This window comes from Acipenser ruthenus, chromosome 6, assembly GCF_902713425.1.
Source record: "Acipenser ruthenus chromosome 6, fAciRut3.2 maternal haplotype, whole genome shotgun sequence".
Classification (NCBI taxonomy): Eukaryota; Metazoa; Chordata; class Actinopteri; order Acipenseriformes; family Acipenseridae; genus Acipenser; species Acipenser ruthenus.
This window is the reverse complement of record NC_081194.1, coordinates 59,402,491-59,464,263: the sequence shown is the minus strand read 5'-3', so window position 1 is coordinate 59,464,263 and position 61,773 is coordinate 59,402,491. Positions and strand designations below refer to the sequence as shown.

General features: G+C 37.3%; 2 protein-coding genes across 9 annotated transcripts; one reads left to right on the top strand and one right to left on the bottom strand.

Moving 5' to 3' along the window:
• Positions 1-8,331: 8,331 nt before the first annotated feature.
• LOC117410694 (zinc finger protein 513-like) lies at positions 8,332-28,340 on the bottom strand. Its single transcript, XM_034017436.3, has 4 exons — positions 27,724-28,340; positions 13,649-13,780; positions 11,279-11,950; positions 8,332-10,941 (listed from the first exon to the last, which is right to left on the bottom strand). Exons 1-4 carry the CDS (start codon positions 27,761-27,763, stop codon positions 10,181-10,183), a joined length of 1,605 nt encoding a protein of 534 aa, XP_033873327.1. The 5' UTR covers positions 27,764-28,340; the 3' UTR covers positions 8,332-10,180.
• Positions 28,341-29,598: 1,258 nt separating this feature from the next.
• On the top strand, positions 29,599-57,192 carry LOC117410569 (E3 ubiquitin-protein ligase RNF19A-like). 8 transcript variants are annotated; one of them, XM_034017201.3, is made up of 10 exons: positions 29,601-29,721; positions 37,809-37,872; positions 39,670-40,227; positions 43,148-43,353; positions 44,919-45,066; positions 48,184-48,247; positions 51,734-51,848; positions 53,430-53,561; positions 54,392-54,602; positions 55,604-57,192. In XM_034017201.3, the coding sequence occupies exons 2-10, from the start codon at positions 37,838-37,840 to the stop codon at positions 55,788-55,790; spliced, it is 1,656 nt and encodes a 551-aa protein (XP_033873092.1). In that variant the 5' UTR covers positions 29,601-29,721; positions 37,809-37,837; the 3' UTR covers positions 55,791-57,192. The 8 variants fall into 8 exon arrangements, with proteins under 8 accessions (XP_033873088.1, XP_033873092.1, XP_033873086.1 ...); XM_034017195.3 differs by having other exon boundaries at positions 29,602-29,721; positions 48,184-48,346; positions 55,604-57,190; XM_034017196.3 differs by having other exon boundaries at positions 29,603-29,721; positions 48,184-48,346; positions 54,413-54,602; positions 55,604-57,190.
• The last annotated feature ends 4,581 nt before the right edge of the window (positions 57,193-61,773 follow it).

Below are 61,773 nucleotides of genomic sequence, written 5' to 3'. Positions count from 1 at the left end.
GAATTGGGTTTTATGAAATGTACCAGAAACACTGTTTGTTTGTGTGCGGTTTTTTTTTGTTTTTTTTTTGGGGGGGGGGACTGCAGGGGGAACAAATGGCAGTTTAAAAAAACCCTTGAATGTTTAGGTGCCAAATAAATTAAATTTAAAATGTGCTGATGTGTGTTTTACTGAATGTACCACAATATGTGACATGTGTTTTTGAAGAGCAACATTCATTGCTTTAAGTTAATCAGCATAATCAAATATTTTAATTAAGTGAATATTGAGTGACGTATACAGGGAACAAGTTTCAGTGATTATATATATATATATATATATATATATATATATATATATATATAACATAAATCCAGGGGGCTGGCAATGGAACGTGAAACAAGCAATGTGATTGGTTGAGCAAGGTTCAAGCTATCGATCTATTGGATGGATATGGACAGTTGGAGCGTTGGCACATATTCTAAGTCTCTGCGCTGCCTCACAAATTTAAAGTATCGGATGGTAGCCATCTTGCTTTTACAGTTACAGATGTACAGCGGTAACTATGAAACTGAGTGACCAATTACCTGCAAAAAATTAGTAAGTAGACATGCCGAGTTGGATGAACAACAATTAAATGAACTGGAAGATGGCAAAAAAATATATACCCCCCCCCCCCCCCCCTCCCCAAAAAAATAAGAAATCTCTGTCTTATACTCAGTCACCCCAACTTTGTCACTTAAAATAATGATTTTTTAGCGGTTTGTAAACACTACAGAAAAACACAAAAATACACTTCTGCACATTATCCACCCCTCTCATACCTTGAAAAATGACTGAAATTTGAGACACCATTGTATTTATTTTTATTCCAACAATAATTTATTGCCCTAAACATGATTTATGCTTTCTTCTTTTTTTTTTTTTTTTTCAAATCCACAGTTTAATCTGGATTATAAATGCAGTAAAGCCCTTCACTCCTCGAGGCATTTGTATATTTGATGTATACGGTCAGCCTGTTGGGCCTTATTACGTACATATATATATGTGTGTTTTAAATTGTGTAAAAAAAAAAAAAAAAAAGTCACCTGGAAAAACCTCACTGAGATGGACTTAAGGAACACAAACTTGTAAAGTAAAAAAAATATTTAAATGCAGTCAGTGATGAACTTCAGATGAACTAACATAGATTTATGTAATGTGTGTACTCTGGCAATAATTGTCTTGGGGAAGTTTGGGGGAGTTGAATACTATTAATAAAGTTTTCACTATTTAACATGTGGATACAATATTGAGTGACATGTTGGGACATTTGTTTTGGGGTTATGTAATTCCCAGAAGCCTTCATGAAAGGTTTTTTGAGAGCTTTATGGGCAGGCAGGGCTAATTATTTTTCCAAAAAAGTTTATTTACTTAAAAAATAAATGAATCATGGAAACTGATGAAACTGCTAATCCCTATAGCAGCATGTAGGGTAGATTGTTCTGGGGCATATTTTCATAGTCGTACATGTTCATGTTAACTATGCTTACCGTATTCCTTCGAATTTAAGACACACTTTTTTAACTATTATTTGCTTCTCAGAAATAGCCTGCATCTTAAATTCGACTACAGTATAGTGATACGTGTATTAAAAACGCCAACAAAAGACCTGACTACCCGAGTACGCAAACAGCAATGTGACTGACTGGTGAGAAAAGACGAGCAAAGACATCGCTGCCCGAATACACAAGCAGCAACATGATTTTTACTGCTGATAAAAGACAAACCAAAACATTACTGCCCAATCTCGAATCATCCATGACATAAAGGCAGCCATTTTCAAAGAAGAGTCATTAGCTTCCTGAGGAATCCAAAGCAGCCTTTACAATTTCAGTGTTTTTAAAAAACAATACCAGCTTAGACAGATTGGAAATACTGATCAGACCCCTGTCGACATGCCAAGCAATACCGCAATTCACATTTTGGGAGAAAAACAGGTGTGAGTAATCTCCATATGCGTATGTTGTTCTGTTGGTATGTGCATACCGTTCTGACCGTTGTGTTTGCAATGCGATCAATGCTATTGTGGTTGCTGGGTTACATATTGCCTGGTGTAGTGGAGTGTTGTGTTGTGCTTGCTTTTGCCAGGATGCCGTGAGCCAGGTGTGCGTACGACGGAGACGCCATCTTAAGTACTGTAGTACGCAGCACAATAAACGAGCTCTGTGGTTAATCTACAACAACACTGTTTCAGGTAATTTTTGTATGATACAACAGCATAAATGAGGTTGTATCTTTGTAAATGCACATGTATTTAATTTTTTGCTCAAATTGAGGGTGGTAAATTTGGTCTGCGTCTTAAATTCGAGGGCATCTTAAATTCGAAGGAATACGGTATCCTGTTTAAAGGGGGACGGAAATTTAAGAATTATTAACCTGAGTTAAGTTTAGCCAGAATTTTGACCTGTGTGGAATTTGACCGGGATACCCTGTGCAAAGGCCAGAACCCAGAGGTTTTCTCTTCTATGCATCTGGGATCTGCAGGCCTTGGTATGTTCTTGGCTTGAGACCTTTGCCTTCCCTTTAAAGTGTGAAACAGTCACATCTGTTATTCACAAAGTTTTTAACTCATGAGTCATTTAAATAATTCTGTTTTCATGAATAAAATCACGATTGATGTCCCTGAAACTGTTTTGGACTATTAATAGTGTCATTTTTATAATTATCAAACTTATTCTCGAAAACATGTTTTTGTGGTTAAAATGAAAAACAAATAACCCAGCAATCATTTTTTAAAGGGATAACCATTATCTAATCAGAGAAATCTAGATGGTTAGTAAACAAGAGTTCTGAGTGTTTTAACAGGCAAGAAATGCCCCTCCCCCGGGCTGATTTACTGAAATAATTAGCTGTGTTCAAAGATCGATTTTCTATTCAGGATAGCACAAGCAATACAAACCAGCAGATGTGGTTTAACACTTTTTTTTTTCAGGACAATAGCTTAAAAAAGATAAACATACTGTAGAGATGGATTTGTGTTACAGAAAGTGAGAATTTTAATTCTCTGAAACAGAATTGTTTTTTTTTAAATTTATTTTTATATATATATATATATATATATATATATATATATATATATATATATATATATATATATTTCAGATTTAGATATGTTTTGTCTAACAACATGATCATAGGCAGCATTTCGTAACATGACCATGGGCGGAATTTCGTAACATGACCATAGGCAGCATTTTATAGGCGGAATTTCGTAACATGACCATAGGCAACATTTCGTAACATTTTGCATACAGACAATGGGCCCAATTTTGATGATGTAGGGAAAACCTAAAATAATATAAAGCCCATATTTCATATCCAAGTAATTTATTCCTTTTCTTTGTGTTGGGTTTGAAACTTATATGTGGATATTCTGAAGACCAACAAGAAAAATAAGTACATGCACAAATTAAAAAAAAACAAAAAAAACTTTGGTGTAGGCCCTATGTATTTAAAACAAAAAAAAAGCATAATCTCACACAAATCACACAAAGCCAACTTCCAAACCACAGTTAATAAATAAGCTCTATATTGCAATAGGCTGGGAGCATGTATTAGAAAAATAAATTATGGTTCTGAATACAACGAAACACTGCAATCACATATGCACAAAATGTTCAATGAAAAATATTTTATAAATACTTTGTGGTTTGTCACACTTGAGCATTATTGTATTTCTTGTTCTTATTGTATGACTTATATTGTAACACTTGAATGTATTTGTATTTGCTTGCGATTGTAAGTCGCCCTGGATAAGGGCGTCTGCTAAGAAATAAATAATAATAATAATAATAAATACAGAATGAACTTTTCCTTCATCAAGGTCATTGCAAAGGCCAGGGCCATTGTTTTCTTCAAGGAAATGTCAGTCGCTCATTATTTTCTCGCAGCTTTTGACTCCCATTTTTCCTTCATTGGTCACAAAGCTCAATCTCCCTTCAAAATCAACATGAAGTGTGTGGTGCAATCCCACACAAATATAAAACACTTTTCCCTTGTGTTCCCGTTTTAGTACAGTATGGCAAAAGCTTTGTATAGTTATTTCACTAGGCTGAGTATTGTAACACTATGTCCACAAGAAAATGTTTACTTGCAGTACAACCTTTTCTTTTTTTTTCTCTAGGCCCCTTAATTGAAATTCCCCTCCAGGTTGGTCTTCCTCAGTAAACAGCTTTGTGATGTTTACCCAGCAGTCTATGAACAGTGAACACTGATAGCGCTGGGCTGCTCTGGAGGTACATATAATGAATATTTCAAGACAGTAAATCCAATATTGTTTCTCTGGTGTCAGATCAAAGCTTGCATTTGTGTTTTTATACATTTTAATTGACCATTTCTTGAAATATATTCCCTTTTTTATTTGTTGATAATGACAGGCATTTCGATTGATTTAATTTCAACAAGCTGTTTCCACATGTATTGTTTAACTGTCTCAATACAAACTTACAAATGGTCTTTTGGAATAGAACAAAAATATTTTGCCAAGATACAGAAACGGAGTGGCTATTATGTACCTTAAATAGTGTATTTAAAGTATGTCTGGAAAAAAAAAAATATATAGAAAACTAAAACAAAACTTAGTGGTAGTTTGATTCCCCAGTCCAGTAAACATCTAAGGCCCTATTCAAATGCTCTTTTGAATTAACAAAAAAATATCCAAGTGCAAGCTGTTCTACAGAACTGGCCAGCAGCACTCTACCAAACACTGCAAGATTCACCCTGAAGGCTGGCTACAACTTGAAATCACTTGATATAGTGCAATAGTGGACATTCACTTTGTACCTTACTGTCAGTTTCAGAGGTTAAAGTGTATTTTTATGTTTCGAAGAAGCCTTTTTTATCAGGTCCACTGCCATAGCGTGCGCTTTCCGTGACAAATGTTATTTTAACTTAAGGTGAATACTACTTTCTGTGGTGTTTTAGTCATACCAGTGGTTTTATTTTGAACTTGTATGTTGTATTCTCCAGTTCCTTGACCATATTTCTACACTTCCTCATTGCATTTAAAAACTGTTTGCTTGGCATAGGAAGAAACTTCTGTATGAGTGTGTTGTAACAGTCCCTCTACCATTTGACCAGTATAATGTTACATTCAAGCACTCGTAAATACATATTAAAATGATCCTGTCTGCTCGGTTGAAGTTTGTTTTTTCCAACCTAAACAATAAAAATATAAGGCTTAAAATAACAAACCTGGTCAACAGAATACATTGGACAATATACAGTATTGTTTACCATTCAGTCAGTGGCGTAACTTTGGTTTCAAAAGTTGGGTCAGTTTCTGTTGCTGGGACATGCATAAAGATTATTCTATTAGAAATAATAACTGTTACAAAAAAGTATAACAAAACATTGCATCCCTTGTATGTCTAATTTAAAGATCCAAAGACATTCCTGCGGCAGTCATTCAAAACAATAAATTGTTGGCATAATGTTGTCATGAGTGATGAGTGTGGCAAATAGCTGTATTATTCAGTTGCCTCTCAGTCATGGAATTATGAAGCCATGGCTTTAGTCTTCGATGAGTACTGAAGCTCCACTCAGATCAGACCCCGGATCAGATCCCTTAGTACAACCGGCCCCTGAGGCAATGTTGAGCGCTAGAGCGAGTGTGGCACAGTGCAGCTTTAATGAGAGGGATGGGAATTGCCCTTGAAATATATTTCTAGAAATGTTGAGGTGTCCCTACAACTGAAATAATTAAGATAAATACAGTTTCGCTATTAAAATGTTGCTAGTACTGTATTCGCTTGAACCTCAAACCGCAGTGTATCAACGATAATGTAAATAACACCAAGCTCCACACAATGAGTTTCAAACTTTAAACGTGTTCCAGTTTACAGCCTAAGAACTCAACTTTACTATGATGAATACGATAATGTTTGTTATGCTAATTGTTTATTTATTAAAAATGTTTAGTAAAATATGACCAAGAGTGAGTTTTTGGAACATTAATAAAGAGAGATGCGAGAGTCTGTGTGATGTATTTAAACACGCAAATTCATTTTGAATCGGTAATACTGATGAATCAGTTTTATATCCCCTCGCTTAATATCATGCCTCATTTATTATCATGATTTTTCAAAAACCACTCACCCTGCACCATAGGTTCTGCTTGGTTGGGTTTTACTAAGTAACCACAGGATAGAATTTATTTCCAACACAACAAACAACCAATAATCATCTTGGTTGATAAACTGACATTTTGTGCAGCCTGTCAAATTCTGCATGGGTGGTCTTAACGGGATACAGTTCAGTTACAAAACACAACGTCAGGAAACATTTCTTTCACAGTCGTTCACAAAAAAAAAAAACACCACGTGCAACGCCTAATTGATAGCTCTCATCAGTCGACAATTCATGCCTTTTTTAGACAATGACAGACTGTTTCATTCCAGTTCATGATACAAAACGTATATACGTTTGTTTAAATGTAAAGAACTACTAAATGTACAGTATTACATTCACTGTTAGGTTTATTTTTGTAGTGTAATTTGTAATGTGTAAACTTGTAATGTGCTGTCATAGGCAAATGTGAAACCCGGTTTATATCACAACTTATGCCTGCACAGCAATCATTATATAAAGCAGGTTCATGTAATAATAGTAATGGATGAATTCTCTCTGCACAGAATCATTTCCAACAAGTTCTCAATATAATATAGTGTAACATTAATCTATATCCCCGAAAGCCCTTTGGTTCTCAAATCTGGCAATGCCACTATGTGATAAATATATTAGAATTTACAAGTCATTTTTAAATTGTAGACTGTGGAGCAAATAGGTAAATCTTCTGTCTAGATTTAAGTCACTGACAGCATTAAGTAGGGGGTTCCTGATATAAGGAGTCTGAAATGCTCTGCCACTGACTGTCTCAATATTAGGGAGAAATCCTGCATTAGCATTCCTTTAACCTTAAGCTGAACATGCATCTCAGTGGCTTATCTAGAACTCTTAACTCTAGCTTTCTTATGCAGAGTTAGTCATTGCTGGTCTGAGAACATGATCATGTACTGCTGGAGGCTGCCTTAATCTCTGCAGACAGATGATAATGGACAAGTGAAATCTAAGCAATTCTATACAGTAAATGCAGCAACCCTGGCTTACAGTTTATGTAGACAAGATCAATAATCCTGCATCTTACAGACATACACTTTATAAAGATATTAAATATGCTACACTTCATGAATCACAAATGATTGATAGCCATGTTGTCATCGTCATAACATGTTGGACAGGCTTTGGAACTTAGAAATGTCAGTTCATTTTAATAACATTTCTCCAAATCACACCACCTAATGTTACTTTGCCCAACCCCCCCCCCCCCCCCCCAGTTTTATAACCATGATCACGATGTGCAGAGAGAGATGTCAGCATGTGACCTGATGTGAACTTCAAAGTTTTATTAATGGCACTGAACACACATTTTAAATACAAATACTTCAGAATAAAAGGAAAATACATCAAAAGCTTAGATTGCCATGAAAAATCTAGCAGTAGCTACCAATCCTGAAATGGCACAAGGAAAGAGAATTTGAAGGAAGAGACTGTTCACTCCCTGAAGTGACAGAAGGCACAAAAAACTTGAGTATATGGGTCATTCTTCTGCAAAGACTCACTAAATTAAGCATCCTGAAAAGCTGAATTATCACGCCCCCCCTACAAACCACTTTTTATGCATTAAAGCAATTCGAATATATATTTTTAAATCACTTGTCTTGGAAATGTGCTGTTGGATAGTTGCAGGACATGCATGCAAAGCCATACCTCTTTATATGGATATTTACTATATTTATGTTGGCATGTACAGATTGTTGAGTAATGATTTCCTTTGGGTTCATTAGCAGGTTATAGAAAAGTGCCCAAAATGGTGGCGTCTATCTTCGAAATAAAACCAGGAATCTAACTGGAACGATGGTTGCCTGTGCTCATAGAGCTATTAAAAGCCCACTGGTAGGTTTTCAATATTTTGGCAGACTGCTTTGTTATAACAATCTACAAGTGAACATGTTTTGTTCCCTCGCCTTTATAAAGGAGTGTGCACGTTTTCAAAGAAATCCTACTAGCTGTTCACAAGTTAAGAGTCTCAGGCTGTCATAGAAACATGAAAAAAACAAAAACAAAACAAAACAAAACAAAAAACACAAATATTTGTACTGTAAGCCTGACCACATATTAAAAACAGCTGAGCTTAAAACTACTGCAATTTGATGCCACTTTTACAGCAGAATGACCCACACAGCAGTAGTTGCTATATATATATATATATATATATATATATATATATATATATATATATATATATATATATATATATAAATCAAAACATGTTCTACCCAGTGCAGCATGCAACACACAATAATGTATATTACAAGCCTTTTAAATGTTCTTCACAAGCATGTTTTTTTTGTTGTTTTTTTTAACAAAATAAAATGTATTTCACTTTTTAATTAAACAAAGACTATTTGGCATAAACTTTTGTACTGTGGGTAGTCAGTGTGATAAAGCATAAATGTTTAGGACTCCACAATACTGAAACTTCAGCTGCTTTCCTAGCCTTTGCACTGGTGTCAAAAGCACCAAGAACAGTCCTAAAGTACTATCATGAACATTTTGGATTCAGAGCTGAACATTTTTGGTGGTTCACAAGTGAAGGTGTGTTCAGCTACATCTATAAAATACTGTTTAAAAAATGCAATTTACCAATGCTAGCTAAAATGGGCACAGGAAAGAGTGCACAAAAACATTGTGTAATATGGGAAAGCTCAGTACTGTGGTAGTCCAGCTCATGCCTGATCTCTGTTACTTTGACCAAAAATAACATACAGAAAATAACAGTAGTACAATCATTTGTTAGCAACAATCAATAAAAAATACTGCATCATTTCATTAGTGTTGGAAGGTTTTAGCAAACAAGATGTTTTATTATCAATAATGTTATTATTGTTATTATTATTCTTAGAAAACATCCTAACCAACAGCTTGCTATTTTAAAAACATTTTTGGCCAAACCTGGAACCTATGCATGCACCCAAACTGTAACTTGCAAGATTTCTGACATATTTTTTTTTTTTACATTTTATGAACATGTTAGTTCCTACTCCATAAAATCATCTTAAGAAGTTTTCCACATGTCCTAGTTATGAGTAAATACTGATACTTTTCCAAGTAAATGTTAGCTTTACAATACGATTGTTAGCTAAAAATGTTCAGTTTGGTAAAGTTTCATTTTACATTTTGTTTTCTGTTGAATGCATTATTTCAGGTTTAATCCCACAATATTCCTATAAAAATAAAATTTGGATGATTTGTTTAAATTATATTGTTTCATAAAATCTAACAATAAAAATAATTTAAGAAATATGACCCTCACCATATATTCTGAGGATAAACTCTATGACATTGAAAGAAACTGCCTCCCCTCCAGATTATAAAAGTGAACTCCATGGGGTGTCCACAAGTATTGTATTATATTTGTATCCCATAATACATTGTCCTAGCCTTTGGTCTGGACTTCAGTAGGAATCAGCCCACCGTATCTTTTTGCTCACCAACGTGAATTGGCAGCACTCTATCTTCCCGTGAAAATGTCAAATTTGGTCAACTCTTACTATAGAGTTGACCAAAAGCAGCTTTCAAAACAATTTAATGTTGTGAAATTAGCAACCTTAATCTGAAAAAAAACACTAACAGGCCCAGCCTTGTTATACAAAGTTTTGATGACACAAGTAGTAATAATAAAAATAAAAAAAATAAACTACTGAAATAAAATGACAAAAGCACTTTCAAAATCAATGTGGATGACTAGAAGTTTCAAGTTTATTACATGGCCTTTCTGCCAACGACAATAAAATACACACATTCCAATTTACCAATTGTTTTGAGAATGTATTTAAAGAACAACTCATGAGCTACACTGTGCAACTCCCTGACATTCAAATTAATTTTTTTAGAAACCTCTGTGACTCGAAATGCACCTATTCTATAGGCAGCAAAACTTATAAAAGTAAGAACATGCACCAAGCAATGCCTAATTGATCGGTATAAGACAGAACGGATGCTGGCTCTCTGCAACATTTCAAAGGAAAAACAGGAAGAAAATTGTGTTGAACCTTGTGAATAAATTACCCATTTACTGCCCCCCCCTTAAGGAAACTAACTACGATTCGTCCCCTGTTTCTGCCTGCTGCAGTTTAGTCCAGCCCTCGGTGGAGTGGCCGTGTTTCTTTTGGTGGCGCTTGTAATTGTCCCAGTGGCCTGTGGTGTAGGAGCACTCCTGGCACTTGAAGGGTTTCTCCCCAGTGTGCCGCAGCATGTGGCGCTTCAGGTTCATGCTCTGGTTGCAGCTGTAGTTGCAGATGCTGCACTTGAAGGGCTTGGCGCCAGAGTGGACGCGCTCGTGTCTCTTCAGGTTAGCCAAGTTGCCGCAGGCGTAGTCACACATATCACACTTGTAGGGTTTCTCACCCGTGTGAACCCGCTGGTGCCGCTTCAGGTTATCAAAGTGGGCAGAGGCGTAGTCACACTGCGGGCACTTGTAAGGCTTCTCACCGCTGTGCGTCTTCATATGCCGGGCTAGGTGGTTGGGGTAATGTGTGATGAAGGAGCACAATGCGCAGGAGAAGACCTTGTCTGTTTTCTCTGGACTGCTGGGGATCTCCTGGGAAAGCACCTCAAGACTGCACTTGCTGCAGATCTGACTGGATGAGTTGTCTTCATGCATAAAGCTATCATCCAACACCAGGCCACACAGGCGGCAGGTGAAGGGAAACAGGAGCTCAGGGAGGGTCTCTGATTCCTCTGTTACGTCCCTAGAGTCTAGCAGGCTGTGGGGATCCATCTCTGGTTTTAGACTTGCATAGCTCTGGAGGAAGTCAGTGGTGCTGTTTACATGGAGGGTCAGGTCTGAGACAACTGCATCTGAAAATAGAACAGAACACATCACTGCACAATTAAACATTACCATTATTACTTCATCGAATGGAACCTAATTTCCAGTACATTCCATTTACACAGAAACATAAAGACAGAAGGACAGACGCCTTGTTTGATACTTATGTACTAAAGAATTGGATAAGCAGTTCCTCCACTATAGCCGTGTAACCGAGGACAAGCAATTAAATAGTTTTATTCCTTTCCTAAAATTTGCCTTTGCAACCGTGTCAGAATTAGGTCCTGTATCTTGCTACCTAGAATCTATTTCCTAAAAAAACAAACACTAAATAAGAAACTCTACCCAGTGGTGCAAGTAATTTACCTTCAGTCTCCAAGGGAGGCTCCTCCACTTCATGTCTCAGCATGTGTTGCTTGAGGATGCAGCTGTTGCTGGCTTGGTAATTGCAAAGGTTGCACTTGTTCGGCTTGTCCTGTGTGTGCATGCGCTCATGCCTCTTGAGGTTGCCCAGGGAGTTGCAGGCGAAGGCACAGTACTCGCATTTGAAGGGTTTTTCCCCTGTGTGGGTGCGCATGTGCCGCTGCAGGTTGACCAGTTGCGCTGATGCATAGCCACAATGTGGGCATTTGAAAGGCTTCTCTCCGTTGTGCGTTTTCATGTGTCGTTTCAGGTGGTTGGAATAGCGTGAAGAGAAGTTGCACACCTTGCAGGAGTAGACCTTCCGGTTGATTTGGTTGGAGCCGCTGTTTTTCTTGGCAGGGTGAGCCTCCTCCGATTCCCTTCCGTCAGCACTGTCCGCCCCACATTTCAGACAGTAAGGAGTGGAGAGGCCCAGGTCTCCAATGGAGTTGTCCAACAGCTGCCCACACTGCTTGCAGGAGAGGTAGTGCTGTAGTGTGTGGTGACAATTCTCTTCTTGGTCACTCTCTGTGTCTCTGGGGTCCTCAGCATCGCTCTCCATGCTAAGCCGGTTGTAGCTCGAACAGTCATCATCGCTCAGTGAATAGACCGGGATGACAATCTCAGCAACTGAATCTGTAAATAAATGTAATTTTTTAAATTTTTTTATATAAATTTAAATGAGTCTCTCCTCATGCTGGTGATCTTTATTGCATAGCAGAATAATTTCTGTTGGGACATTTTTATATTCTGTATAACAGTATAGTTTTCCTGTTCCTACCTTAGAGAGACTACAGCAAGCTTGAAATGACAATATACTTGCTCTCTCAACTGTACATTAATGATAATGGCTTCAGAACATTTCCTTGATCATGGAAATTATATTAAAATAATATTTAGGAAACTTGTAGCATACTACAATAATTAAGTTAACTGCAACTGCCCTGCACTTTACTGTATAAGGACCTTTCACTAATTCACCATTTCCAATACTTAAAGAATACTTAAAGTCGGAAGAGATAGTCCAACTGTATATTTTGTGAGACAAAGTTTTATGTAAAAATATATTGTAGAAAATCATTGAAATTATAAATGCAAAATATAAAAAATATAAGAATTTAAGTGCAGTACAAATAATACTAGAGTAAACATAACTCCTGTAAAAAATATTTGAATATATACAATAAAAATACTTATGGGCAACAAAACATTCGTTATCCATTCCTGCATGTGGGAAACAATAACAAAATAAATACAAAAAATAAATAATATAAATCAAAAAGAACATTTCAAACCAAGAACCATCCAAAATACACCTGACCAAAACATTTACATCTTAAGAACATTCGAAAGTTTACAAACGAGCGGAGGCCATTCAGCCCATCTTTCTTGTTTGGTTGTTAGTAGCTTATTGTTCCCAGAATCTCATCAAGCAGCTTCTTGAAGGATCCCAGGGTGTCAGCTTCAACAACATTACTGGGGAGTTGGTTCCAGACCCTAACAATTCTCTGTGTAAAAAAGTGCCTCCTATTTTCTATTCTGAATGCCCCTTTATCTAATCTCCATTTGTGACCCCTGGTCCTTGTTTCTTTTTTCAGGTCAACAAAGTCCCCTGGGTCGACATTGTCTATACCTTTTAGGATTTGGAATGCTTGAATCAGATCACCGCATAGTCTTCTTTGTTCTAGACTGAATAGATTCAATTCTTTTAGCCTGTCTGCAAACTACATGCCTTTTAAACCCGGGATAATTCTGGTTGCTCTTCTTTGCACTCTTTCTAGAGCAGCAGTATCCTTTTTGTAACGAAGTGACCAGAACTGAACACAATATTCTAGGTGAGAATTTTAACAAAACTACTGCATTACCAGTTTGCCCTCTAGTGTTAAAACCAATGTCACTTTTTTTTTTTTTACATTTGTATCTGTACTATATTTAAAGATTTAATAAAAAAAAGGATCTGTGTTTAACTAGCACTTCAAACCAGACTCAAAAGGGCGGAGTTATGTGTACATCATTTTTAAGTATGTCCAAACATTTTAACTGACTGCCAATCACAGCCACCAATATGTATCCTGTTGCAGTGTTGTCCAGTAATGCAGATTTGTGATCTGTGCTGCTGTAGCATGTTGGTCAATGCAGCCTCTGGTTTAAGGGATGAGCGTTTTCCATGGACACATGCGGTCATTCCCTTGTGAAGTCACTGAGATTGTTGCACACAAATACAGCTTTTATAGGGGTAGTGAATCACACAACCACATACCGGTATATGCATATACGCATACATTGCACACACAGTAAATCTTCCACAGAATTTCAACTGGATCACTCACAAACCTTCAGAATCTTTCTCGAATCCTATGATCTTGTCATCGCTGTCCACAAACTCCAGGTCCTGGCCCAAGAGGAAGTCACTCTCCAAGACGAGGCTCCCTGGATTATCCACTCCTAATACATCTTCTGAATCCACTGCAATCAAAAACATCATCAGACACATGCCCAAAACAGCAAAACATATATGCTTATCATGCCTTTTGAACTCACTGACAAGCAATGCAGTCATATGGCACTGCATAGCTAACATCAGCATTATACAAAAGACAGAGAAAATGTAGGACATTCTCTTTTTCCAGCACAGATCTACAAATTTATTTAATTTAAATAGTAAGTAGTTTCCAATTGATATTTCTCAAATAGTCTCTTTATAGACATATCAGCCAAACCCCACATTTTTATAGATGTAAGAGCCAGTGCTATCTAGTAAACAGATACAACTGATCCATTTGTTTTTTGTTTTGATGGCACGTAAGGATAGGAAATGTTCTGTCTGTTAATTTTTCCCCTAGATCTGTTTCAATGGCACAGTCTCATGATAACAGTGCTGAGGCAAATATATGAATATTTAAACAAACATTTAAAATGGCAAAAATGACCATGTTAGGGTTAATTCCTATAACACAATCCATACAGATTAATCAAATAAGATCACACTGCATAAATGATGTCTGAAATAAAGAAACTCATTCACATTCAATTGTATGTTTCTCTGTTTTATTTTTAAGAACATTTGATAGGGTACCGGGTAATGTACTAGTATTCATTTTCACAAAATAAAAAACAAATTTCTTGTGAACTTTAAGAATATTCCAGAAAAAATAAAAAAGTTTGTTGTCCCCTATGTAAGGCACTATATAAAAATAGACATTATTATTATTATTATTTAGTATTCCTATTACTACTCAGGACCTATAATGACATTTGAAGCCCTAAGAAAAACAGCACTTCCTCTGAGCACCTCAACACTTGACTCTTAACATGGAGAAGAAAATAGATCTTGGCATATATTTTATAATCAATACTTGATTAATTGAATTGATTAATAATGGTAAAGGATAAAATGCTTTACTTAAACAGATATCAATTTAAAATAAAGCATTACAAACAGAATTTACTGGAAGTTACTGGAAGGAAAGTTTTCCATGATTATTATTGTAAGAAAAAATAAATAAATAAATAAATATTGCGACATCAAAAAGTTGTATTGCATGGTTACCTGTGCAATACGACTTCCTCTGTCAATCAAAATTAGCTCGACCAAAAATACGTTTGTCTCACAACCTCAACTTGTCCTGTTTTCAACACCCAACTGACACCGTTGCTTGAACTTTTATTAGTCAACAAGAAAATGTAACACATTCAAGAAAAAACAAATTTGACTTTGTAGGTCCATAACACCGGTAAAAATAATCCAGCATCTTTAAAAATAACCAAGCTAGTCTTGTCTCTATGACAACCAGAGATATAAAGCTGAGGCCCCTGTTCTTTTGAGTTAAACAATTATAATTGCACTGCACCTTCCAAATTGCAACAAGATGAGAAAAGGGAGCAAGACTAGCTCGGTAACTACAGCAACACTAAATGTTTGAGGCCCACTGCATAACCAAGAGTAACTCCTTAAAAAGGTCCTGGGGTTTGAGTTCAAGCAACTTCGTGGTCAGGAAAGAGTTTTTCTTTGTTCACAAAGTTTTTTAGTCAGTCAGAGAGAGGAAGGGCAGTGATTAACAACTGCCAGCAGCTAATAACATCCAGCAACACCAATCCAGTCAGAAAAAATTGGAGCTTGTAGAAACAACTTTATCCTACAGCTCCAAGCAACTTGAACTGCCAGCTGAAAATAAGATTGAGAAAACTCCTTGAATGGTTCGATAAACCTGGAAGTAAACTCACATTTTGTTTAAAGGAGGTCCATTAACTGTATATTTTAAACAAAGACTGTACACAGCATTTTGATTTTCGGGACTTTTTTTTGTTGTTTTGTTTTCAATCTGCAAGTATTGTTTATTATTACTGTTTTACTGGTTTTGTGTTTCAAAGCATATACGTTTTTGTTACTTTTCTCTTTCTTTTCAATCCGAGCATTTGCAAATATTGTGTAAATAAAGTCCTTTGAGTTTGACACATTTTCCCGTTTCATTTATGTTATTAGCAGTTCTTCTGTTTTCAGTGAGGTGTATATTGTATCTCTCTGTTATTGGTATTCTCTTATTTAGAAACAATAATTGAGAATGTATTTGATTTATAGAGCTGTTTGTTAGAAATTGATGTCGCTAGTTTCTAAAATGGCATCTGAATTGTTCATTTAAATCTGTATAGTTGGTTCTCTTAAATATTGAATACATGTTGATGAATAAAGCAATTTAAAAAGTATTAAAAAATATACAGGGGTTGCCTATTATTTTTTGTTTTTACCTTCAGTATATTTTAGTTGTTGTATTTAGGATTTTTTCAACACTGACCGACAAAATCGTCCAATGATGTGAATGACCGGCCAATGCTGTCGTTGGCCATTGCTGTTGGGCTCTGAAAACAGTGCCCGGTCATTGACCGACTTCGGACTTTGGCCGTAACATATATATGTTACGGATAAACCCTGAAACTGAGCAGTTTGCGAATTGCCCGGTCAAAGTCCGAAATGAATCACAAAGATCTTTCACTTTATGTTTTCATGGGACCGAGCTACGATTAAACAGCTTGTTTGACCTGCCTACCTGAGTAGCGTCATTCACTCACTCATCTCATTAAAAAAAAAAACTACACAGGAAGTCCGGTTTCAGAAAATAGGCATATATATTAAAACATTTATTTAAAAATGTATTTTTATTGACATGATTATATCAAATATTTAATGACATACTGTATATGACATACTGTATATAAGAGTGTGGAGTAGTGGTTAGGGCTCTGGACTTTTGACCGGAGTGGGTTCAGTCTTTGGTGGGGGGACACTGCTGTACCCTTGAGCAAGGTACTTTACCTAGATTGCTCCAGTAAAAAAAACCCAACTGTATAAATGGGTAATTATAAGTAAAAATAATGTGTAAATAATAATGTAATTGTATGTAAAAATAATGTGATATCTTGTAACAATTGTAAGTTGCCCTGGATAAGGGTGTCTGCTAAGAAAAAAAATTATTTTAAACAAATTATGCTATAAAGCTCTCTATTATAACGTGCCTCGGATATAACGCTCCTACAGCATGTCCCCCAATTCCCTATACTAGTGATTCATGCAATATTTCTACAGTAAATACAGTACCGGCATTGTTCAAACTATAAACAACTTCTCAGTCTAACTTCCGTTTCTGTCTCTCCCTTTTGATACAGTACCTGAAGAAAAGCGGCACTGGCACTTAATATAAGACAGACATCTTATTCAGCATTCGTTTTATGACTAAATAAATATTAGGCCTATTACATGGTTATCTTTCTTAATGTATAAACTTTTTTTGCTGTGAGAGGAGCTACGGCTTTCTCCTGGAGACGAGATGCTTCAGCCCCGTTCCAGCAGCATGACATTGGGCGAGCCCATTCCCTTTTCCCCTCTCCCGATCTGCTCTCCTTCTCGCACTTGGTTTGCTTGTCTGTCACTTCGAACTGAACTTCCAACTGCCATTTAACCAGGCTATTTACAGTTTACAAACTGCTACTTAAAATGATCCACGAGTGGGAATGTTACCCTTTTTTGTTTTTTGCAAAAAATATAGCGTTGATCACATGTTGCTTTATGCATGGTCAATTCACAGAAAATTACATTTTTGCTTCACTATATGTGCATTATAGAGAGGGAGTTATTTTATTTAGTATTTTAGTCAGATGTGTGTTGTTGTTAACGCTCCTATTGTGTGTCCCCCGAGACCCGCGTTATAGCGAGGGAGCACTGTACATACTTAACTTACACTCTCAGTCTCTCCACTCTCCAACTCTCCCACTCTCTAAACGCTGTCAAACGTGAATCAGCTAATTATTCATGTGCCACCCAGTAATTGCATCCATCTCTCTGATTGGACAGTTCAATACAACTGCTTATTATTATTGGTTGTTATTATGTTATTAATAATACTGCCCTTTTTATACACAAGTGTCAATGAGGTTTCTCATGTTAATTTTTGTTCCAATGTTCCAAAGTTGCAGGATATTAGACCGTACTACCACCACCACCTCTTCTTCTTCTTCTTCTTCTTCTTCTTCTTCTTCTTCTTCTTCTTCTTCTTCTTCTTCTTCTTCTTCTTCTTCTTCTTCTTCTTCTTCTTCTTCTTCTTCTTCTTCTTCTTCTTCTTCTTCTTCTTCTTCTTCTTCTTCCCTTTATTATAAACATATTGTGCTCACACCATCCTAGCAGTACCTTCACCATCATATACTGGCTTCATAATAATCTTTAGAGTGCTATATTTAGATATTGAGGGGGTTGTAGGAAATGAGGGTTACATTTTTTATTCTGCAGCTAGAAAATGGAGTGTATTAAAGGAAAGGAGATATTAACACAGTGCTGAATGTGGCAAGCCAAATTAACACTTACAGATGCCTTACAATGTATTGTAGATATCTTAAAATGCATAAATCATGTTGGGATATCTGTAATTGTATTTAAGATTTTAACAATAAATTCAAAGTCAGCTTGAGATATCATAATATGCATTTTGGATATCTCACTGGAAAAGCTGTATACTTTTCTTAAGCTAAAGTGACATTTAAAGACATCTGCAAATACATGTGAGATCTTAAAATAAAGCATAAGTAATTGTATTACAATAGTCTCAGAATATAGGAGCACCTTCTAAGAGAACACTTCACCTAAGAGAACACTTCATCTAAGGGAACACCCTTGTAGTGAAACTGATTTTTCCCATTGTGAATGCTCCGCCTAAAGGAACAGGAACTTCACTTAAATGAACACCTTGATGGCACAGATAGCGATTTGTTCATAACGGATGCAGTACTGTTTTGTAACCTGATAACTCATCATCAAACTTAAATGTAGATGGTTTATTCAGTCTTTTCAAAAGTGACTTGGCATCGCAAGTGTCTTGTGGCACACTGATTGGTTTATTAAATCTTTCCAGAACCGCCGTCATATCATTGAATTGTTTTGTATTGCGATTTCCACAAGTGCACCTCATCGCTACAAAATGGCATGTAAACAAATGGCAAAATATGCTGCTATTTCTCTTGCTACAAAAGTTGAAATTGTTCGAGCTCTTGAAAAAAAAAAAACAGAATTAGACATAAGCCGCCAAGCAATTTGGTGTTTCCCGTTCTGGCGAGTTGCTTCACCATTCTGTTAAATAATGTGCATGTCTTGTATATTGCTGCTAATTGTTTTAATGTGTGTAGGGGTGCTGTGTTAATTTAGTTTGACAGTTAGTTTATTAATGTTTGCTTTTCTTTTACTTATTCAGTTAATTTCATATTTTAATGCACATGACAAGTAATACATATATTATATTAACATATATAAACTCAGTGACTTAGACTGGCGGTTGTCATGCTGCTCAAGTATAAATTTGATAAATTACAAAAATGTTTAATATTTTTTCTATTCGGCCGACAATCACGATCAACGTGATCATTTACAGATGATAATCGATAGCTGAAAATGTCACTATCGTCCAAACCTACAGCAAAGTTTGTGGTAGTAAATAAGTCTTTATCCTGGACTAATTTCACATTGGGAAAATGCTGCAGTGAATGTTCATCTGAGAAATCCACAAACTGGAGTTTGAAGGCATTCACTGCACTTATATTAAAAATGGATTTATCCTTCCCCTGTAACTCCTTATTCAATGCGGTTAACCCTTTCTGGTCCAATGTCATCAAAAAGACATCAAGCACAGGTCTCTAGTTGTTTTTTCTCTGGAAAAAGCCGAGAAAAACCTTTCAATGGCTGAGTGAGACCGATAGCAGCTGAGAGAAGCCGAAAAAAAAGGACGGATCTGAGCAATACACATAGCCCCTGCACCACAGAGATAACACAGACATAAACAAACAAGATAGCTGCTTCCGCATCCAGCGCTCAAAGAATATCACGGAAATTTGCAGAGCTTTTCGAGATGTTATAGTAATAAAATAATGACTTAGATCACATTATTAAGGAGTTTGGTGATAAAATGAGTGATCAGGACATGATTTATCAGTATGCACGACTATGAAGAGGTATGTGATAAACACAGCAAACAAGGGCTGGAGATGCAATACTGAGTGTCCTGTTGATATGCAGTGTCTTTTAAACCTGTTTTACTGTGAAAAAAAAACAACTTTTAAACAGTGCGTGTAAAATAAACAGCGCGTGTGAAAATAAAATTGGACCTGACTGAATAAATGGACCCGAGTGGCACATCCAGTAAAGGCGTTCCGCGTGGAATACAAGATACACCCTATAACCTGGAAGTCCTCGGCTCACCGCACACCAGCAACCCCTGTAGACTGGCCGGGCGCCTGCGGGCTTGCCTGTAAGCTACCTAGAGTTGCATTGTCCTCCGACACTGCAGCTCTGGGCTGGCTGCATGGTGGGTCTGCAGTGTGAAAAGAAGCGGTCGGCTGACGGCACACACTTCAAGGACAGCGTGTGTTCATCTCCACTGATCCCGAGTCAGCACAGGGGTGGTAGCAGTGTGCTGAGCCTAGATACAATTGGGCATTTCAAACTGGGAGAAAAATGGGGTAAAAATTAATTGGCGACTACTAAATTAAAAAAAAAATAAATAAATAAATGCCAGATCAAGCAGCCACCTATCAGACAAGCCTTCGTATTTCTCTCCACTAGACTCAAGAAACTGCTTTATTTCCGGTAAGATGTCAAAAAATATTTGCCACACTTTACCTCTACTTAACCACCTTACGTCAGAGTGCAGAGTGCAAGATCAATTCACCAAACTGAATCAAGCAAACTCAATACAAATACAAAAACAGGTTCAATTTCATAAATCTCTGCCCATAGACTGGACTTCAACTTCACATGAAAAAGGCCCTTGTGATGGTATTGGGGGAACAGTCAAGCGAAACACTGCAAAAACAAGCTTGCAGTGCCCCACTGATGACCAGATTGTAACCCCTGAAGACATGTATTCAGTCTGCAAGACTGCCTTCGACAGCATAACCTTCATCTTTGTACTGACTTTTTATTCCCACTGATAATGTGTTATTCATTTACTCATGTCATCTGACTCAAATTAAATGTTTGTTACCTGAAGATTATTCAGGTTTCTTAGAAATGGGAGGTTGGGTTTTGATTTTTTCAAAGCAAACCAAAAATATTACCTTCCTGAAATTTTGGTGTGGGGGGGTTGGAGTAAATCACAGATGGTTGGGTGTAACCTGTTGGGTGATTTGTCACAGAATGACCCGTTTGCTATAGTTGAAAGCAGTTACAGAGCTACAACTACTGACCAACAACAATTACCCTCAACGTCTTTAAGATCTGTGATAAAATTATGCTATAACCTATAGGTTTAGCATTTTTTTACTCAGTTGTCAAAAAAACAGTTGTCATAGAAACACAGCCAATGTTCTAATGTTGTAAAACTTTGTCAAACTGTTTGAATAAGAATGTTATACTTATTCAGTGTTTGCGCTAGGCCGCGCCACTAAGCCAATGGCCCCCTGAAATAAAAAATGTCCAGATGAATTTTTCTTAACGCACCCGTTTGTTACCCTCCCCAGACACAATACCAATAAGCAGTATATGAGACATCAGCCAATCACAGAGCACCATTTCCAAACATTTCTATACCGCTTCTGTATAAATGTCATCCTGTGCTTAGAATGATCAGCATTTAATAAATAAAACATAGCAAAATGGGAAATCCTGTTATTAACTTTGACCTTTGTTTTAAATTGGAAAAACCACAAAATATCAACAAACGTGGGCTGTTAATTTTAAAAGATTTCTGTAGACTTTGAAATTCTACCCAATGAAGAACTAGCGAAACAACTGTCTGACTTCTATCTCTCCCCAAGACAAAGCGATGGCAGTCTGTACAAGCGGGGCAGCCTTATAAACATTAGAAGTGGGATTAACCGTTACCTTCAGCAAAACCCCTGGAATAAAAATACTGATATTGCTAAAGATTCTGAATTCCATCAGGCAAACAAACACATAAATCTACAAGCTAAACATGCGTGGCTTAATTTATGTCAATCATAAAAAGCCGATTTCAAGGACAGATCTGAAGAAACTGTATACATCTAGAACTTTGAGTGAAAAAACAGCTACTAACTTGCTCTATAATGTATGGTTCGAGATACAGTTTTTCTTTTGTATAAGAGGAAACGAAAACACTGCTAATCTCTGTAAAAATAACTTTTTTGTACTTACCGATGGCACTGGACGTGAATATGTCACTCAAACTTCAGCATTACAGACCAAAAATCACCAAGGTGGTCTTAGACAGTCCCAATATCACTGATATACGAATGTACTTGCAGCCAGATTTCAAAAATTGTCCTGTAAAAAGCTTCAAGCTTTATGTTTCCAAACTTCACCCAGAACAGCCAAGGCTTTTTCAAATTCCACAGGGGAAAAAATTCAGATGACATCTGGTATGGTAAGCATCCCCTCGGTGAACATTTTATTGCCAGTTTGATGAAAAAAAACTCTGTAGAAGCTGCTCTCTCTACAATATACACCAACCACTGTGTTTGTGCCATTTGTTGCCAAGTAAGTTTTAAGTGATGCTGGAGTTGAAGACAGGCACATTATTTCAGTTTCTAGACACAAGAGCGAACTCAGTCTCAAGCATTAGGCGACAAACATGGATGAAATACAAAAAAGGGAAACAAATAGGCTATAATTCTTCATGCAAGTCTTCAGGAACAAGACCTCCTGCTGTGACAGCGATGCCTAGTAATACCTTTCCTACACCAAATCAGAGCAACTGTTTCAAATCTTCAGTTACTAACGATGCAGCTATCTTAAATGCTAGCAGTGCAAGCTTTACAGGATGTACATTTGTTTTTAATAAATAGTTTTGTCACGTTTAACTAGCCTGAAAACACAGCATCTCGTATACAATAAGAGACACCCTTCACATGACGTATCAACTTATAAAATGGCATATGCTGTGTTTAATGCATTTTGTATTAATATGGCGTTTCAGACAGCTAGCTCTTCATTTTCAACAAGAATGGTTGAAGAAACACAAGTGGATTACTTTTGATGAGGGCAGCGATAAGATGTTTGGCCAAGTTTGCGTTTCAAAAAACAAAACAAACCCATTCACGGTCGGGTGTAACAACCACAGGACATCAACCCTGGAACGGCATTTACAGTCAAAGCACCATCGTAATGCTGTGCTTGAGAACGACGCCAATACTACAATGACGAAAATGCTTCAACGGGCAATGAACGAGAATGAGCAGGCTATCCTCAAAGCACTGCAAACCATATACAATGAACGAGAACAAGCAGGCTATCCTCAAAGCATTGCAAACCACAATGAACGAGAACGAGCAGACTATCCTCAAAGCACTGCAAACCATATACGATGAACGAGAACAAGCAGGCTACCCTCAAAGCACTGCATACCATATACAATGAACGAGAACAAGCAGGCTACCCTCAAAGCACTGCAAACAATATGCAACGAACGAGAATGAGCAGGCTATCCTCAAAGCACTGCAAACCATATACGATGAACGAGAACAAGCAGGCTACCCTCACAGCACTGCAAATCATATGCAATGAACGAGAAAAAGCAGGCTACCCTCAAAGCACTGCAAACCATATACAATGAACGAGAAGGCTATCCTCAAAGCACTGCAAACCATATACAATGAACGAGAACAAGCAGGCTATCCTCAAAGCACTGCAAACCATATGCAATGAACGAGAACAAGCAGGCTATCCTCAAAGCACTGCAAACAATATGCAATGAATGAGAACAAGCAGGCTATCCTCAAAGTATTGCAAACCACAATGAACAAGAACAAGCAGGCTATCCTCAAAGCACTGCAAACAATATGCAATGAATGAGAACAAGCAGGCTATCCTCAAAGCATTGCAAACCACAATGAACAAGAACAAGCAGGCTATCCTCAAAGCACTGCAAACAATATGCAATGAATGAGAACAAGCAGGCTATCCTCAAAGCATTGCAAACCACAATGAACAAGAACAAGCAGGCTATCCTCAAAGCGCTGCAAACCGTATATTTCATGGTGAAGGAGGATATTCCATCTCTGAAGTATAGTATCTTTTTTGATATTATGATTTACCAAGGAGTGGAAAACGTGGAGAAACTTAGTGTTATGGGAAATGCCACATACAGATCACACACAGTCTGCGAGGAAATGCAAGAAGACATTGCAGAGGTCATTACCGAGAAAATTAATGAAAAATTGGTAAGTTGCGATTATGTGACAGTGCTGGCTGATGAAAGTACAGACATGACAGTTCACAAAAAGCTTTGTATCTATATGAGGCTTGTGGAGGGTATTGTGTCCAAGACCCTTTTCTTTAAGAATGTGAGGATTTCAAGTGGGAATGCAGAAACCATATATCAAGAAATAAAGCAAGTACTTCTGGAAAGGAATGTTGACAAAGAAAAAGTAATTTGCTTCGGTAAGGATTAAAATGTATTATATTTATGCTTAAAAATACTGTGAAATTCATCTGCTGTAAACATATCTATTTGTTATACCAAATATGTCTGTCTGATGTTTGGAGATATGGAGTGACAGGGCAAGCGAATGGGAGAAATGTGTGCTGCGTGTAGTTTAAATGTTACTATACTTGCTACAAAGTGCAGTAAATTTGTGAAACGAAAGCCACATCATTGATTTAAAAAAAAAAAAAAAAAAGTATTTTTTTAGGCTATGTTTTTTTTATATATTTTAGATTAGCATTTTTTTTTCTAATACTGTGCTACTTCACATACTAACAATGGAGAAATTGCTGAGTTTGAAAGTGTGGTAACTTGTATTGTTCAAAACAAACAAAAAAAAAAAAAATTTGCTTTTATTTATTGTACTTAATTTTACAACTGGGTTTATAATATAAATAAATAAATAAAATATTTGAGTAAAATTTTATAGTATTGAGATGAATAAGAACTTACCAGTCAAGACAATGGCATTTAAATACTACTGCATTCAACTGTATCAGGGGTTGTTGGTAATGTGGTTTCTTTACTGTAAATCATTAGGTGATGACGGGAGCAAAAAATGGAATGGCCACAAAAATGAAGCAAGATTATCCCTACCTGGAAAACGCACACTGCATCGCTCATCGACTGGCACTGGTCACAAGTCAGGCAGCAAACAATGTCACCTACATGCAAAAGTTCCAGGAAATTATCACATCCTTGTATTACTACGTTAAGCATTCAACTGTTCATGTGGCCAAACTGCAGGAAATGCAGAAAGTCTTAGATGCCCCTCTTTTGAAAATCAAGGAGGTACATGATGTTTGTTGATTTTCATTCCATGCATTAATGATTTAGATTCTGGTATAGTAAGCAAACTTGTTAAATTTGCAGACGACACAAAAATAGGAGGAGTGGCAAACACTGATGCAACAGCAAAGGTCATCCAAAATGATCTAGACAGCATTCAGAACTGGGCAGACACATGGCAAATGACATTTAATAGAGAAAGGTGTAAGGTACTGCACGCAGGCCATAAAAATGTGCATTATAAATACCATATGGGAGATACTGAAATTGAAGAAGGAATCTATGAAAAGGACCTAGGAGTTTATGTTGACTCAGAAATGTCTTCATCTAGACAATGTGGGGAAGCTATAAAAAAAAGGCCAACAAGATGCTCGGATATATAGTGAAAAAGTGCTGAATTTAAATCAAGAGAAGTAATGTTAAAACTTTACAATGAATTAGTGAGACCTGATTTAGAATACTGTGTTCAGTTCTGGTCACCTCGCTACAAAAAGGATATTACTGCTCTAGAGCAGGTGTGGAGAGGGGCTTCAGGGCTCAAAATGTGTTGAAGATAGTCCTCAGAAACAGACTAGCAAGTGACAGACTGAATACCCTCCTCGTCATAAGGGCTGAGGGACCTCAACGGAAGGAATTTGAGCATGGGAAGGCCCTGGAGAAGTTCAGAAACAAAAAGGAAAGGAGGATCATCTGCACAACAGAGCTCTGCAAAAAAAGTGACATGAGTAGAGTATTGTTCTTCAGAAACAAAAGGTCAGTAAACTCTGTTGGCATATTTAAAACAAACAAAAATAGGACATGGTGGTTGTTTCTGAATCAAACATATTGACCCCCTCACTGAAAATGTCCCCTTAGATTTTGGTAGGGGGTCACATTGACCCTCAATCTGTAAGTACTAAAGCAAACACTGCTTATTACTTGTCTCCATATTTAGTTACAATTTGTAAGGGTCATCAATTAGCCTATATAAAACAATGTATTAATGAGGTGTGCGTCACAAGATTTTACATACACCCTTGGTATGAGATGCCATTAATAAACCCCCAAGCTATCACTCTTGGGGCTTATATGGCATCTCACACCTCGGGTGTGGGTAACATTACGTTACACACGCCTCCCATTTATCTATTTCTTCCAGATATTCAGCTGTAGATAGTTTAAAGTGAGAGCTCTGCACTTTTTTTTGCTTGTTTTATTATTATTATTATTATTATTATTATTATTATTATTATTATTATTATTATTATGAATTCATTTACAAGACACCTTTATCCAAGGCGACTTATAGAGAAAAAAGGAGAGTTGACCATGATGTTTTGATGAGGAAAACTAAAATAAAAAATGATGTAAATTAAATGCCAGTTTTTATTTTAATTTGGTATTCTTCAACTTTTTTAAAGAAAAAAATCCCAATCACTCCAAAATTGGAACCCTATAGGGGGACCCTCCTCCCCCTTCCCCTTCTGAAAAAGTTAAATGCAAGCACTGACCTTATGGCAAATAATGTTAAGCAGGTTTGGGGTCAATTCCTGTTTTTCCAATTCCAATTCCTTTTAAAATCACTTCCCAATTCCAATTCCAAATCCTTTGAAGGAACTGGAATTATACTAGAGACAATAATTGTTGTGATTGTTCAACAGTGACTTATGATCAATGATTGGAATTGATTAAAAAGGAATTGGAATTGAAAAACAGGAATTGACCCCAAACCTAATGTTAATATCAAGTTTCACATACAATAGATCACAAGTGTGACACAAGCTAGATAGCTTACATTATTAGCTTGAGGTAATCTTAGAACAGCCCCGACTGTTGTTCTGAATTTGGCAGAGCTATAATTAATAATATGTATAATGGCAAAGCATTGTACATGTTGTAATGTTAGATTAGTATTCACAAAAATGTTGTTTCCTCTACAACAGTAATTTTGTTGGATTAGGTTAAGTGACCAACCAACATCTAGGCTAAATGCCATTTGTCACTAGAATACAGTAGTATATACAATACATATAGAATATACAGCCAATATGCATCTACATATAATATACAGCCAAATTGAATGTTATGGTTCAAGCATAGATGCCTTATTAGTCAAGGAGCTGAGCAGTTACAGTGTACATGTAGTTACCATGCTTAAGTTACAAATAATTAATTTGATCTGTATTCTAAATGTCTTTTCTATTAATCTGGCTTCAACCATCTCTGGTAAGCAATGCACCTTTCAACACCTTGAGTCAATTAACAAGCTCAAAACAACAACAAAACACACCGCTGTGGTCCATCAACGGAAAATATATTGTATTACCGAATAAGAACAATCTACACGACTAACCGTTTTTTCTCAAAACTAAAATAAAACACCTGCACACTTTACTTCTAACTGGTCTACCTGAATGTCCTTCCTAAATCTACCAAAACAATGTTTATTTATTTATGTATTTATTTTTTACTTACCTGAGTGTACGATACAATATATGCTTTCCTGTCACCAGTAGGTTGTGAAAATAAAATAAAAGCTGCAGACTGCCACGAAATGTTTTGGAAGATAGGTTATTCTTTGTAAAGTTAAAGACTAGTGGGGCGGGGGATATACTTGCACTGCATAATCAGATACATGAAGGAATTTCGTATTTTCTAGGTACTGACAGTGAAAACGGGATAACACACCCCATATACAGTACTTACATTTCACAGGCTGCGGGTTGGATTGCTTCCTTCTGGGCATTTTCAGACCAGCTTCAGTCTCGTGTCTCAGACTAAATACTTATAACTTCTTTAAAATAAGTGATTTAGCTTTTTTTTTTTTTTTTTTTTTTTTTTTTTAAGTTTCACTGCAGGTCTTCTACTAGCAAGTATCCAGGCATATGAAGCAGACACGTACATGCTGTGCTCTACATGTTCTGTTTGTATTACATATTCAGTAAAGTCACTCTGGATAAATGTGTATAAAGCAAGAGTATACAGTACTGGCTGGTGCATCGATAGGCAAATCTATCTCGCTGTACAGACTGAGCTGCACAGCCCCGATTAAATTTATTCGTATGCAATGCAACTGTGTGTGTGTGTGTGTGTTGCAATACAGTAACTGAAACTACAGAACAAACTCAGGTTGACGTTATTTTTATTATCACCTTAAACAGAAAACGCCTTTAAACTTTAGCGTAAGTAAATGCTTAAATGTTTATTTTTATTTTTTTTATTTTTCTATATCTGTAAAAAAAATCTGTAATTAGTTCGCTTAAATAAACCTTCATTTATACTTATTTCTACTTCCTCCCAGCTGTCTCGGCTTCCGCCAATGTATGTGTTTCCGTTTCCATCACAACAGTACGTATCTCACGTTTAAACTCGACACTTCCGAGAACGTATTCATGGGAATTGCAGTCTTTTTTATTTTATTTTTTACACGTGTTTTATTGTATTTTTTTTTTTTTTTTTTTTTTTTTTTTTTTACAGTAAATGGATGTGTTTTTAGAAGTTATGTTTCCTGTTTCATTTAAAATTGTATAAGTTATGATGCTGAAAGCCGATAAGTCTGCGGATCAGACCCTGATGCGCTGAGATCAGCTCACGGCACTGAACGCATATGCAGTGGTACCCAACCTGGCAAAACTAAATCGTGGACTGAGGCATTTGGAACCACATGTCAGGGTCCTGTACAAGCACAAAGCCTAGGCTACCCTCATAATTAGCACGTGATATATAAAACGACTGGGATGGGGCGTTCGTTTTCCGTTTTACCTCCCTATATAAAATTACTATAGTACGATCCAAAAACATTGATTTTTTATTGTATTTTTTTTGTTAAGATACTGCAATACATTGGCCTACGGTAGTATACCACAGGAAGCTGTTGTTTTTTGGACAGTACTAGTATTTTTATATGGATTTTCTTGTTTACCTGTTTACCACAAGTATACCCCACATAAACGATCAACTGGGTGGGACACTTCGGTCGTTTACCCACAATTACTCCATATAATTTGAATACAGTTTAACAATATCGCTCTCTTCCAGCGGGGAACTGATTGCAATGTCTTATATGATGACCTCATTCCCCAGGATGCGTTTACATGCACCACGAGTTTTTCATGATCTTTTGCAGATTATTATTAATAACAACCTGCAAAAGATCATGAAAAACTGTGTTTTCAGGAGGCTGTGTGGTCCAGCGGTTAACGAAAAGGACTTCTAACCACGAGGTCCCCGGTTCAAATCCCCCCTCAACCACTGACTCATTGTGTGACCCTGAGCAAGTCACTTAACCTCCTTGTGCTCCTTAGGTGAGACGTAATTGTAAGTGACTCTGGAGCTGATGCATAGTTCACACACCCTAGTCTCTGTAAGTCGCCTTGGATAAAGGCGTCTGCTAAATAAACAAATAATAATAATAATTATTATTATTATTATTATTATTATTATTATTATTATTATTATTTACTAATCTACTAACAACTGTTACGTATGGCACTCGCGAGAGTAAAGGCACTGGGGAAAAAACAATCCCAGACTATATAGTGTCTGTCAACAGCACCAATAACTGAAACGCATCCGTGGATTTGCACACAAAGCGAAGACGTTTTACAGCAAGGGGCGGATTTGTTTTGGAAGCTCAGCTGTTGAATGGGCGGAGCCAGTTACAGATTGAGAACCGCAGCAAAGAGCGCAGATTGCAGGGGAGAGGTAAGGTCTATATTCGCTGCGCTACATTGAGATAAATGCATGATGAAATGTGCAATGCATCACGATGCGTTTTCTATATTTGTTGTTTTACCTAAAACCAAATGAATGCATCTCTTTGCTTAAGGGGTTATTTTTTTTTTTTTTTAAACAATGGAGTAGTTGGAGGGGGGTAAATCTGTTAACCTTGCCACTCCCTGCATACGTTTACCCTGTGATGCTTTGACCGAGCTACCTTATTAAATATTAATAAGACAGTCCTTAATATTCAAAATTTGATAGGTGTTTATTTTCACATTTTACCCAGATGGATATTGTTCATGACATAATCTATTAATACAATTATTTGGCGCAGCAAGTACATCAACGATAACATGTGAATAAGTAGAGATATCACTAGGCTGCTGTATCATTATCAGGTTGTAGACATCGGCAGGCAGGGATTGGAGGAATCGCCCGAACCGCATGTTAATCACAATAGTAATTGCATATTGAAACGAGACATTTTTACGTTTTACAGTGTTCCCCTTTACCTTACTTGCTTGATTTTTGTGTATGCATTGGTACTGATGTAGTATCCAACACTGCCTCCCCGTATGATAGAGCCTCCCGGAGGCATTATAATATGGAACTAACCTGTCTGATCGTGCTACCGAACGCATTATAATAGGGAGGCACTATGTGATATGCAATACTGTCTGATGCTTCCTCATGTTGGATAATGCTACCAGAGGTATGACCGTGATTTATGCACGGTATTATTAGTTTTATCATATAATAACTATCTTAGAAGTAGAGGTCTTCAATATATAGCTTTTATTTTTTTTTTATAAAGAGACACTCATCAAAACATTAATTAAAAAAATAAAACAACAAACAATGTCGTGGAAGATTTAGCACTGAATATACATCTCCTCTACTTGTACCAAATAATATATCGAGGGCTTCTGATTTTCGGTGTTTTCGTCGTGTTTAACTACTCCCCTTTTAAAATGAGCCTAAACACTGTTTACTGCGTTTTGGTTTCTGAATTAAAACGGAGAAATTTGTTGATTGTGAAATTAATTTGTAAAGGAGAGGCGAAGGCACAGGTGGTGTTGTTCATCCATCAACAGTCCAAAGCACCTTTGACCATTGTTCCATAGTTCAGTTTCTGTGTTCTTGTGCATATTTTAGCCTTTTAGTCTTGTTCCCCTTTCTTAACAGAAGTATTCTTACTGCAACACATCCTTTAAGTCCTGATTTTAAGAGTGACCTTCGTACTGTTGATTTGATGGACAACGACACCTGTGCCTTCTGCCAGTTCTGTATTCTCAATTCAACATGTGTCTTCTTTCTATTCCTTAAGGATATTATCCTCAAGTATTGCTCATCCTTGTTAAACAGCTTTTTGGGTCTTCCAGTCCTGGGTTTGTCAATTACAGATGATGTTTCTCTGTACTTGTTGATTATGCTTTGGATACCACACCTTGAAAATCTAGTGATGCGAGCTATTTCACTCAATGTTTTTCCTTCTTTATGCAAGTCACAGTTGTTATAATAGTAGAAAACACTACTGGAGGCTTTCAGTAAATTGTTGATGCTTATAATGCATCAACAAGTCTAAGACTTTTGTACAGCAGTGTGTGTGTGTGTGTGTGTGTGTGTGTGTGTGTATATATATATATATATATATATATATATATATATATATATATATATATATATATATATATAATGGCTGAATATGCATATTTTGAACTTATACTACAAGCATTGAGATATCTAGCATCAAATCACTTTTTCATATTTGGTAGTCCCAAGTAAATATTTTTCTACCGGATCTCATTTTGGAATCTTTCTTGCATTCGTTCAAATCCAACAACAGAATTACCAGGTGAATCGGACAGTTACAAATTACACTGCATTACTAAGCATGTGTGGAGCTTGATCTAAAGAAAGTAATTTTCAGAATTCAGTTGGATGCATTACAACTTTAGAAGAATAGTCTAATAAAGTTTCTTCAAGCTGTAGGGGAATTCAATGTCCGTGTACATTCTTGCTTTTCAATCTCCCACATTAGTGGTTTGCTGTATTGCTATCTATATCTTTAAACATGTAACCATAGGATACACATGGGGTACTAAATAGAAACGTAGTAGAAAGTTAAACAAATGTATTTATGTTGAAAATGAGTGGTGCCATTTTGGGGAGGTTGTCAATTTGATATCAGAAGAGGTAAACAGCAAAAACGTGGTTACGATAAAGACTATAATTACACAAGGCAATTAGACAGGGAATGTCCCTACACATTCTGTACTCAACAGTATGTCAAACCAGGCTTAACCAGTAGTTCTTCTTAATGAGATTCCTGTGTAATTTAAGTGGCATTGTAATGAAATTATGCAAATTTTCATCTGTTTCAAACTGTGGTCTAGCAGGGGAGTATGACTAAGCAGAAGTGAGATTTTTTTTAGCCTCTTTAAATGGATTGGACTCCTTGTGTGAAAAGCATTACTTCACACTACAGATTAAAAAAGGCAAATTAATTAGTTTTGAGTGGTCTTACGTGTAGCATGTGCAAACATTATCAAATAATCAAAATGCATATGAGGAAAATGCTTACGGCACAGTATCCTAGGGGACTTGTCTAGTGCTGAGATCCTTAACCAGTACAATACTATTCTTAATAGCAGATTTGACTTTTGTCAATAGCAGCTAAAACAGGAAACCCTTATTTGTTTAAAAACCACCTTTAGCCATTTGCTTCTTTTCCTGAAACTTCATGCAAAATTGTGGGAAGTTTTTTTTTTTTCCAGCTCATTAAATATATATAGTCTTTAAATGGCTAATGGCTTCCAATTATGTCTGAACTTTAAGGCTCAGGGAATTAATAGGAACCTTTATCTCATCATTTAAATAATGAAAGGTAGCTAAATCGAAAGTATAAACAACAGTAATACTAAGCCTTGCTTAAATGTGAGATTAGTGTGTGATTATGATTCCTTTTAATAAAATCGTAAACTTCATTCCAAGGTTTGTAGAAGTGTTGTATCAGCTAGAAAAATGTAGCATGTCTTAAAAAAGACTTGTAGCTACATTTACTAATTTGTCATCCCTAACTAAATTGGAAGTGTTACGTTAAATAAAAACAAAAATGGAAGACTTTATGCTTTAACAGGCATACTGCATGCAATGCTGCTGAGTTTTGTTTTGTAAATTAACCTTGGGTAAGGTGAGTCAGTCCCTAAGAACAAGCAACACAAGTTCTCCGCACTCACTGGTTCAATTTTGCAATTATAGAGAATAATTTGCACTATGCAAGGAATGCAAGCAAAATGACATGGTGCAAAGGAACAGCAAATAAGTGAATTTTGTTTTTGTTAGTACAGCTTGTCAGGCTTTGATATGGTCATTCCAATTACCACATTTTTAAAAACATTTTCCATCAAATACCATTACGGTAACTACTACACTGATACCTTCTTCAGAAATCTGAAGTTGAGTCCACTGGACACACCTTGCCTCCTCGGACGAATAGTTACACTTAAATCAGTTGAAGCCAATATATCACATTGGTGGGAATTTTCAAAACCAAAGTTACAGACCACATCAACTCTTGAGGCAATAGACTGTAAAGACTTTTGAAGCCTGATGTCATGAAACCATTGGACTCCCCCTGCCCATACAAATGTGAAGGTTAATGAAGATGGTAACTCAGCTGTAATAAAACCTACCTTTAGTCCAGGCTTATGATCTGTTTTTTCATATCTGTTTTGCTTCTGCCAAAAACTATGATTGTGTTTTTCAGCAACCCATACTGAATTATTGTTTGAGGCACAGAACTTTGCAGTGTTGGATTTTTCAAGTTGCCTACCTGCTCTTATGATCACAGTACATATACAAGGTTAACATAAAGATCTATTCCACTATTCATTTAAATATTAAATGTAAATTAAGTATTGCTTGGAGTTTTGGGAAGATTGTGGTATTCTAATTATAAAGATAGGTAACACATTCGTAACTTCCAAATAGCCCTAGTTTAATGTTTTCTACAAAAATAGCTGCCTTACCAAAATTGGCATTAGAACTTATGTAAAATGAATAACAACACATGATACTGTATTGGACATATGCATTATACGATTTGCAACATACAGTACTAGACTGACCTAGCCCATTAAAGAAAGTGCTGCTATAGGACTACCATCCTCCATTTATATCCACCTGGCCATCATTCTCAGATAAAATCAATACTGACATAATGATTGTCAAGATTTATGAAAGAAATGCTTCATTACTGAAAAAAAGCCAGTTCCATTTAGTGATTTAATCCTTCCACATTAGAAACTGCAGCAAACAAAGACAACCCCTCCCTCAAAAAGAGCGAGCAATTTAATAAAATGCCAATTGGAAAGCTGCCATAAGCGCAGTGTGATATAATGGATTTGTCAGCAGTGTAGAGTAGTGGTTAGGGCTCTTGACCGGAGGGTTGTGGGTTCAATCCCAGGTGGGGGACACTTTTTATTTTATTGTGTTACATGTTCCCATGTGTTGCTACAACTGTTTACGCAAGGTATGTGTATTTTTTTTATTTTTTTTTTACATTTTGACAACTTTTTTAAACTTTTAAATTGCATTCCCTGCCTCAAGATGGCTTCCCATGTACCCGCATGGACATCTCAGAACTACATTTCCCATCATCCTCCTGCTGGTAAATCCATCTCAGTTACATATGTGAGCAGGAGGATGATGGGAAATGTAGTTCTGAGAGGTCCATGCGGGTACATGGGAAGCCATCTTGAGGCAGGGAATGCAATTTAAAAAAGTGGTCAAACTTTTTTCAAAACATAATTAAAACAATACACACACTTTAAATAAACATTTGTAGCAACACATGGGAACATGTAACACAATAAAATAAAAAGGTCCTTATGTGCCCTTTAACTTCAGATTTCTAAAGAAGTTACCAGTGGAATAGTTAAACCTTGAACTTCAGGAAATAAAACATTATACAGAACAGAGAACTATGTTCAAATTATATTACCAAAGAAATATTGAAGGTGTTGGTGAATTTATTACATTTAGACGTGGTTTATCTTTATTTTATTAATGTAAATTAAAAGGTCATGCTTGTTAAATCTACAACTACAATCTATAATGAACAAATTGCCCAGTCAGGGGAATCGCTTCTGATCTCCATTTGCAGTTACAAAAACAAAAGATTTTGAGCAGTTTTGTACAGTTTTGTGTATGCACCAAAAAATGTTAGATGTAGATGAAATGAAAGCCAGGATATACTGTAAATGCTTTTGTGTAAACTTTTACTAGTTTGGACGTGAGACATTTTGGTCTCAAAGGTTCTCGTCTTAGTAAAATATCAATGACACTTGCCAGTTGCCCAGAAGCTGTATGGGTTTGGTGGAAACAATCCTATGTAACTTTGTGGTTGAAAGCACGTAATGCTTCAAACAAACCAAAAATATTTTGAATAATATGGCATGAATAAGATAGCTGATTAATGGCTAATACACTTTTTAAAATAAATATTGTTCATATATACTATATCCTGTTTCCCAGATATGGACACGGGGGAAGTTCTGATGATCACGACCATGACTTTAATGCGTAGGTCCTTTTTAGTATTTTTAGTATTGTAGTGTGCATGGGGTTAGGGGTTAGGGGTCAGGGCAAGACATAAGCCTGATATCAGCTCCTGCAAAGGAGCTGGCTCTTTTGTACAGCGATATCGGTGCTATGCTTCAGTGCGGAAGGTCCCGGGTTTGCTTCCCACCTCCGCCTGTGAGAAACCCTGCCTGTGGGAACTGAGATTGTTACAGTATTTTAAAATAAGCATTTTTTTCTTTTTTCTACTTTGTGTGGATGCAGAGGATGATTTTGTCTAATTTATGGGTTTACATTTTTTCTGCATTTAATTAAACAATTTTCTGTGGTAGGAGAGTTCATTGTATACAGCAACTCCAAAACACATGTACATGTGAAGGCCCTTTAAATATTGAATTGTAACAGATTAACTTACTAAAGCAATGTGTATTAGAGCCGGCACCCTGATGCTTCATGGATTTGTATACCATCCTCAATTATTGCTCTCATAATCTTAATTTGATATGAAGGTGAGCTAAATTGGAAGAGCCGAATATCATTTAGATTTCAACCAGCTTTTTATGGATGCTAAATTCAGATACATTATTGGGACCACTACATCTGTCTGGGAAAACAGTGTTTGAGAGACAGAGTTAATAGAGGAATACAATAATAATTGCCTAATTTCCCAATTTAAATACATAATGAGTACAGCCTAATGGTGAGGCATTTAATAGATTCATAGCTTTTCCCCTAATTTCACAATTTTTTTTTAAAGGCTGTGAGAACAAGTAACATAAAAGTGAAAGGGTTCTTGAGGCAACGTTTAAAAATGTGCATGATTATTCTTTGTGTTTGCCTGCTAACGTTAAAGGGGAATTTGCATTTAAACCTCAATTCTGCTCCATTTGTTAACTATACTGTACACTTTATCTTGGTATCCCCCTCGTGTCAGTTTGTGTAAACACATGTACAGTACCTTAAGAGGCCTGGTTCGTGAATAAGGGCCACTTGTTTACTTTGATTGGAATTGTATTAAAAAAGGGCTTATTAGCGAGGTGGAGAGTTCGTCACTGGATGCAGGCATAATACATTCAGTACTCCAAACTGGGACCGACCAGCGACCAAATTCATGACAAAGGAACACAATTGATGAAACGTGTTGGTTTGGTCACAACGTCCACAATTTCTATTACATTGTGACATAATTTCATGTGCATTGCAAGAGCTCAAGGGCGCCAGATGCCTGCAGCACTGTAGTTGGAACATGCAAATACTGTAGCTGATAAGACAAGCACAGATTTCACATGTTTTATTATTATTATTATTATTATTTATTTCTTAGCAGACGCCCTTATCCAGGGCGACTTACAATCGCAAGCAAATACAAAATTTATGTGCGATTGCAACTGGATATGTTGTACACTTGTATGTCATATCCCCAATCCGATCTGAATTCTAGTCAGCATGTCCACACTAATTAATAAAGTTGCAAAGAATGTAAAACCTGAAAGCTTAATAGATTTGTTCTTCTGGCACAATGGTTAACTACACTAATAAACCATGCTTAAGTGTGCTGGTTTACTGTCTATTGAGCTGAGAGTTCATATCTGGCACCATATCTAAACTCATAATACATTTGCTGCAAGGTTTTGGAATCTTTACCTGCCTTGCTCTCCTGCTGTGCTTGATTATAGAATAGCATGACCTTTAATCTACTCCACAGTAAGGCACTTTCCTCACTCTGGCATTCAATATAAAAATACACTGACTGGCCAAAAAAAACAAATAATGAACTTAATAGGTTTCAGTGGAACATTCACATGTTTTGCAGGTCCCTGTGATCTACCATGCCTTGCTTGCAACCAGAGAATTGCTGTATGTTGGTGGTTTTCTGCATACATTGCTATTCCAGGAACACCCATGTCTTGGTCAATACGTTGCCAATGCTCACATCCACCTTCTGGAACAGGCACCCACTGCCATGCCTGTTGTGAAGTCACTAAACAGCCTGTGTTTGTCTAGTGGATCACACAACACCTCACATGGCCTTTTACATTTGCATACTTTGCTGATAAGGGATTTTCTAATTTTACTTAGATGGCTGCTTTTTTGTCTTCATTTTTTGACCCTCAGTGTTGAACCATGCTGGTTGGATTTCATTAAGTAATAGCTTTTGTGTACTCTAATGCCAAATTGAGGATAGATGTATTGATCAAAGGACAGAGTAAAGAGGCAATCAGACAGTGGGATTTTTGTCAGATTGTCACTGTGAAAATTTAGCTTTCAGTTTTATGATACTGTTGATTTAATGCGAAACACGTGTAAAAAACAAAATTGAAAGGTCCCATTGACATGGCATGTCTATTTCTATAGACGTCCCACGTAGAATATCTTCTGTGCTGGTATTTCTAACAGCTGGGATGATGTGCATGTTGTTTTAACTCATTTTGTGAGTTCTCACCTGTCAGTCACTAGATCATCATTATTTCTTCTCCATATCACAGTCTGCCTACAAAGTATTCCCACTTACTAGATGAGGAAGCCAAATCTTGAGATATCTGGAAGAGGGTAAGTAAAGCAGTAGACGATATATTGTCATTGAATAAGGGATACATCTCTTATAGTAAAATTGGATTGAATCACTTTAAATTAGACCTCTTTAAAGCAGACAGAGGAAAATGATACAGCAGAAGCAGATTTCTCTGATATGAGATGGTTCAGTGTTAACCCTGCTTTTTATATGTTTTAATAGCAAATAGCTCTTTTATCTTTGATCTCGGCTTTCCTTAACTTTTAATTTAAGATTTGTCTGTCAAAAAACTAAAGATCGACAGGTCTAATTTTAGTAAAGTATGTTTGTGCGTTCAAGCAATGCATTACCTCCTGAAGAGAAGTTATCAGCAACAGGCTTTATTGATGTTGGTATGTATTTTCCATAATCATTACAAACTTCTCACCTCACATCTGTAAATCAATCTGCTCGATTTACCTATACCACATGTAATAGACTGCTAATGATCATGCCGATATAGCCATGCTGTGCCACAACGCAGCACAAAGAAACCATACCATATTGATTTTCAGCTGTGCTTTATTCTTAATATTGGTACAGTGGACTACAAAAATTTCATACCTAATGCACCTCTCGGAATTCCCGTTTCCCTGAAAGTCGATTCAAAGTGGTGACAATCAGCCACCGATCTCAGCCGCTTAATATTATTCTCTTCCGCAACCTGTTTCTCTCTCTTCAATGCAAATGACAATCGACCAAATGAAGGTTGGTTATGAACGGAACAATATATTTGGCATTTTTAAACTTGTATAATATTATGAATAAAGATAGGGTTATAGAGTCTGTGTGTGGGTTTTATCAACATTTGTAGTGTTTAAAAAGACCTTGGCATACAGGCTTGTGGGCAGCCCTTTACATATGAAATAGGTACTTTCTACATCGATACAATATCTTACACTGTTCTCTTTGTGGAACCTGTTTTTCAGCATTGTGTATTTTAGTGGTGGAAAATATCCTTTAAAAAATGATTAAAAGTAAAATCCTAGCTAAAATAACTGAGCGGTGTTTTCCAGTGGGGTCTCAATTAAATATAAAGAATATTAAAACAACAGGCATTCATAATGACAATTAGCAAAATAATAAAACAACAATGAACTGCAGCTAGCAATACAAAATGAAGACAGAGGCAATTTGAAATAGTGATAATGCAGCAAAAGTGAGAAACAAAGGAAGGTCATTTTTCTCTCTGACTTGCTTATAGTTGATAGACTTTTTTACAGTATATTAATAAGTAATATTTGAAGCATCAGTAAACATGTGTTTTAAAGGGATGGAGATGGAAATCTGGAGAGACACTAATGTCAGTTATGAATGTTGCTTGCTCAGTGTCATGGTAAGGTGGGGAAAGAGGTTGAAAGCAACAAGAGGATGACAGCAGTAGTGGCTTGAATATGATCATCCGGCAGTAAATAACTGCTTTGGGGAATTTAACAAGGCCTTTGAAAAATGCTTTACTGTCACTTTGATTTTCTTGTTGTGGAGTTTGCCTTTTATTTATTTACAGGGTCATGCACAGCGATTGGAAGCAATAATTTAGTGGCAATGAATAAGGTTAAATGTGCTGCTGTTAATTAAGAACAATATCCTCCAGATAAAATGAATAAGCGCTGTCTCCCACTTGCAAGGATTACCTCATTCTTGGAGCGTCTCCTTTTTCCGCATTAGCCCAATTCAAGATGCCTCACTTCAGAGCTACAGACTGTAATATAGAAGCTTCAGATGCTGTAAAATCCTCCTAATGCCACAAAACATAATTCTACCACTCCCCCTCTTTTATGCTGATGCCAATCCAGCTTCCCGAACTACCGCCAGACAATGAAGAGGCCCAAGCAGCATCAGCATCTAAGCTTCTTCAGTTTCTTCAGCCGGAAGCCCAAATCCGACCCCAGACTGGACAAGGCGGCAGCCCAGGAGGACAGAGTGCCCCCCAAAGGCCGAGATGAGATTGCTATCACACTGACGCCCACCGAGCATGGAGACAGGGGTGTCGTCAGAGAAGAAAGGGGAGAAGGCGGGATTGGTCTTTCATCTGCTTCCTCCAGCCACGAGCAACTGCTGCCCTACCTGGAGTGCCCCCTGTGCCTTCTCAGCCAGCCACGGTGCCACTTCCCCCAGCTCTCGTCATGCCCCCACCGCTCATGCTCCGACTGTCTGCACCAGTATCTGCGCATCGAGATCACAGAAAGCCGGGTGTGCATTGCTTGTCCCCAGTGCCCGGAGATGCTTGCCCCAACCGATGTCCGCACTATCCTGGGTGAAGAGGCCTTGCTTGAGAGGTATGAGGAATACCAGCTGAGGAGGTTCCTGGCTTCCGACCCTGATACCCGATGGTGCCCAGCACCAGACTGCAGGTGGGTGTTTGGCACACATATTAAAGGGTTATACTGGCCAAAAACAGACACATTGTAGTGTTGTAGTGCTCAAACCTTACCAGGTTTTTTTTCACAGGAATCCAATGGAAACTATTTAAAATATATGAATGATTGCTGCTAGACCAGAATAAGAATGTAGAGCCATAGGATCAGTGAATAAATCCTCTTATTTTTGAACATCTATTTACTTAATTATTATTATTATTATTATTTATTATTTATTTCTTAGCAGATTTATAATTGTTACAAAATATCAAAATACAAAATATCACATTATAAAATATCACAGTACAAAGTATCACATTGTAAAGTATCACATTACAGAATATCACGTTAGAGTAACATATTACAGATAAGAGCAGTTGTAAAGTACAGTAAAATCAGTAGAAAAAAAAGATCAAGTTCAAATAAGAGCAAAATAAAGAATACAGTAAGTAATTACATTTAAGAGCGAGTTCAACTAAGAGCAGTTAACTTAGAGTAAAAATATTTGCATATATAAGTAAAGTCCAGTAAGAGCACATAGTAAGTATGATAAATGGATGAGATGATTTCAAATAAGAGCAATTACAAAAACCGTGAATACGGATACCTATAAGAGTAAAATCAAATACGAGATACAGGAAGTAGTTATAATTAAGAGCAGTAGTAGAATACAGCAAAGTATGGAGCAGTTCAGTGCAAGTACAAGCTGATGCAAGTACTGGTACAGTTGGATACCATATAGTCCAGTGCAGTTGAGAGTTGTGAGGTTTACAGATACTGTCTGAACAGGTGTGTCTTGAGTTACAAAATAAAGCCATTCATAAAAGATTGCCAAGCATAATTCGTTTACTTGTTACTGCATGGTAGAGTCATGAGAGCACTAACATGTATGCTTTCCATTATCTCAACATCTTTTTAAGGTTGCCAGTATTTCCTAATATAAAGTATGGGCATTGTCAAAATGTAACATGTTTTATCAGCACAAAACAAAATACATGGAAGCACTTTACATGCATGATTCTTAAAAGGGTACTTGACATGATTTTTGATTTATGGTTACTTGATATTGCATTTTGCTAATTCATGTGTGTAGATGTGACTAATATAAAACTGTAGAACCCTAAAAGCATTCCAGGCTCAATGGGACAAGGTTCAATTGTTCTATGTAGCAGTGTGGCCACTGGCATGCTATAACACCATTCAGCATTTATAATGTTATCTGTACATTTCATCACACGATACAGGACTCTGCTGTTTTTTGTTTTCTTGTACAATTACTCCACTGTTTCACTTTAAGCCAGTTCCCACTGGACTGCAGTAATATCTTTCAGTGGACCCAGGCCCTACTAGATCTGATTTGCTAATTGTTTTTAATGGTCATAGGCAGGGGGGTTAAATTCAGGCCAACATGATTGGATTGTCCATGGCAACCTACTGCTGACTGGTCAATTTTGAACAGGGGATATTTTTTCAGGTCAAACAAGGTTAAGGGCAGAAACTTGCTGTGGTGTGTAATGTACTGTTACAATATAGCTGCTCATGGATTTTTAAACAAATCTGCATAGTAAGGCATGGAACTGCTCTAAGCTGTTGTTGGCTTCATTAACTGTTGTTGGTTTAATTTATTCATGAAAACAGACTTATAAGAGTAAAAACAAATACAATGTCAAGCATGTAAAGGAGAGATTAGGCTGTGGTTGTATAGAGAATAGTAGATTCTGAGGGGATAACCGTCTGGGGATAGTTTGCTTCATCACACTTCAACCGTCTGCCACTGGTATTGTGTCGAAAGTGATTTGATATCAATCATGTTCATTTCCATTGGCAGCAGCTCAGTATATCAACGCAATTTAAACTGGGACTCTGACAGTACAAGTTTAAATACAGTGTGCTGTGACTTAAATATATATCAGGAAACTATTGCAGTTGGTTAATTTTTAAATGGCAATTGTACGAAACGTGATTCATGGGGATCTTTTGCGTAATGGCCAGTTGTTGATCTGATTGCAGCCCTGGTCTTGGAATGGAATGAGATGAGATTGATTGTACATACTGGTTTCATGGTGCAGATGGAAACATGGCATAAGAATATACTGTAGAATATATTTAGTTTAGAGAATTAATTCACTACTCGTTGGTATTCATGTCGGATGTTTTTAAAAGCTTAGTCCACATTCCCATTGCAACATGAATATGATTGAACTTGTAATTTTTAGATTATGGTTATACATTCACTAACCATTTTTAATCATCTTTGTACAGATATCTAAGAACACCATGTAACTGCAGTAATGGCCTGAGTCCCCTTACAGCACAGATGTTGTTTACATCTTGTCTAAACAGTGGCAGTATCAGAAAACTGATTTCTTTTTCTGCATTGACTTTTATCTGATCAGAACATATTAGACATTCCCTTTGCTTGCTGCATAATCTGTGCTTGGTATGTTGTTTCTCCAGCATTTGTAAATCTAATAATATCCTTAATCAATCAAATTGTTCACATGAACTTTATTTAACATTATGACACATGGCCTTGATTTATTTAAATCATTTAATGGTTCTAGACTGTTGTGGGTTTCTTTAACAGACTTTTAAAAAAATGGCATGGGCTCTACACACAAAGCATTGACTCGTGAGTTAAATGACTGAACATGCCACACAGCAATTGATGTTTGTTTTACAGAAAATAATATAATTTTACCTTAAAAATATATAGATACCTAATATGGCTGCCATATTGTGTCATGGGATTTAGATTGCCTACTTTATACATAGACACAAAGCATTAACTATGACGCTATTTAAAGGATTCTAAAGGATTTAATTAAGTCTGTTATTCATCTGTTTTTTTTTTTTAAATAACTTAATAATGCTGTGCCACAGGGGTTAATATTTTCTTTTTTTTTTTCTTTAGCTATGCAGTGATAGCCAATGGCTGTGCAGAGTGCCCAAAGCTGAGCTGTGGGCGGGAAGGCTGTGGGACCGAGTTCTGTTACCACTGCAGACAGCTGTGGCACCCAGACCAGACCTGCGACCAGGCCCGACGGCAGAGGTCCCACAATGCCTCTGGAAACAATGACGCTGCCACAATGTTCACTTTTAATGAGGAGACAGGCAGTGGTACTCTTCATTACTTGATTTTCCTCAGTCAGAGTTTTATATCCATTCTGTCACATTTTAATGCAAATTGTTGTTATCATGTAAATCTCTGGAGCATAAACTACATACGGTATATGCTTTGCTGCTAAGTGGGTCTGTTTTTGGTAAATTACTTAGATAAAAACAATCAATGTGATTTCATAGTTTAGTCAGGTGCTGCTTCTTTAAGTAAGATCAATTGAAAATACATGAACCAGGTTCTTTGCATTCCTGGGAGATCCACTCAACAGTTTTATACAAAGAAGTACATCACTAAAATGATAAAGTTAAGCTGTATTCAAGAATTTTTTTTCATTTGACAGAAAGACTAACATAAGCTCAAGCTTGTAAATGTCTTGTGATGTGTTAAGTGGATTGAAGCCTCTGTCAGCCAGTCAGCATTTTAGCTTATAGAGACCATTCTATTAGCTAAACTTACAAGGCATGAGTCCTGGAGCTCCCAGATTTGAATATCAGAATGGTGTGCCACAATCAACTCAAAACTTTGGGTTTCATTACTTACATGTTCTTTCTGAGTTAGCTGTTTTTTTTTTCCATATGAAGCTAGAGTGTGCTATCCTCTATATGCTTGTCACAAAGACGGCCGGAGTGAGTGGTGTCAGACCAGATGCAGGAAATAAACAGACAGAGATGTGTGGTTTGGTGAAGCTGAGCGAATGCTTTCGCTCAGCATTTAATAAACAGAACAGAAAATAAAAGGTTGGAACACAAAAACAGGACACGGCACTATACGCCAAAATAAAAAGACAAACAAAAACGGACCAAACAGACAAAACACGATGAGCTTCTTTTAACGATTATTTTAACAATTACTTTTCTCCTCTCTCTCTCTCCCGTTCTCCACTCACCGAACACCCAACCCTGAGTGACAGAAATGTGCATCTATATATACTGTTGTGCTGGGATTCAATTACTAATTAATTACTAACTTGAATCCCAGCACGTGAATTAGTTAAGTGTACTCCCGTGACCACACATTATATTTTACCAGCACGTGAAGTGATTTGTGCCCTCCTCGTGCCTAAATATAAATCTACATTTTTAAATACACGTGAAACACAGACCCGTTTATATCCCGTGCACCAATGAATATACATCAACATTAACACACACACGCACCATACAACACATAATATGCACACAGGGGCGGGGCACATTGCCACAATGCTGTACCATAGAACAGGCAAATAACTGGGGGTACTATCTGATACTCCCACTGCTGGTAAAGGGTTGTGTTGAATATATCAGGCTCCTCTGTTAGTTAGTGCTGATGGTCACAAGGTCCCTGGTTTGAATCCATTCTATAAAACCTATATTACTCCACAAGTAGAGGTAACAGTAAGCCAAATACCATATTCCGGCTACAGCCACATGGTGGCAACTGGTCAGAATACAATATATTCCCAGATACATATGTTCCTACAGCATCCGTCACGTGTGCCAAACTACATATTAGTGTTACTTTTGCAAGCAACATAGAATTACATGATGCAAAGATGCCTAACCCTAACTGATTTCTCTTGCAGAGGTTGAGGAAATCAAAGCCTGCCCACGATGCGGGGCTTACATCATGAAGACGAATGATGGCAGCTGTAACCGAATGAACTGCACTGTTTGTGCCTGCCAGTTCTGCTGGCTGTGCATGAAGGAGATTACTGACGTGCACTACCTTAGGTATGTAGAATAATTGACTATAGAAAAAGGACGGATGGTACAACCAATGTAGCTGTTCAGAATTCACTTCCAAATATGCTACTTTCACTGTAGTATATATCTTTAAGGATTTATAATAATGATAATTAGCCACTCTGGACATACCGATGCAGGTATAGTGTCTTAGAGAAAAACTGTCTGGTCTCACAAACAAAAATTAGCTCTAATCTTAGACTACCTAATGTTGATTTACAGTAGGTAATTAGTCCAATATTATTGCTTATCAGCAATAAATATATCTGCACTTTCAAAAGACCTTTCAGTAAGTCACATGCAAATAAGGTTACACATGCGCATGGATTTGTAAACTGAGAGTACTTGTAGTTGAGGCCATGTACTCAATTGGATGTTCTGGGTATTGGTGCTCTTTCTTATGTACATAAATGATGTTGAGAGAGAGAGATATAGATAGCAATCCTGTGAGTTTGTGTACAACAACAAAGCTAGGGGGGAGTGGCAGACACATATGGGTGGCACAGGAAATCCAGTGATTTAGACTGCAAACGGAATTGGACATAAACATGGCAAATTCAATTTATATTAATAAATGTAAAGTGTTGCATGCCGATCACAAAAATGTTGGATTCAAATACCTAATGGGTGGCCCTAAAGTATAATAAGCCTGCTAAGAGAAAGACCTTGTTGTAGTAGACTCATTGCTTACAGCAAACCTACAATGTGGCCATGCAATTTAAAAGGTTAACAGAATGCTTGGCTATATTGTCAAAAGATTGGGTTTATTACAAATTTCTTACAGCTGCCACATACAAAAAGGATGTTGTGGCTCTGAGAGAGATCAGTGAAAAACAACCAGACTAATCAGGCTAGGGGTAAAAGGTTTGAAAGGTCATGAAGATATGCTGAGGAAACTGAATCTGTTTAACCTAGAACAAGGAAGACCCTGAGAAGTGTTGATACAGTCGCAGACAAGAGTAATGGCACCCTGTGATTATTATACCAGAATTCAAGGTAACGGATTAGACAAGCATTTAGTAAACTTTAACCACTTTTTAATAAATGTGAGTATAATCAGGGCCGTAGTCAGCCATGAAAAATCACAGAGGCACTTATGTAGTAAGTTACAGTGTCTATCGCGGGCAAGCCCCCAAACCCCTACCTAAAATGACGTAATAATATTCACAACCCGGGTCCTGTAAACTATTGTTAGAATTGTTAACATTTGCATAACTAGGTCTGCTAAACTGCAGTTTACATGCTGCTTCCACTAACAGTTTAGAATTGGAATGTTAATAAGATTGGTTTGCTAAACTGCGGGCTACCAAGGGAATTTATTATTCCTTATTATTAGGCTGATATATACTTTATTTTAATCGGCATTAAAAAAATGGATTGGAGATTTCTTTTAACCTTAATGGTCAGGGCTTAAATCTCTGATAAAGGACCTTGATTGTTACCTTTTTTTAATTTAGTTGTCGTCAATTGTTTTTATCATTTTTTCCCCCAATTTGGAATAGCCAATAATTTTTTAGGCTCAGCTCACCGCTACCACCCACACGCTGATTCGGGAGTGGCGAAAACGAACAGATGCTGTCCTCCGGGCACTTCTTTTTCACACTGCAGGCCCACTTTGCAGCCACCTCAGACTACAGGGGTCGCTGGTGCGCGGTGAGCCGAGGACAATCCTCAGTGATTTTATTTTAGCTGTTCGGACGATTCTCCTCCCTGTAACTTTCTTTGGACGTCTATGTCTGTCAAGTGTTTCAGTTGAATTTGTTCTGTGGTACTTCTTGATTTTTGCTCTGATTGTGGATTTTGGTATTCCATATTTCTTTGATACTGTTCTTTAAGCATTTCCTTTGTTGTAGTCTGCTATGAGTCCTTTTCTCAAATGTGAATCCAACTCCTTTGTCTTGACCATCATCTGCTATGCTGCCAAAATGTTTTTCTTCACCAGATGTTGGAAATAATGGTTGTCATAGAATGAATATATATATTTTAATTAGTTCTATTCATTTTTTACAGACTTATTGCAAAGATACTTTTTTCATGAACAAATATTTGAAATTGCTTAAGTGCTTTTATTTTTTTTTTTATAAAGATTGTTTGTTAAACTACCAAAAATTGTGTATTCTGGTCTTTGTCATATTAATTACTGACTAACGTTCACTAAATGCTTGTATTTAAAATGTTTTCTTGAACTATCTTATATTAAGTGTAGGGTGCCAATGCCTGCGACTGTAGATTTTAAAATCCTAAAAGGAGTCGACAAAGTCAGTAACCAAGTTAACCCTAGTCAGTATTTGAAGTGCAGCACTAGAGCACACAGTCGGAAGTTGAGTGGAAATAGATTTAGGACAGAGGGTTGTAGACATTTTTTTACATAGGGAGTGGTGAGTGTATGGAATGGGTTACAGAGTCACTTTCTTGCTGCTGAGTTATTTGGCTCCATTAAGATCAATCTAGATTAAGTTCTGGAATCAATTAGCTACTAGAAATTGGGTGAGCATGATGGGTCACATTGCCTCCTCTTTTTATTCTTATGACTATAATCTATAGGTTCAAATGTGTATAAATCAAGTTTATGTAGAGAGACCGATCATCATCATCATCATCATCATCATCATCATCAAGCCAGCACTGAGGGTGGCCATGGGCCTGTTGGCTGGCTTCATTTAATTCAGTCATTAATTCATTCATTAATTTATCATTAGCTCTGAAGGCGGCGCCAAGTGATTTCATGGATGAGGCAATGAGATATCATGCAGATCTTCACACTAGCATCCCATAAATTGCTTGGCAATCCTATGGGAAAAAATCATTCAAACAACATTTTAGTACTCTTCAGAGATAAGGCAATTACTTTATTTATATTGTTTCACAAAGTGGATTCTGTTCCTATCCACAATTCATCACTAGCTGTCTGGTATCCCCTTCCATTATCCCCTTCCATATATTAAAATGGTGATATGAAGTAAGCAAAGAGCAATACCCAATCCCACACCCAATAGGCAATTCTGTAGGGGTCATTTCAAAGTGCTCTACACTAAGAACAAGAAAGTCAGTGAGAAGGCTGGGGGTTTCTTGTACCTCATTCTGTCTATTTGATTCTCTTTGCAGTCCTTCTGGTTGCACGTTCTGGGGTAAGAAGCCCTGGTCTCGAACAAGGAAGGTTCTCTGGCAGGTGGGCATGCTGCTAGGAGCGCCAGTGATCATTTCTCTCATTGCAGGCCTCGCCATTCCAGTAATAATAGTTGGGATACCGATCTATATGGGGAGAAAGGTAAAGGTTTTCAATATTCATGACTTCCATTTATCATGAGTTGCACGGAATCCTATTAAAACAGATCCATGCCAGGTATTTTTTTTTTTTTCTCAGTTGTAAACCGTAACAGTCTGCTCGTTCCAGTGGAACAACCTAGTTAAAGGGCTGGCTCCCTTTCAAGTATGAAATGTAACCATTATCGAATGGGTATTTACCTCCTAAAGATCCGAATCCTGAATATTGTATACCAAAGCCGCTCTTTGAGCCTGTGGTGGAGCCTGCCTGTCGTGCTGAGTTTTGGTAGTTTCAAATGTGTCATCATAACAACTAAGTCCCAAGTCCCATATACAAGTTCATAACCCCTCAGCTCCAAGCTAGTGCCATTGAAAGCCCACATTGTTATTTTTTCTCTAGATCAATCCTCAGAGAATGCACAATTGAAGAAATAGCCATATGTGGTACTTTAACCTCACCAAAGTGGCCATAAGCAATGCTCGAATGCATGACAAATGCAACTTCAAAAATCTGCCAAAAATCCCAAATCCCCGGATACCAACATATTCTGTTTGATGCTTGTAGATCTCATCTATCCAAACATATCTTTGGGTGTTTTTTTAGAGTCCCTCCACGCAAGTTATTATGGCCTAAACTTGGTACAAATAGCAAAAATTCTAATTTCAAGGGTGTTTAATGACCAGTGGTGGGACTTGAAACCAAAAGTTTTTCACTGAATTTGGAAGAATGGTTCCTAAGGTTCTTACAGCATACTTACATTTTAGGACCCGCATCCACTACAGGGTAAAAGGTTAGGCTGAAGTTCGAATAAATCTCGTCAGTTACCCCCCGTCTGGCAATTTTCAAGAAGCGAGTAGGGTGCTGCTAGTATTTTGTTCTGAAAAGCCCTGTTCAATACGAGTAGAACGAGTTGCTACACATGATGGTAGCATCTAAATTGCGCCCAGGGTGATTTTTCTGGTCAAAGTCCCTTTCTTACTTTAGGTTGACCTTTGCAAGGTCACAGGTCGAAGGGGGAATTTAAAAAAAAACATAATGGCTATCATTTCTGAACTCAGTGTGTCTGAAAAACCCCAGGTGCATTTTTTAGGCAAATCTGAGGCGGACAGGTAATGGCACTGATTGAGCTGGCATGGAATGACCCATGCCTTAGTACACCAGTGGCTGAGGCAACTGTTATACACCTTCCCACCGCTCACCCTGCTCCTGCTGTGTCTAGAGAAAATCAGGCAGTACTGGGCCAAGGTGATCCTAGTAGCCCCACATTTCTAAGTAAACAAATAATAATAATATTGGCCCAGGAGAATCTGGTTTTCAACCCTGATGCAGCTCCTGAGCGACCAGCCGTGGAAACTGCCGATGCACCGCGACCTGCTTAGTCAGGCACAGGGGAACTAATAGCATCCCGACCCACCGAGCCTGCAGCTCTGGGCCTGGCCCCTAAACGGTTGCATTTGGGCTTTCCAATAGTGTCATTGACACCCTGCAGAATGCCAGAGCAGCATCCATGTGTTCCCGGTATAGGTATAAGTGGAGGGTCTTCCAGACATGGTGTCTGCCCCGTGAGTTCCACCCCACAACCTATAACATGGCAGTTATACTGCAATATTTGCAGGACCTTTTTGACGAGGGGAAATCCCCCTACACGTTAAAGGTCTATCTGGCAGCTATTTCAGCTGGCCATGTCAAATCTGACTCATCTCCCCAGGAGCTCACATCCGGCTGAGGCAATTATTGAAAGGGGCTTGCCGCCTTTGGCCGCCTATGAAGGACTGTGACAGGATGGCGCAAGGGATGAGGCCCAGAGACAGACTGCAGTTCAAACAAAATACTTTTAATAAATAAAAGACACAAAATAAACAGGCACGAGGGCCAAACAAAAAGGTTCTTAAACACAAAGACAATAAACACAAAGTAAAACTTACAAAAAATAAGGCTTCCAGGCTTAGCTTTGCCTTCACTGGATTGCAAAATGAACAAAAAACAGCACACAAAGAAAACCACCCTTGTTTCCTCAGCTACCTCTCCTTACTGAGGCACTGAGGCCTCCTTTTATGTCAGGTGGCTGGGTGTTAATTGATTGATTGATTGCTCCCACCTGACGCAATAAACCTGGGCAGGGAGGAGAATTTAACCCCATCCCTGCCAATATTTACAAGGGCAGAGCCCTGCTCTGCCACAAGGACATTGTCCCTTGCTGGAGGCTAAACATGGTGCTTAATGCACTCATGAAGCCTCCATTTCAGATGAGCTCACTATCGCCTCTGCAAAGCAAGTGAGTGAGATGCAGGCATTCTTGATAACCAACAAAGGTCACGCGCCATACCAATCCTGGATTTTTGACGAAGACTTCCTTGTCAACCAGTCTGTGGAATTGGAGGCTTTCCATTCAGCTCCTTTCCAGTCTGACAGAGAGCGACAGTTCCATATGCTCTGCCCAGTGCGGGCCCTGGCATACTACGTTGACAGGACGAAAAGCTGGAGGCAGTCTGAACAATTTTTTGTCTGCTATGGGGTCAACTTGCCCCTTCCAGAAAAGCTAACTGCCCATTCCACCAGGGTCATGGCAACTTCGTGGGCTTTATTCCAGGGTGCATCTGTCAGGGACATATGCAGTGCGGCAGTGTGGGCTACTCCCCATACCTTCTTTAGGTTCTACAGACTGAATGTCGTGGATCCTCAAAGCCCTGGTTTTGGAACTAGAGTATTAAGGGTGGCTTCCTAGTCGACCCTTACAACACAGGCATAGAGGTGAGTTTCTCCCTCAGTTTTTTCACCCTAGCTAATTACTGGAGTTCCGAATGGTAATGCACAGCGCAGCCTCTTGGCTTAGCCTTGTAGCATTCCCGTCATCTACAATCTTGCCTTGCGACGGCTTTGGTACACTCACCCATTCAGTATAGTTACATTTCATACTTGAAAGGGAATGTTAGGTTATTATCATAATCGTGGTTCCATGATTGCAGCAGGCTTGAAGGAAAAATGACATGGAGATCTGTGAGCACAGTCCTTTTGTGCCCTCGGGGACAAGGCCACGACAGTGTCACAGGCTCAAAGAGCAGCTTGGGTATTCCATTTTCAGGATTCGGGTCTTTAGGAGGTAAATACCCATTCAGTAATGGTTACATTTCTATTTCAGGGAACCAGGGTTATGATAATAACCTAACGTTATTTTTCATCACTGTCAAATAATATACTATCTCCCAGGTATCTTGTTGTTAAGTCTGGCCACTCCTCAAATGAAGCCTGGCTCATTTGGCATGCTCTCAGTCGCTACTCATGTATTATTTTAAACACACTGACATACCTTTCAGGGGACTGAGTCACCTTGCTGTGCCAGGCAGCTCACTGCTGTGCTTTGGTCCTTTTTTTTTTTTTATACTTTCCCAGGTCTACAGTCGATGTAAGAAAAACAATATCTCAGGAAGTAAGCAGTACCTGACTGTAGCCAGTGGGGTTGTCATGTCAGTGTTTGTCTCTCCTGTCATAGCAGCTGTGACTGTGGGTAAGTAAAGACGGTAAACCCTTTTTCTCTTTGTTTGTCACTGTATGACTTCTCTGTTGCTATGAGATTCCTATCCAGTGAAGACTATTCTCCAGCGAATCTGTGGGCTGGCTGTTATGCTTTACACACACTTTGCTTGTTACAGCACCTGCATATCAGTCATTCATTATCCTACTATTGCTTGTCCTTACAGTTTCCTCTCATACATTGACTTATTGAACAGTTTACAGACTATAGGAGAATAAAGTATTGGGATTTGTTTGCACATTCTTTACTATGTAATGGAGATTTCATGTCTATATAGTTTTTAGTGGTTGAACAGTTTCATATGTCTCATATAGATCATCAGCATCAGTGCGGTCCATCGTTAGACCACTGCAGGACAAGCATCTCATGTTTTAGTCCCATCAATCATCTGCTGTTAACATGGAACCATCTCATTTCTAGAGGAAAACAAGATGTCTGCAATTTTACGGTTCAATGTTCCCTACTGTTCATGAGGCAATAGTCCTGAAACAAAGACTGACATTTCACACATGTTCAGCAACTGATGTGTAATATGAAAGTCACTGGAATGGTTTGTTTTCTCTCTTAATCTCATTTGCAGCCTGTGAGGCATCATTATTCACTATGGTTCTGTGAAATCTTACAATAAAAAAATGAGACAGCTGTCATTACTTATTTCTTTTAAAACTGATTTACTCTTTTAAAGGGGCTTAATCCCTCTGTTTTTACTCTTGTATCAGTCTAAAGGGCTGATTTGGTAAACCCTCTCCAGGTAATTCAGTTGAATGTTGTTAGCCATCTATTGTAAAGTGCAGTCCCTGGATAACCATGTGTAGGTGGTGGGTGCAATCCAAGGTGATTCCTCAGTGCTGTGTTTCAGAATGTTTGATCAACTCAACAGTTTGTCTTTATTTTGAGGCTCACAAACTATGTGTACAATTTATATTGGCCCAATGTACTGTATACCTTATTATCCCACACAGGGATGGATATCCCTGGCAAATAACAGAGACACCTTTATGTACACACATACATTTGTAGGTATGATTGTTACATACTAATTGAAATCACTGAGGGCAGTCTCTCAGATAGAGGAATGAGTAACTACAGTAAACTGTCAGTGTGTGTGTGTGTGTGTGTGTGTGTGTGTGTGTGTGTGTGTTTAAGTGACACAATGTTCTCTATAGAAAAATTGACCTGAAATATCAAATTAATTGAACATATTTTAAAATATATGAAAGAAATGTATGAATAGTATCCATTACATTGGCTTTAATGTGTAAAAATAATCCCACAAGATAAAACACCACTGATCAACAAGTGCCTTTGAGTGAGTACACACTACCAACGAATTTACAAAATACAGTAAAGTGTGTATCACATTTTCTGTTCTAATGTACATCGTTATCTACAAAGAGCAGAATTCTTTTATCTCTTTCCTCAAGGTTGAGAACCACAGAGCGGATCGCTTTGCAGTTTAAGTTAGCGTTTCCCCTATCTAGAAACCTGGCAGAATTAAATAGGAGAAAATGATTAAGGAAGACCTGTAAAACAATGTCTTTCTTTTCCTGTCAGGCGTGGGAGTCCCGCTCATGGTAACTTACGTGTATGGCGTGGTTCCCATGTCCCTCTGTCGAAATGGTTGGTGTGGCGCTGAGAAGGATCAAGCAGAGCCAGGAAAAATACATTTGGAAGATTTAGCTAACTGTAAGTGTTGCACCTTGCCGATCTTGAGATCTTCTATCTCGTTTTGAAAGTGGTTTGGGTTTTTTACAATATCAATATGTACCTGCTGAAAAAGACAAACCCAGAAACTATGTGCTGCAAAATCATATGGCTAAAATGTATTGTATATCCTCTGATAAATGAAATCCCTAACATGCGTTCTATGATAGTTGCATCTCCTTTTGACTGTTAGAGGTTGTATGGTGGCATTGTAGTGTACTGGGCCTGCTGTCACAATCTGAAGTGGATTATTAGTAACTAGTTATTTCCTTGGCAATGGGACTTTTATATTGTAATATATGTAGGGCTCCTGTTTCCACTGTTTAATTTTATACATTTTCAGGCTTTTTGTAGGTGACCAAAATGTAATGTTTCTTTTGGCTTTGCTCTGGTAATACAGTAATTTAGAAGAATATGTGTTATACGTCATCTTTTGTTTTGTACTTAAGAACAAGGAATAGTGTTTAGAATGTTTAAACACTGAGGACAATCTATCTATCTATCTATCTATCTATCTATCTATCTATCTATCTATCTATCTGTGTGTTCAAGCAAATTAAATTATTGTATTACATTATTTTAGAAAATGTGATATTTCTTACATCCACTAGGGGTAGAATGTTGCAGAGGGACAGGTTAATGGTTGCAACCTGGTCTACCTAATGTGCTTGAACTTGAGGCCACAGGGGTGACTAGAATACATGAGACAAGATAACACATTTACGTAAAATATTTTGTTAAGTGTTTTTTTGTTTAATTCTTTGATGTTTGAAACCATTAATTGACCATGTAAATTTAAACTTCTTTTTAAGATCTAATGTTCTCTTATGTAGTCAGTGACCACTGGACTGGTAAACCCTACCCAGCGGTCAGTGAAGCAAGTGTCCATGAAGCGACCACTCTCCCCAGTACCAGCAGAAGCCACCCAGACAAGGAAAGTAATAAAGAGCTGGACAACCAATCCGCGAGCACCGTGGCCCTGGCAGGAAGCATGTTCAGTGAGACACAGGACCCCTCCTTTTGGTAAAATTCCTGTTTCATTCAATATGCACACAGAGCAAAGTAATATAGCACAAACTGAGACATAACTCATTGTTGGGTATCTGGTTGGAGAGTTCTTTAAATTTACTTTACTTGGAAAAAGAATCTGCTGCCCATAATAACAGCAAAGTACAGGTGAAAGGTGATCGTTGATAACCGGGGTTATACATGTATGAAGTACTGGAATGTTTCCGAAAAAATGTTGGTGCAGTAATGTTATACAGCCACTATGTATGTACTATACTGTAATTATATGTGTATGACCCTAGAGGTATTTGCACCATGGAGTTACATTTACAAGATAAATTCGATTATTTGAACTCCTATGCATTTGTGTATGATTTCATCTTAAGCAATATTCTTTTTTGGAATAAATTAGGACACCTTGCAGTATGTTTCATTGTTTCTCCCTAGAATCCTCCTCTTTCTGTTTTCTAACAGGTCCATACCAAGTGTGGCTCATTGAAGTAACTGAAGGTCTCCACATTCTCTATGTCTTTTACATACCTTGTATTATATATACTCACTGACACAAAATGGAGTACACTGTTTGCATTGCCCCTGCAGACAATACCTTGCACAGACAATGTCTTCATAGCATCTGCTGTGTGCTTCTGAAGGCCAAAGGGTAAACGTTTCCCACCTGTGTGAGATACATTGAATGAAGAATATACAAATGGATGTTAAAGCCTCATATTAACATACCATGCCATGCTTCATGTGGATGGAGGAAATAAATAATGAATCTGGAATAGTTTATTTGGTCTCTTAACCTGAAGAGCCACTGCTTTAGAGGAGGAGTCTATTTGTTTTCAATGGAACATACCACTTATTTTTCCTGGCAGGTTAACCATTGTGTTTTCAAATCTCAAAAGCAGATGGTACCTGCAGCAGATTATGCAAGGGACTTCATTGTTTACGCAGCACTTAAGTTACATACAGGTGAGGTTGCACAGATCTTATGCTGTTCTCTGTTGTTCCAGGGAAGGGAATAACATCGAGGTGCAGGTGGAGATTGAAGCTCATCCAAGGGACGGTCGAGAGCAGAGCCTCAGCAGTATCCTGTCGAGCCAGAGCCTGTCAGTGGAGTCCCTGGGGTGTTCCAGAGAGCAGCTGTGTGGAGGCGAGCTGAACCGAGGGGCTACACCTGAAACAATAAACATTGTTTAAAATGCCCTCAAAAACAGCTTCATCCTGGCAGCCAGCAGTGTTACCTTTGGCTGCTTCAAACAAGCCTCCAGTTTTACAGGAGTTTGAGAGCTGTTGTCTCATTCAAATATTTGTATCCTCTGTTTTTTTTTTTTAATTATTATTATTTAATATTAATAAACAGTGTTTGCAGTTTTAATTTGAATTTAAGTTTTGTTATCATCTTTGCATAAAAAAATAGTTCACTGCATGAGTTCTTTTCATGCAAAGAAATGTAGCCTGCTCCTTAACACAAAGATATACATAGAATCATATATAACTCGACATTTAGCAGAGACTGTAAGTGTATACTGTAACAGTACCAATGACTCCTTCTCTGTCACATGGAAACTGTCTTGGGTTCTCAGCTCCTATTTGGGAGGTAATTTAGGAAATATGGACCACTGTATCCATAGCTTCACATTGAAGATCACTGCTGTAATAATTAACAATAAAGATAAAAGAAAAATATATATATATTGTTTTAGCATGTTGTGGATGCCGTTGGTTTTTTTTTTTGGTGATTTGGGAACACCCCTATGATAGCGTATTATGGCAAATAATGGGTTGGTTTTACCACGAGAAATGTACCATGGAGTTCTTGATTATAGTGTTAATGTAAGTTACTCTTGTTTCATTATGAGGTATGCATGAAGATTTACTAATATTAAGTCTGGGTGCATCTAGGTAAATCTAATGGTTTATCATAGCTTTATAGTACCCAGTGCTGTTTTCCCACAGCGAAATTGCTAAAAAACCTGCCTTGTACAGAACATTGTCTCTACTTCTACTAAACACTGTACAATGGCAGGGACTACAATTTTTCCACAAAGATATTGAAAAGTCTAACTGCTTCCTTATTAATATTTAACATAATTCTAAGATCATTTTAGATACTGGAACAAACCACTTGTTTGATATTATGTTTATTTTAATTTACCTGGAAATGAAAATGTTTCTCCCTCGTGGTTTAATATTTATAATACTGATAATATAATACTGAGTCATAATAGATGATTTATTGCATTAAAGAATCTTAAAACAAATATCTGAGCATTGAGTATCATTGTCAAAGCTATGATAAATAGTGGTTTTAATGTGTTGTCAATGGAAGGAACACCAAGTTATTTTCCATTGTTTCTTATCATGAGACTGATCATGGAACATCATAAACCATGGTCTTCAATGTGGTTCTCACTTAGCACTAAACAACAAAAAGTTGAATCAGTGAAATAATGTACTGTGGATTTTTTTCAACTCTGATTCATTACTTTGAGTTGGTTATGCTACTTAAAACATTTTAACTGAAACCCACTCAAAATGTCTGTTTGCCCCTTTAATAAAAAATAAAAACATGTATTACACCTTTTTAATTGGCTGACTTGCACATTGTATAAGAACATTAAGGTCAGGAACTCAAAAGCTGCTTGAAGACAAACCTGATTCAGATACTTAACATGGAAACAACAAAAATAGAAATCATATTAACAAGAAAAGGAGCCTAAAAGGAGGGTGTCGTGCATGCAATGGTAGTGTAGATGTTTTATTTATCATTGGTTTGTTTCAATGATCTACAAAACCAAATGTATTCTGTTTTCCCCAAATGGCCAGAATTGTTTCTAAATGTCGAAGTAAAACAAAACAAAACACATAATTTGAGCAGAGATAAGTAAATTGGTTCAATTGTTAAAGTGAAGTGAGTAGATAATCTTATCACATAACTTTGTTATCTTCACTGGTAATTAAAGCTGTATTTTATATTTGAGCTAATTTCTTCAATGTTCTTTAAAACTGCAGGTATTTTAGGCATACAAAATGTATTTTCTTTATCACTTCAGTGTGTGGATCTGCCATCAAATAAGGTCACCAACTCAATTCCCTTAACTTCCACCAAATGGCAGATCAGTAATTAATGGGTTTGATATTTGCCCTAAAATTGCCCTAAAACTAGTTCCTATTAGTTGTAAACGATTCACCCTCGCTCGGGTTCGTTGCCCCTTTAAAAATACGACCCAGAACACAGAAGTAGATTTTCTTGCGCGTTTGCGCTATTTTTTAATAAACACAAACAGAACAAAACAATCAAAATAAACACCTAGCTCCTCTTGGAGCACTAACTCAACTTTCAGGAACCCTTCCTGGCTACTCGGAGACAGCGCACCTCTCTGCCTCCTTCCATTCAGCAGCCCCGAGCAGACTGCCTGCTCTCCCTTTAAACTCCCGCACCTGAGTCTAATTCCCAAATAGCTCAGGTGCGGATGATAATTAATAATCAAACAATTAAACCAAACAATAAGCAAATCAATTGAAACAATAAAGCAATACAAATCAAACAAAAAGGTGTATTCCCACATGTTTTTTTTTCTTGCAGGGAGGTTTTAACCCCCTCCCTGCCGTCTCTCACAACCCGCTATATTACATAGTTTATATATAAAGAACACATTTATCATTTTTAATTATTCTACTTTTAAACATTGCAGTTAGTTTTACATCCAGTTAATTTTATACACGTTATTTAAATTTTGTTTTAACTTTTACACTTTCTTTTGCCATTCAAGTATAACCTAAAATGTATTTATATTTATATAATATAAAGATAAGTTTCCAAAAAATCATTGAATATTTCTTTGAATTGTGTTAAGTTTATGATTTCCTTTAAACATATATACTGTGGTATTCTATGGTATTTAATACAGCAAATGCATAGATACATCATGGTATTTCATGATATTTGATTTTCTATCTGACAATTAGGCAGACGGATAAGGTGAGGTCTTAACTTTTCTTTACTAGAAATGTACCTTTTCTGACTTATAAATGTCTCAGAACTTGACCTCATGATGTACTTTGCTTGAAACGCTGTCAATGCCATTGAGCACACCTGCTGTATGGTTTTCCTAATGTGTGTTTCTGTTGCTCTTGCACACTGTCGAGGTGATGCACACCCCAATATGAGACATACAAGACAACTGAGTATAGTGTTAAAGGCTTCATTCCTATACTCATGCTATTCTGCTTTGGTAACGTCCATTTAAGTACCCATACTGGTAGATATATGAGGGGTGGGGGGGCAGATCAGAAGACATATCAATCCCTGAAAAACAGTGTCCACTAAAATCAAATTCAAATTATAAGGTAAACAGCCTCACCTGAAGGGACAGTGTTTTTGTAGCCATATTCATGAATATTAAGCATTCCAGGAAGTGCAAAGGGATGTGTTCACTGTGTGTTTATGCAGCCCAACATTCCTTTTCATTTTGCACCTTCATATTAGTGATCTGGAGTCGCAGTTTCTGAATTTCACAGCAGATGTCCCCATTTCTCAAACTTATGTCTGAATGCTAGTATTCTCTTTATCTAGTAATGTAAAACTGACCTCAAATACTTATTTCAAATGACTTTTCTTGAAAAGGAAATACACATACCTGTATTTACAGACAGGCTAGTTTACAATTCACAAACAATGATGCTAGATTTTCCACATGGTACATCATTCCACATCCCAGTAGAATGCAGAACAACATAGTCTTCTTTCCCTTTATCATTATTGGCTTCACCACTTTTCCATTTAGTAAAACTATAGGTTTTCCAATTTAATAATTGAAACCTCCCTTCTGTTCTTCTGTCGTTCACTCCTATCAATACATTTCCAACTTGTTTGGCAGTGTCACAGGAGGCCATCATTTTCAGCTTGGTTTCTCTGTGGCAATGTGTCCACCAATTCCAGTTCAAAATGTCAAGCCGTCTTCGAAACAGCTTCGAGACTTTCATAGTTCTAAAAAATGTATTACCATTTCTGCTCCATAATGTAAAAATGAAACCTATAAAGACATTCTGATTTGAATCTGGGACACTAGAGGTCAGTATTGTACACTTCAGGTGTTTAGTTTGCTTCCTCTGTTAAAAAAAATCTATTCTATTTATATTTAAATATTACCTTTTTTTTTATCCTCTTACATTTTTCAAGATTTGATAACTGTCCTCCAGTTTTTGAATCTCTGCCTCTAATTCAACAATACAGCTCGGATCCACAGATGGACCTGACATCAAAAATCAGAAGAAAACATGACCCATATACAATTATATGATATTTTAAGAGATATACATATAAACTGCTTGCATAAGATTTTTCTGACTCAGCGTTGTCAAAGCTTAACATTTTCTACTGGTTTTACTGCCTAAGTGGTTTTTAAGTATTTATTTTGGGGGAACACAGTATCAAGTTTTTCAAAGTTGGCCACAATTGCATGCATCCACAAGGAGTAAAAATTGCATGAATAAAATATCCTTCAACAAGTATTACCATTTGTCACAATGCAGTCCCAGAAGGGTAGTGTATCACTTTGGCTGTGTAAAAGGTAATAACATAAATCATGAAATGCTAAATATTTCAAAATTCTCATTTATATGTTTTTTTTTGTTTTTTTGTTTTTATTTTTTAACGTTACCAAACCAGAAATGAACACGAATAGGTACTACACTAGGTTAAAAGAAAGTTCTGAGTTTCCTTGCTTTTATCTCAGCAAATCGATTCACGTTTCACTTCGGAGATCATTTCAGCTTAGTAGTGTCTTCGGGTCACAACATGTTACTGGCTAAAAGCATGTCAGTCAATAGGGAAACCAGTTGCTTGTTTAATGACAGGAAAGAAGGCATTGAAGGTTTGGGGGCCATTTCACTCTTTCGGTGAAATGACCTAGGAAGTGTGACACTAAGATCGGATAATTGACTCTACTGAATTTTAAAATAAGTGTGTACCCCTGGCCACCCTTCTGTCCCTGTCTCTGCTTCGCCTTTCAGGGGAGTATCTTCGAATTTTCCGTGCTGCCGTTCGGCCTCTCCTTAGCCCCTCACACATTTTCAAAGTGCATGGATGCCATCCTAGCTCCCTTGCAGGGTGATAAACCACCTGAACCACTGGTCGATCTGTCCCAGTCGCAGGAAGGAGCAGTGGCCCATACAGCGATTGTGATGAAGCATCTGTTGAGGCTGGGTCGCACCCTCAACGATGCCAGTAATATCGGTGTCCTAGGAAATAAGTTGATCAAGCTCTAGAATTTAAAGGGGAGGATCCATTGTTTCTAATGTCTATGAGCTTAGGCTGGGAAATAAGTGGATCGAGCCCAGGAAATAAGTTGATCGGATATATTAACAAACAATAAATACTTTAAAATGAATTTTGTAAGTATAATTTATATTAATAAGTAGATCGGATATATTCGACAGTATGACGCTAGATAAGGGAATGTGAATATCGCTGTAATATATATTAGCAACAAATACATAATCTAAAATGAAATTTGTAAGTAGCCTGTGATATTAAAGTGTATTTCTGTTTGTGTAACAAACGTTAACTAGCAAATGTGTTACATATTTAACATTATTTTGCATTTCTGGAGGTGTTCTTGTTTTGGGAAGCACTAGTGTATGGACAGGTATGCAAGCAATTTTCCAAAAGTTAAGCATGAGTTCCAGTCATGGAAAAAATTTAGCTCCATGCTGCGATTACTAACTAGGCCATGGTGCACATAAATCACATGATGTACTTGAAAAATGTTACTTATACAGTATTATTATTTTGTATTATGCACTTTGTTGTTTCATTTATTTTTACATACAGTACTTTGTACAATTAGGTCAGAAAATAAATCATGCACGTATTTCAGTTATAAGTTTGAGAAGAAACAATACATTAATTCGTTAAAAACTAAAGAGTTAACGTCTTTGCTAAACTGTGGTAAATACCTGCAGTTCAATACCAACCAAGATAGCTATTGTAAGAGAGAGAGATCATGCAGTATATGTAGGCAACTGTATATCAGCATGATTTTAAAAATGGTAAATTCCTGTAGTGCAACAACCATGTAAGACATATCGAGCAATCATATCTACCTAGGTATATGTTTTTCATTTCTCTATTTGTCCTGTCTACAGAGGATTTGACAGGGTCCTTTTATTTAACATA

Excerpts from the sequence above, each read along its gene's own strand:
- LOC117410694 (XM_034017436.3), bottom strand. The coding sequence starts at position 27,763 with ATGCCCAGAAGGAAGCAATCCAACCCGCAGCCTGTGAAAT. Across the intron at positions 13,781-27,723 it reads CAACCCGCAGCCTGTGAAAT|TGGATTCAGAAGATGTATTA; the intron begins GTAAGTACTGTA and ends TTTTGATTGCAG. Across the intron at positions 11,951-13,648 it reads ATTCGAGAAAGATTCTGAAG|ATTCAGTTGCTGAGATTGTC; the intron begins GTTTGTGAGTGA and ends ATTTATTTACAG.
- LOC117410569 (XM_034017195.3), top strand. The coding sequence starts at position 37,838 with ATGAGGAAGCCAAATCTTGAGATATCTGGAAGAGG. Across the intron at positions 43,354-44,918 it reads TAATGAGGAGACAGGCAGTG|AGGTTGAGGAAATCAAAGCC; the intron begins GTACTCTTCATT and ends TTTCTCTTGCAG. Across the intron at positions 54,603-55,603 it reads ACACAGGACCCCTCCTTTTG|GGAAGGGAATAACATCGAGG; the intron begins GTAAAATTCCTG and ends CTGTTGTTCCAG.